Below are 72,089 nucleotides of genomic sequence, written 5' to 3'. Positions count from 1 at the left end.
TACTTCGCACGGCTTGGTTAAATTGTTCGACACACGGACCCGACGGAATTAAGTGGTCGTATGGCAAAGATACGTTAAGGATTGGTTTGCAGGGCGGGAAAACAAAATGTAGAGACCACTTACAGACATCTCGCCGCTAGAGAAACGCCACCGTTTGCGCACTGCCTGTCACGAATGAGACTGCGTTTTCTAAACTGCTGAACATCACTTCGGTTGTGTTTTAACAGGTATTACAAAAAACGAATACAGCAACTGGCTCTTATAATTAACGATTATAAAAGTTCCGTTAGCTTTCCCGCAATCTTCAAACTTACGCAACTATAAATCTGTATAAATGGGAATCACTCAGCTCAAATGCCGGATGGTTTCGGTGTCTGTGCTTGTGTCGCGTGGGGGTGTATCCTCGAGCTAGCACATCAGGATGGCTAGGTTCCGCTGTCTCACCCTTCAAAACACGCTCCTCTCCGTTTTCTGTTTTCCGGTCCAAGGCCGGGTTACAGCGGCGGCGTCCGCCGCTCGAGCCGGGCCATGGCCGACGCTGCTGCGTTCCGGACGGCACACCCGCGAATTCCAGCTAACGGCTGGCAGAATCTCTAATTTCACTCTTTCCAGAGCCACGTGTGTGAATTCAAGTGACGTCGCATGTGGAATTGTTGTGGGGGTCGTTCACAGCTTTGCTTTCCAACCGCCTTCACAGCGTGAATTGGAGCTATTTTTTTTTTCTTGAGGCGCTTGATGGGCCTTCACTTACCATCATCGTCGTTTTGTGAAACCCACTCTGTGAAGTTGGCTTTTCTGCAGTCGTTTTTTTTTCTTTTGAACGCCATCAGTGAGACATAAAAAGCTGATGGCGTCAAAAAGGGAAAAGCTTTATTTTTCAATGATATTTTTTTTATACGCTTAAAATTGTTCTACGCTGTCTATGTCGTTGGAGACGATCGGCTCGATCGTAGCCAAAGCGTTGCTGTACAAACAATTATCAGTGTTTTACACCGATGTTACACGAGCATTTCGAAGGCCTTTGAGTCTAATGTCATATGACTAAAATGACACCTTTGAGCTGCTACACGACGTTTTTTCAAATGCCTTTGGTTGAAATGACATTTGAGTCAAAGGAACACCACCAACGACCTTTGAGGTTCTCAAAAACCTTTGAAACGCGAACTGCCGTACCCTCGGGTTCAGTTTCTGCACGCTGTAATTACAAAAACAGTTGTTTCCGAGTAAAAATTTGTGTTTAAAATGAACAATTTTTAACATTTATCACTTTTTTTTTGTTTTCGATCACTCGCTGTACGATTACAAGGTAACTTGGTACTCTGAACACCGCCAGGGTGAAAAAGAAAGAAAACTGGCTGTAAGGGCATGTTTTGTGCGCGTATGCGGAGTGTTATCAACTTTATCACTAATAATTGTCTTCTTGCCCATTTTAACTCTGAAATTAACATTTTGCCAAGAACAAAACAGGGCGGCAGTGGCGACACCAAAACATGGCGGGCAAACGCGGAAACGTTCAACTGCCTTTGAGAGTTGTCGTGTAGATCGGCGGAACTCCTTCCAGTGCGAATGGCATTTGAAATTTCTAAGACCATTCGACTCGAATTTCCTTTCAAACGCTCGGGTAGAACAGGCATTGCTTTGTTATATATATTTCACGCGGTCCGATCAAATTGAATTACTGGCACAACTAGTTATGTTTTTGTCTGTGACTTTGGTCACCAGCCGCTAATCGCAAAAAAAAAAAAATTCCCCTGCGGCGTTATTAGGACGGGCCGCGAAAGTGGAAGGTGAGCCGCCACTTTTTCATCTGCTTTTCTGAGTATCTGATGTAGTCTTACGCTTTCGTTTTCATTTGCATTGTTGTTTCTGAGACAGAGCAGCCTTTTTATTAATCAGACTTGTATTTTGTTTTAATGATCCATTTAATTACATGGCTGTGATTATTTACAAGAAGTGATGGAATTGGGGACCCCACGACATCAAATGATGTCACTTTCGGAGACGTCATACCCGATAACTCGGTATAGGAACCAGTGAAGGAGAAGCGAGGTTGCAACTAATCAGCCTGCTTTTGAAAAGAGGCTAAAATTACAGCTGCGAATTCTCGCAAACGCCGTGGCCCGGAAGAGGCGACGCAGTGACCGGACATCTGAATGCACAGTGCCAATGATTGCAACCGTGGTTATGTGGCTGAGCGTCTTCACATACAGGTTACAAAAATCATTTCAAATAGTTTGGAACCATGTGAAAGGATCTCCTTTTTTTGTTGTTGTTGTGAAAGGACCTCCTTTTTTTTTTTTGTTCGCGCGCTATCCATTAAAGCTTAAGAGTTCCCCTCGAGAGACGAAATTGCGCAAGCAGGATGAACGACGAAGTAAGCAATTAACTGCTAATTTGTGTCACTTCTAGAACGAGGATTCGAAATATAACAAAAGGTAAGCGAGCACCTGCTGCTGCTGTGTGCGGGAAGGAGACAGACAGACAGACAGACAGACAGACAGACAGACAGACAGACAGACAGACAGACAGACAGACAGACAGACAGACAGACAGACAGACAGACAGACAGACACGAACGGACGGACGGACAGACCGACAGACGGACAGATGGATGGACGGATGGACGGACGGACGGACGGACGGACAGACTGACAGACAGACAGACGGATGGACGGACGGACGGACGGACGGACGGACGGACGGACGGACAGACAGACAGACAGACAGACAGACGGACGGACGGACAGACCAATATACAGACAGACAGACAGACAGACAGACAGACAGACAGATGGTCGGACGGAGCGAGAGATTCATATGTCCAAGCCTGTATCAACCGTATCCATTATGCGATATGAGTGCTATCGCATTTAAAACGGCTTGGCTTTCGAATGAGCGAATGCGCTAAGTTAGTGGCATCAGAACGTGTGTTTAAAAAGAGCTTTAGAAACTACAGACAAAAGCCGCCCTTGAACTTTGAACTTTGGCTTGCTGAAATATGGCTTCAAGCGTGTTGAAATGTAAGAGTTAAACTGAGTTCAGGGCTGTTAGCTCATTCGTGCAAATGACAACAGGTAAACTGATGAGGAGAAAAATCAGTCGTGTAAAGACGCAAAAGCTGTGTGCATGTCTTCCTAACTATATGTCAGCCGCTGTAAACAAAATTATAGACTAAAGATCGTTGGAAAAACGTTAAAAAGGAAATGTTCTCTGCTTCTCATCAAAAAAAGGCAACATGCATGCGCGTCTGCACGCGTTTTTTTTTTTTGTTTTTTTTTTTCCTGAAGTGACTCAACAAAAACAGCCATTGATGTCGTCAGAAAAATTTTATCTGAAATAGTTAAACAAAAATACAGTCACCAGGCTTTATAGGGAAAAGAAGAGGCACCCTTAAAAAGAAACGCACAATCCTAATTCGTGTGCGCACGCGCAAATAGTCCGCGGCAAGTCATCAGCGTCCGGTGGCCGCAGACGTCTCAATCGGACTCCTCGCCCCCGCGCTGTCATTAGGCGCCGGAGTGGGATGCGGGGGACGGGGTGGTCGGACGGAACACCGTAGGCGTTACGCAGCCCCAATGACCACGGGGTCCGCTCTGACCCGCTTATTACCTGATCGCCCCCTTCAACGACGACAATGGCGTACGAGTGTTGAATAGCTGTGCATGCGCGCGCGCGTCCTTTGTGCAAACATCGCCGACCCCCACGACGGGGTGGCCCCCAAGGCGGTGTACTGTCCCCCTTCCTGTTGCGCGGAAGTCGTGTTGCGGCGTGTGCTTTCGGTGCGGTCCCGGACGCTGAGTGTCCCGTGTGGCGGCCACCCAGCGCGGGAAGGATACGTCTTCGTCAGCGCACGTCCACCGCCTCCGTGCGCGCGTGCGTGCGCGGCGCCGCGACGTCGTCGTTGTAATAATACTTATTTACTGTTATTGTCGCCGCGATTACTCGAAATGGTTCTGCGCGTCGTCTCCCGCAGTCAGTATTGCACGTACTTATGTGCCCCTATCTAACGGTTTGCAGGCGCCAAGTTTTCAGGTAAATGTACGTGTTCTGGATCATTTCTAGCGTGCTTCACAGACAGTGCAAGCGGCATCTTGGGGGATTTTGCCTCTCTTCTCTTTCCCGCTCACCTCTCATGCTGTTCCGCTCCCGTCCCGCTTCTCCCAAAAATAAACACGCTAGAGGTTTGCTCAAGTCAATTTAAATTTACCGCGTTCCACTGCTCCAGACCGGGTATCTCGATGCCAAGACCGCCGTACGGTACTACAACATTTATAGAACCACGTTGACCTACTCCACGTGCGTTCCAAGGGGAACATGGAAGCTATCTAGTGGAACCTTTCGTAACAGTTGCCGTTTGATTTCTTAAAATGGCGTCAGGAGCTATAGTGGTGCGGGCGACAGCAGGCGATGAAGGCAATTTTTTTTTTCTGCAGTTGATCATATAGCATTTCATTTGCTGTCGCAAAAATCAAGCCTCCCACTCCAAATATCCCTTATGTATGATTTTCTGCCTGATATTTGCGTAATGTCTTGTTCATGTTCAACAATTTTGACAAGTATGAACATTGCCACCGGACTCAGACGTTTGAAGTTGGCGGTAGGTATATAAGACTATTGCGCAGATTCTGTTTCACTTTGGCCGGGTGGCTGAATCGAGTTACAGACAGACAGACAGACAGACAGACAGACAGACAGACAGACAGACAGACAGACAGACAGACAGACAGACAGACAGACAGACAGACAGACAGACAGACAGACAGACAGACAGACAGACAGACAGACAGACAGACAGACAGACAGACAGACAGACAGACAGACAGACAGACAGACAGACAGACAGACAGACAGACAGACAGACAGACAGACAGACAGACAGACAGACAGACAGACAGACAGACAGACAGACAGACAGACAGACAGACAGACAGACAGACAGACAGACAGACAGACAGACAGACAGACAGACAGACAGACAGACAGACAGACAGACAGACAGACAGACAGACAGACAGACAGACAGACAGACAGACAGACAGACAGACAGACAGACAGACAGACAGACAGACCAAGATTTGTGCGTTAAAGTAGCACAAAAAAGACTATCGCCTTTAATATTTCCAGCGTAATAGACGTTTTGCAAAACACATGTCAGCTTTTCAGCCGGCGAGCAAAATGCTTAAACAATATGTAGCGTCACAGCTTTTGCGTCAGCTTCACCGCAAGGCCTGCGAGCGCTGCCAGGCTGTCACGGGGAGTGATTTTATAGTTCCTTTACACATTCTCGAAACACAAGGTAAAGCTTAGGTGCCCCTGCAGTTCCTTCTTCTTTTCATCTCAATGTTTTAACATTTACCTAAATGTTGCCTTGATCGCTGAAAAAAAAATTTTATGCTGCCATTTACTATTTTCCTGACAAAGGAATGGTGTCAAGTGGTTTCCCTATAGTCCCCAACCTATAGTAACCTTGAACATCAGCTAACACTCGCAGCATGGTTCAGTCTTCGTAAAAATTTTCTAGGCCACGCCAAGGGTTCCCGGGCTGAAGAACTCAAAGCAAAAGCCTTTTACTTGGAACTTCTTGTGGCGTGTGCCCTTACGACATGGCCTAAAAAAGTTTGACGACTGCACATCAACTTACTTTTACAGACATACCACACCATGTTAAGCTTCCGCTCTGGCAAGCCTATTGAGAAGCATATAGTTCAGCAATATAAAAGTCCTCTATAAAAGTTCAATTGATTGTAACTTACATTCTACCTGTATCTTGTAGGCTTTCTGTATAAGTAGCATCGCGGTACTGCAAAATCCGGTACCGCGTTTTGTGTTACGTGCGCGTGAGCGTTGCTTTTGCTTTCGTCGTATAATCCTTCGTCCAACCCGCTCTTTTTTTTTTTTTTTTTGTCCCAGGCCGGCCTTTTCTCCTAATAAAATATATCGCGAAAGCACGGTAACAAAGATAGAGATAGACAGAAGTCCATTTATTGAAAAGCATAGCATTTACAATCACCCACAGATGCTCCTCTGCTGTGTATTGGGATGCAAAGAAAAGGCCCTAGAAGGCGGTGGGCAGAAAAGAGAGAAAAAAAATAACTGTCGCCGCTTGACGCTCGACGACGGTTTATTTTTTAGCTTGCGTCACAGAATTCACGATTTCAAAATGTGACCGATGTCCTGCAAATAGGAAACTTAAGGAGCACGGCGTTGCTTCGAGGGGCAAGTTCACGCTCATAGAATACTCTTTAAAGTAGACATCTGAGTTGGATGACCACTTCTTGTCTTTGTCTTCTTGCCTCTTCTCTCCTTGTGTCTCTGTCTACTAGTATTTCTTTGTCGCCGTGCGTTTCGGCTCTGCTTTACTTCAAGCCACGAGCCAACTCGCCCAGCAGAGCATTCTATTAAGCGACCTCTTCTCCTTTCAATAAACCTTTCTCTCTCCCCCTCTTCCTCCTCCGTGTTCTAGAAGAGGAAGCGTCAGTTTTACGACCGCAGACGAGCCCGCCGGCAAACGGTGACTCGCGCCGCGAAAGCGAGCGAGCGAGCGAGCGAGCTTCGGAAAACGCAAGCGACCAGCTCCTTGCTTTGTAGCTGTGTACACACGCGCAGTGAACGTGCCGCGCTCGGACCACACGGCTCGAAAGAGCGGTGCATTACCGCTCGGCGAACGTAAGCCTGTCCCCCCACCTCCTGCACGCACGGCGGAGTCACCTCCGGGACTTTATGAAACCATAAGTGCTGCTTCCCCGCGGCCGCTTTCGCTTTTTCTGTGGCCGGCTCCTTCTTAAGCGGCTTTTCTCCGGCCTGGCCTGCAGGAGCGACGCCTGCGAGATGCTTCTTTAGGGTCGCAACGGCTGCAGACGAGTTCAGGTGCCCCGGATTACGCCGAGTTTACTGCGATAGCTCAGACGGGGGGTAGTTTTGTTACGACTAGCTAGGTCGTCGGTCAGACTCGCCTCTTTGACCTTTGTACGATGAAGTGGGTGCATGGAATATTTCCTAACTTGTCCTGAAAGGATCACTGGATCCGTCACAAGCTTTGATACAGAAAGCTTTGTTCGCTGGAATTACCTGTACAGCCGCGGCAAATGAAACGCGAACACGAAGATATGAACCAAAACGCACGAATAGCACGATTTCTTCCCCTGAAAGTCAGAATGACGCGTGGCTTAGTCACAAAAACAAAAATGGGAAATGTGGCTTTCCAAATATATCAGCTGTGCGCCATTGTTGGACCTCAAGGAACAGTATTTCTCGATTTGGCGTTTTCTGGTTCATACTTTTCGTGTTCGCATTGCATTTGCGCGTGGCTGTACGTACAAAAGCAAAATCAGAGCTCCTGTTTCATTCATCAGTTGTGTTCCGGCGGTTGCGACGGTAGACGTTGAAGAAGCCAAGACAAAGACAACAAACCAAAAAATGACTAATCAGCTTTGTAAACATCCTAAGGATGTCGTTGGGCACAATTCTACAGCAAGATGTGAGAGGAACACAGTGAGCTAGTACGGCATCACTCTCACCTCATGGGCTCAGTTAATCCGCAGAATGATCAACGTTTGTAACATGCTTCGCTTCCCATTTCTCGCCAACACGCCGAAGCGGTACATTTGTCTACCTACCCGCCGTGGTGACTCATGGGCCAAGGCGTTCTGCTGCTGACGCGGTTTCGATTCCCGGCCACGGCGGCCGCTTTTCAGATGGAGGCGAAAAGCAAGAACGCCTGCGTGTTCGAGATTTCGGGGCACGTTCCCAGGTGGTCAAAATTAACCTGGAGCCCTCCACTACAACGCGCCTCATCCTCTGCGTTGCGTCGGCGCGTTAAGCCCCACCATCAATCAATCAATCAATCAATCAATCAATCAATCAATCAATCAATCAATCAATCAATCAATCAATCAATCAATCAATCAATCAATCAATCAATCAATCAATCAATCAATCAATCAATCAATCAATCAATCAATCAATCAATCAATCAATCAATTAACATTTGTCTACCTATGCCTAAATCTTTTCCGCAAACCACACGTGCCGGCCCGGTGGACAACGATTGCACTGAAAAGTGAAGCCTAAAGCGCTGGACACATGTACGACTGGTACACGCGATTCGCATGCGACTGATCGTTACGATTGATCGTTAGGACCCGTTTTGGCGTCGATCGCTGGTCGGAGGAGGCTCACGACGTGCGTCTGGCAAGCCAGATGCAGTCGTGCCATCGTTGCAATCGTCGTGAGGCCACAGCCAATGAGAGCCCGCTGAGCCCCAACCCCCCGCAACCGGCGTGCGTTGCTCTGGTCGGCTCGGGTGTTGGAAACTCTAGGCTTAGCATCCTGGCGGATATTTGATTGCCGCTATCTGTGTAACTGCGAATGACAATCCGTAACACAACTTTTCACCGCACTATCATCCCTTTTCTCGCATAAGCTACTTCTTTTTAGCGATCAGATTGATTTAGAAGAGCAGCGACAAGCGCGGTTGCTACCGTGATCTGCGCCGGTTCGAGCCGCTGAGTGTGCCAAGCTGGCAGGCGCGACCGGCGTGTGCGCGGACTGTTTCCGAAGGCAGAAAACACTTCGCGATTGCCTGCTTTATCAATTTCTTGCCAACAAACGCGCGGAATCTACAAATTCAGCTCAGCGATCGTCGTAGTTGAACATCTGCGTAGCCTGTTTCGATGCTTCCGCGCAGGTATTGCCATCTCTCGACCGGTCGGCGCACCGTCCGCCGCGCGCCGCGGGGGCAGCGGGGGCCGGTCAGCGTATACGCTTGCATCGCGGCAGATATCTGATCGCCGCTTTTAAAATAAGCCCTGATAACAATCCCAAGCACAATTTTTCACCACACTAACACCTACTTTCTCGCATGTGGAACTTCATTTTAACGATCAGATTGATGCAGAAGAGCAGCGACAAGCGGTTGCTACCGTGGTCGGCGCCGGATCGAGCCGCTGAGTGTCCGAGCTGGCAGGCGCGGCCGGCGTGTGCGCGAACTGTTTCCGAAGGCAGGAAACGCTTCACGATTGCCTGCTTTATCCATTTTTTGCGATTAAACGCGCGGAATCTACAAATTCAGCTCAGCGATAGTCGTAGTTGACCATGGAGCAAAAACGGTGGGCGGAGCGACGCCGACGACGCATCGCATGCACGCATCGGGTCATGTGTCTCAAATTCACGCGTACGACTAGTCGTGGTGACAGTCGTAACGATCAGTCGCATGCGAATCGCGTGTACAAATCGTACATGTGTCCAGCGCTTAATACCTAAAAGGCGTTGGGCTTCACCGCTCGCTCCCTGAGTCCTCTGAAAAAGCCAGCTTCATCGTCGTAACAAGCAAGCCCTCACCAACACCCCCTCGTACCCCATCATCAAAACCACACGACGAGTTGGTAAACGACTTAATTGTAAAGGTGGTGGGCTTCATCGTTAGCTCCCTGAGTCCTCTGGAAAAGCCCGTTTTATTAGTGTAACAGGTAAGCCCTCGCCAATCCAACGACGAGTTAAAAAAATTCACGCATCTCCACGAAGTGAGTCACGACGAGTGGGCGAAGCACTGTGGATCGTACTTACAGTAAATCACCCGTGCCATTGCCCATTCGCGCATGTAAATGAGTGACAATGCGTGTGTACAGTATATACAATTCCAATCTCATCCAATCCGATACAATTCAATGTAATCCAATCCAAACCAATCCATTGCAACCCAATCCAAATCCAATCCAATTTAATCCAATCCAATGCTCCTCGCGCATGCGCAACACTGTGTACACGGACGCCAAACCCCGGAAAAAGCGAGGTCCTAAGGTACTTCGACCCTAATAAGCCCTCGCCAATTCAACGAAGAGTTGGAAAACGCTTACGCCGAAAAGAGGTATTGGGCTTTACCGTTAGCTCCCGGAGTCCTCTCGGAAGGTCAGCTTCATCGGCGTAACAAACGAGCCCTCACCTTTCAAAGAAAATAAGAAAGAAACAATATCCGCTGCGCGGGCGACTCGAGAACTGCCGGCTGTCTGTTGGGAGAAGAAGACAGACCGTTCTGGCGGCCGACGTTACCGGTCCGAGCCGCCGAGAGAGTCGGCATCCGAGACCACCGGAAGTGGTCGCCCGCGCCGGAAACCGCGGCGCGTGACGTTGCCTAATGACGCGTGACCGCCACGCACACGCACAAGAACACGTACACATGCCCGCGTCGGACAAACCTGCCTCCCCCGACTCCTAATAGCGCCCCGATTTTCCCATGGCCCCCATTGTGTTCCGGAACGGTTCCGAGCCCGAGGGGTATATACCGTCAGCCGACGTTGTACGTGCACGCCGAGTGAGATGCTGGGAACGCTAACTAGATCGCCCGGCCGGGGGAAAGGGCGGGCGAAGTACTCCTCCAACGGCTCATTCAGTGGACGTGAATGAACGGCTGTTATTTTATTGTTTGTCCTTCAGCCGCTGTTGCCTGTATAGTTTGACGTACAAGCAAATGTCTTTAACAGATGGTGAGTGGGAGCGTATCAGGGGCGAAGCGTCTTTGCACCTCGCTTTGTCCGTGGCTTGTGCCTTGGCGTCCCTGTACACAGTGTTGTGCATGCGCGAGGAGCATTGCATTGGATTTGGATAGGGTTGGATTAGATTGGATTGGATTGGGTTGGATTAGAATTGTAGATACTGTACACACGCGTTGTCACTCATTTACATGCGCGAGTGGGCAATGCCACGGGTGATTTACGGTAAGAACGATCCCCAGTGCTTCGCCCACTCGTCATGATTCACTTCATGGAGACGCGTGAATTTTTTTTTTTTTTTTTTTGCAGATTGTACGTAGGTCTTGATTCGAGGTTTCCCCACCCATAATTTAAGAACAGACAGCACTAAAATACTCAGCTAATAAATTCGTATCATAACAGTTGATTTGATTGATTGATTGTAGGGTTTAACGCGCCGACGCAGCGCGGGGCGATGAGGCGCGCCGTAGTGTAGGGCTCCGCAATAATGTTGACCACATGGGGATCTTTTAAGTGCGCCGAAATCTCGTACACACGGGCGTTTTTGCTTTTTGCCTCCACCAGAAAAGCGGCCGTCGCGGCAGGGAATCAAACCCGCGTCCTTGTGCTCAGCAGCACGGCACCTCAGCCACTGAGCCACCGTGGCGGGTGGTTCATAATCGTGATTTGGACGCCGCAACGCAACTGAGTACGAACAGACGAACTTCTACGAAGCAGTAGAAAAAAAATGCGTATTTTTAGACGCAGGAGCTACTGCTATTGAGGTGATATGCTACATCACTCGTTTGCGGGTTAGTTTTAGACAATTGCACCTGTGGGCCTCAAGAGTCTGGTAAAAAAAAAACGCCCACGGCCACACATACAAGTTCGTTTAACGGCAAAGCGAGCCCTGCAGAGTGGCCATGTAAGGTAACAGAACTCGCTTGTTAACGTAAAACTTTCTGCATATCATAAAAGCAACCGCCATTGTCATAACTCGTACGCATTTATAATTCACCAGTATGTTTCTGTATACACGGCCCCACCGTGTAATGAGTTGAAGACCTCAAGCAGCTCCGAAACACATTACCTGGGAAGAATTGTTTTTTAAACCGTCGTCAACGCAGGCTAATTGTTTCAGAAGAGTAGACGCACATACCGATTGCTGTGGGAGAACCTGGTGACCAGCGGCCATCTGGACGTACAGCAACTCCTGGCATCCAGAGCGAAGGCTCTCTGCTCGCCTCATGGATTCCCGGACTAGGGAACCACTCACGCTTCAGAAAGCTCAAATAAACGTCTCTCGCTTTCTCTCCCGTCCTCATTTTGTGGAGGGAACGCAAGGACAAAAGGGAAAAAATAAGTCCCGAATTCCCACTATCCCCGTCTTTTCTTTTTCCTTCGGAGAGAAAACATGCGCATTACGTCCCCTCTGTCGAAAAGACAACGATGGGGAACAAGAGGCTTTCTAAAATCAAGTCTAACACCAAGTGAACCGACCCAGGAGCTATTGGTCGAGAATATGACGTGAGACTGCGCTGTTCCAAATAAGAAACACCTGTTTCTTATTTGGATGGAATTTACTGCAATGTGGTTGTGCTTTCTAGTGCTTTTGATACAGGAATTCCGTGGCTTTCCCTAGCGTACAACCATCGTCATCGCTCGACAAAGGGGTGCATTTTATGTCTAATTTTGCACGTCCATGCACCCTTCTCCAAATTCAAACTGCTTCGTCCGTCGCGAAATGGCGCAACTTGATTGACGTCTGCTTCATAACGCGGGGGACCCAGAAACGATTTAATTTTTCTTCACTTTACCCAAGATCGTCATCCCCGGCCTATCTACGCCCGCTGCAGGGCAAAGGCCTCTCCCATTAATCTCCAATTACCCCGGTCCTGTGCTAACTGCGACCAATTTATTCCCGCAAACTTCTTGATCTCATCTGCCAATCTATATAACTTTCTGCCGCCCCCTGCCACGCTTGCCTTCTCTACCCAAGATCATCATCTTCTTTATCGAAGAAAGTTGGCTTTTCTGCAGTGCATTTTTGTTGGACTGCAAACGACATCAGTGGGAGGCTGAAAGCTTCGCTTTAATACTTGCCGAAACGCGGAGCGGTGATCGTCAGGAGACGCGCCCAGCCGTGTCGGCGGACCGTACGACGGACGAGAAAAGGACGCCCGTTCACGGTGGGACCTTGCTGAGGGAAGGATGTCCATTGAACCGTTTGAGAAACGGGAAGCAATTCACGTCCAGGTGGTCCTGGTTATGCGGGAACCACGTAGCTTCGGGACTGAGATCCGTGCAAACAGCTCCAGTTATTTGTGCGATCATGCAAGGCCATTACTGGTTACTATTTTCAAGGAATAGGAAGCCACGATAGTTGCGCTGACTGCGAGCTGTAAAGGTTACTCATTCAGATGTATTCTCTTCCAAAGAGGGTACACCGCCCTGACCGCAAACTGCAGCAGTTAAAATAAGCCGCCAATTTACGCACGTATGCCTGTAGCTTATGCACAGGAGCATAAGTATTGTTGCAGGCCATTTATGCAGCCATTATGCATTCCTATGAAGCACTTAAAATTGTGCGCGTACTAAACCACAGCGAGATGATGACTGAGTGTTGAACAAAAACTGCCGTTTCTGCGAAGCTTTGTAAACCAAATGCATAACATGTAATTGCCTCAACAAGTATGTCGTTATGAAGGTGCTCACAAAAGCACCACGAATTCTTCAGCACTATAGCAGTTATGGCTTCACCCGAATGGCAGACGGGGAAAGGGAAGACGTTTAGTCCTTCTCAAATTCAAGTCACTGGTGATTTTGTACTTCACGCCTGAAATTAGAAAAATACATGTTCACGAAAGCGGTTCGAGTGCCGCATAATACCTGAAAATGGGTTCCTGCAATTTTTTTCCATAAGGTATCCTTCTCTCGATATTTTGAGTGCTTCGTACGGCGTTGGCAAAGTGGCAAAGTGGAATTTCGTTTTCTGTCAAAAGACATCACTAAAACTACACCTTAGCCATATATGATGAAAGTTAACTGCTGCAAGGCAGTTTCCTAGATGTCGGCGAAGTTCATTAAATTTTATATGCGGTTCGCGTGTATATTAAACCCGCAAGTGCATCTCCGGTCAAGAAGCATCAAATGTATATGGGGTTCATTGTTCCAGTTGATGCATGAAAGAGTGCATACTTCACTGCAGTGCACGAGTTATGTGGAACAAGACACGAGCAAAAAATATACAAACGCACTCTCCACAACCGTTTACTGGAACATAAGTGGAACAGTAACCGGAACCGCCGACACCGCATGTCCCCATTTTTTCGGTTCCAGATAAAAACCACGAACATAAAGAAAACAAGTTGACGGTTCCAGATAAGATCCACCTATGTGCCTCGTTGCAGTTATTTTTTCGTTCGTATTCACATAAAATATCTAGGTCACCCTTTTTAACTGGAACTTACATGGAACCTGATTAAGAGTGTAGTGCAGGAAGAAATAATTTACCGTATTTACTCGCGTAATGATCGCACTTTTTTCCACAAAAATATGATGCAAATTTAGGGGTGCGAAACGCGAGGTAAATTTTTCGCGAACAAAGTTTGAGCGCAGAAAACGCAAGTTGCAGGTCAGAATATTTACGGTAAGTCTCATGAACATATCTAATCAACATTACAAATAAAAACAAGACAACTCCACCGACCACCGAATGACCACCGAGTGACGCAAAATGCAGTGTTTTCATTACGCAACGCGCCGGAATTGCGGAACGCACCGGAACGAGTTTGCTGCGAGGTGAGAACAGGTCGACCAATAAGTGGCTATTGCTGTCACAGTGTGGGACATCAAGACACGGCTGCCGACGCAGCAAGCCGAGCGCGTTTTTTTTAATGTCTCGTGAGTACATTATGTGCACTTAGTGAGAGTTTCTTCCGCCCCAATAATGAACTCATGCTTGCCGATATCACTAATATCATCAAGTTCGCGGCAATAACGTAGCCATGCCCGCTTTGAAAGAGGAAGAAACTAAGGTAAGCACGACCATCGTCATCAAACTTGGCACACATACGACATATGGCTGCGGCAAGTTCAGGGTGCGATCATTGCGCGGGAAATAAAAAAATGTTGTATTTTTACGACGAACCTCAAGGGTCCGATCATTACGCGAGTGTGATCATTATGCGAGTAAATACGGTATACATACCCCAGCTTTGTTTTCAGAACATAATCATGCATCTTGCATGCTTAGAACTATGCTTTCCACCAACTGTCGTTAAGCTTTATGATCGACCTTTCATTGTGTAAGTTCTCGTCATTCCCAGGGAGACTGAAAACCAGCTAGGCTCACTTCATACTCTCTAATTATGTATTACATTTACCATATGATGATGATGATTTGTTTTTTGACTGACAAGACATGGGCGCGGCCGAGAACCTACTCCGTTTCATTCATGACTTCCTGACTGGCCGCTTCATTCAAGTCGGTGAGGAAACAATGGAAGCCGGAAGCCTCGTGAGTCATAAGAACTTTTCCTTTTCACTACGTCTTTGTTATATCCAAGAACAATCTTCGTCCCGTGCAATACAGACACAATTAAAGGCTACTAGAGCGGGTTGGACGTTGAAAGCGCGTACGGCTGTCAATGTGCTACTCAGAGGGTCTACAAAAAGTGACGAAGCACATCGAATAACACTGTGCTCGACCCTGATGTCATTCAAACAAACACACTTACCGCACGCTGCACGAAGGCGTAGACTCGAACACCGTGAAACGACGGTCTCCTACGTCAAGACTTGCCACCTGCTTCACGAGGGGAAAACCGAACCGCTGCTTTCCACCGCCAGCGCGTGCGTAAGCCGCAAAAGTGAAGGCAAACTACAAAACAGAAAACAAAAATGTGCACGCCAAAAACGACGCGTTCGCATCCGTTGATTCAGGTCTTCAAGAGAGCCCCGGAGAAGCCGAAATCGAGACGTGGATGACTTACTTACGTAAGAGGCAGGGAGTAAACCGATGAAGCGGTCAAGGAGGAAGGAAGGAAGGAAGGAAGAAAGAGGGGGAGGGGATGATAATATGACCCACGACCTTTTTTTCAAGAAGTGGTCTCTCTTTCCCACCTCACGCCCCCTCATCCAGCAGCCTTCTGTGTGCAGAACACTCAACCCGAAAGCGCTGCCGGTCCGCAAAAGTGTAGGGGTGCGCCCGCGGGCACCCCTCGGAACCGGGACCGCCCTCGACCACGGAAACAAGCTGGGCGGGTGATCTGGCTTCCCGCGCGCACTGCGAACCCGGCAGCGAGCGCTCGGTTTCGTACTGCGTGTATAAGACGTGGAGGGACAGGACACGAGAAGCGGACGCCGAGGAGGGCGAAGACGCCGTGGAGGTAGCGAAGCGGCCACCGCTGATCCGATTGCCGCGTCAAGCTAACGTCCCAATTGTGGAGGTAATCACCGGTTGTCCGCGGTCCGTACGGAGGCCTGCGCGCGATCGCTTGAGAAAGGCCGCTCCGGCGTTCAGACGTCAAGGGTGTATACATACCCACGCGGAGGATTCGTGGAGCTGGCAGTCACTGCTGCGTACGCGCGCAGTAGTAACGGGCCCACGCGGAGCAAGACGGACGTAAAGGAGCTAGACGGCGAAAGGAATACGTCTTGACAGCTGAGGTCTGACGCGCGCCGGTGGGTGTTCGTACGCTGTGATTAATAGCGGGCAGGGGTGTACCGCTTCGCTTGCTCGCTTGCTCGCTCGCTCGCTCCGTTGTTTTGGCATCGCTGCGAAAGGGATGCACCTTTGCTAGACGCGTCTAGAATTTATGTCGTTCTCTCCCTTCTAGACAACTCTCAAACACGCGAAACACACAACGCGGACGTTCTACTACCCCGATACAGCCGCAACGTAAAATTAGCGCAAGTGAGGAATGACCGGAGGGATGATAAGATGAAAACGCGACGCGCGTTACTGACGCTCGAGAGCAGGCTGACAGCGAGAGTGCCAAGCATTTGCAAAGTATGCAGTGTGAGGTGCATGGTCACCTGAAAGCGACTCCCCCGAAAACATGCATCAAAAGAACAGAAATGCTGGTGCTAACAACACGCGACAGGAAACAAAACGTGAGAAGACAGCGCTAAAGACAGGACGTATACAGATGGTGCTCACTGAAAAGTTTGGCTGTCAATTTCTTCGCTTGGCAACACTGGAAACGGCCACGGACAGGGCCGAAGCGCCACGGACACGGCGTGGCTTGTGTCACTGCGCCCACGTGCCAGAGAAAAAGAAACACCGGCGTGCGTTGTCCGCTCCGTTTCAACCCGATTCTCAACGGTGGTGTCAACAGAGATGTTATTAATCGCACTCACATTGGACTCGCGGCATTACTTTGCGTTCGCTGGGGTAGAGTTTGGAACGTCCAACACACATAATGTGCTTAGCACAAACAAGTACCGCCATTCCACGGAGCTCGACGTAACCAGTGACGGTGCTCACACATGGTTGCCTGCATGCCTGCCTCGCCAGTGAATACAACCTATAGGCTCTGATGACACAAACACGGCGCTAGGAAGGTCTTGCTTATGTATACTTGGTGTTCAAGCGTGCACCCTCTTACCTGTTTTTATTATTCTGTGAGCAGTTTGCCATTTTGTGGGAAATCTCTTATCCACGACACCGGATTTTCTACCGATGTCGCCAATGCTTTCGCCCTAAAACTTTTCATATCCCAGTGGCATACAAACATGACATACGTGCAGCAGCGTATATGATTGCTTGCAAACAGTCGTGTAATGTATTTTGACGATTGAAGCGTGTTCATTCTCCCCTTAAAGCGACCAGTTGTCACCAGCGAATTCTTTGTTACCAAGAATATTGCATGAATCCACGCACACCGATAACCACGAACGGCATTAAAATCAGACACCGTTCATGTTCCCTGGGCTTTTAAGTAACGGTGGACACGTACTTATGCAACAACGATGTCTTAGAGACACAAAACATGTACAATCACCGTCTCAGTCGTCGTGTTCTTTTTTACTTGATCCCAGACCTACCTCTCAATCCCAACCCTACCCCTTCACAGTGGGCGGCGGCGCTGACCAGCTCCGACCCCTGCTCCCAGCTTCGGCTGGTGAATAGGGCACGGAAGGCCGGCTACAGCCAGGGAGTCCTGGACTGAGGACACCCCTCACTGGTCCGGAGTGACTGCACTCAGCGGATGGGAAAAATAAAGTTTTTCCTCCTCCTCCTCCTTCCTCATTTACGGTATATGCAAACAGAGCCAGCCTGGGACGGAATTCTTAGTTTTGTCCATTTCACGTCCATTTCAAAAGTGTCCGTTTTGAGCGAGCCCTGATTGGGTGAAAGCAGATGATCAAACGAGACGCATGTACAAGCAAGTGAGGTGTCGGTTTCTGCTCACGTCATTGGTCAATGGCCTCGCAGCTGCATCTACGTCATGACTGAAACGGACGTGAAATGGTCATTTTTGAAACGGACAAACTCGAAGTTCCGCCTCTTCAAAGAACTGCCTGTAAATGCGCAGCACGTCCTGAAAACTGACGATTAGGCCACTCCTGTCTGGTCTGAAAAAGGTCAACACAACAGAAACGAAAGCGGCCGGTGCAGCTCACAGATGGCTGTTTGGCACGAGATCTGATAGAAGGAAGATATAACTGCTTGGACAAATGTGCAACCATGAGTGTTGCTCGAGCGTTGTGCTTTCTGCTGACGTTCTACTATCTGCAGCCATTTCTCACGGTCGCGTCCATTGCCGCGTCCGTACAAGCTGGACAACTTCGTTTCAAACGGTTGTTTGCGGAAGCATCAACTACAACTCACCCTGTCGATTCCGCGATGCGATAGACAAGGATTTGTAGAAGAGCGCTAGATTTTCGGAAAGCTTGTTCTGTAGTGCCCACACAAGGACTTAAGTTTTATTTATTTAGTTCCTTATTTACTTCCGCCCTTTTTATTTTCAAGCGCTGTTACAAAGAGTAGGGAGAAAAAAGAGGGGGCGAACATTCCTTAGAGTGGAAAAAAGAAAAAAAAATATCGTTTGCAGAACGTTTTGCGGTAGCTGAAAAAAAGTGGTTGTAAAATTTATATCTGAAGGAAGGAGACGTCGCAATAGTAAACACGTCTGCTGGCAGATGGTTCGACGCAAAGGACGTTTTGGGTACACACGAATATAAAAACAAGTTAACATTTCGATGTGAAACAAGAACTTTGTTAATATGATGCAAATGCGATGATATAGGCAACTGTTCGAAAAGAAGTTTACCTTCTAGGAGCTTGTGGCAGAAGTCATTTTCGTGCAACGAGGATAAACGGACGAGTTCAAGCGGAAAGTTCTGGAAGGTTTAGTGTGCATGCGTTTCCCGTGCGCGTTCCAGCTTCATTACGTCTTCCTGTTTTTCTGCGTTCGTGTGCGTTTGCATGTAATTGGTTCGCAGAATACGATGCCTACCAGATAAACAAACCTGGGGCGGTATTCCCGTATTTTGTCCGTTTTGCGTCCGTTTTAACAGTGTTCGTTTCGAGCAAGCCCTGACTGTCTAAAAGTGAACACCCGGATGTGACGCCATGCAAGCACGGCGGAGCTACGAGGCGCGGCTTCTTGGAGCAGAGGATTAGGAGCAGATGATTTTTTTTGTCCTCTTGTTTATGGTTCACTAGCGGAACAATACACACATAAAATATAGTTTAAAAAAGGTTTAGTCTTTTAAAATGTGTTTACAAGAACAGTTGCGCAAAAGTCAATCCAAAGTCCACCTACAACTTGAAGTACGTCACAATAAAATTGCCGCAAGACGGACGTTTTCAAAACGGACAAATACAAGAATACCGTCCCTGATGTGATGCAAGCTGCGATAAGCCCGTATGCGTACGCCCTCCCAAATTTCTAATTATATCAGGGGAGCAATGACCGATTGGTATATCAGCGCCCTATGAAGTTTATGGTGTACTAGAAGAAAAAGGTCAGTCGTTCGGGGCTGGGCGGGGGTCCCTTTTGCGATGAAAATTTCTGCTGAGGAGCTCCTTTTGTAAGCAGCCGCGCTGGCGGCCGTTGCTTATCAGATGCCTTCCGAAGTTTTGTTTGTCAAATTCATCCTTACTTACTGATTTATAGTCTTATTTTTTCTATTCTATGGTACAATACTTTATAAAAACGACCTAAATAACTGTTGAGCTTGGTTTAAAAACCTTTAGGTGGCGCTGGTTGCATCAGGCGTTATCTGGGGAACGCCTGCGCTCCATACAATTTTTTCATCGCAAAAGGGACCCGCGTTTTTCACTGCGAATTCACCGTGAATTTCTGCAGTCATCCTCCGCATTGACTCAGTGGCTAAGGCGTTAAGCTGCTGAGCCTGAGGTCGCGGGTTCGATTCCAGGCCGTGACCGCCGCTTTTCTGATGGAGGCGAAAAGCAAAAACGCCCGTGTGCACGAGAGTTCGGCGCACGTTAAAGGTCCCCACGTGGTGAAAATTAATCCGGAGCCCTCCACTACGGCGCGTCTCATCGCCTGCGTTGCGTCGGCGCGTTAAACCCCACAATCAAGCAATTTATGCAGTTGAGAATAGAGCCCATGGTGTCCAGCGGCGAACTGGGCGAGAGTCCGCATATGCGCATAAAGCCCTCTCGTGTGTGTGCATCGTTTGCTGCTGTTTCCTTGAGAGCGATATATCTGCCATGGTTTCTGCATGACTTTGTTTACGGGAAACTGGAGTTATTTGAAGGACCGCTTTTCGCAAAGCTTGCCCGGCCCATGCGTCAGGAATGTTTACGATGCTTAGCTACCTTCGGAAGCTAGCGAAACGGCCTTCGCGAAGAAAAAGAGGGTGTGACACTCATAGAACAGATAGTTCTTTGCGCGTGCGCCCACTCTTGCCGATTTCACCGCTGGGCACCGTTATAAAGCGCTGACATTCCGTCGTTCCGTCACTCCGTCGTTTGTCATTCCAGTGATATTTTTTTAAAAATTAGCTGGCGATTACGATGCTCCCTAATGCGATATTTGGGCGTAGCAGCAGTGCGCTGAGGCAGCACTCACTCGTGGGTTCTCTCGACGGCAGCGATGATGAGCCTCTGCGTCGGCGGCGCGAAGTGCGTCTCAGGGACGGACCGCCAACGCACATCGTAGTCACGCGCACGCCCCCCTCACATTTTCGCCAAGCGACGCGCCTTCAAGCGCCTTGTGCGGGCACTGCATACTGCCCCATCCCCTCCACCACCGCACACTTTCGGAGAGTGCTGGCTCGCGCCGCCACGGCAAACTGCCCTCCTTTCCCAATTTCGCGACACTCTCCTCCTTCGCTTTCTTTCACTCGTTGGTCTTCCTATCGTTCGCTCGGTCACGACGACGGTGACGCGGCTCAGCCCAGAGACGGGCGACAAAGGGCTGCGCCCTAAATTTCGAAGGGTGTGCATCACGATGCATGATCATCGTCATCACCCTTGCTATTTACTCCAACTCGAATAATCGTCCCTCTTCCCCGTCACTGCACTACAGCCATCTTTGAACCTGCATTCACTTGAGTCACGCCGGTTCATATCACGCCTCTGCCTTCTTCATGCTTTTTATTATCACCCGAAATTCAGACGCCCTCTCTTAAAACCGCCACACCGAACATCGTCCAGTATCAGCCACAGCAACGCCATAGCACGACTAACCAGCCGTACTTCATCAATGCTCCACTCATTCTTCCCTCAAGCAATAACCCTCTGGAACCATTTGCCCGATACAATAGCCTCATGCGCAGACCGCAAATTATTCCGCGAAAAATTGCTCAACCATGTTCCATAATACGTGCGTATCAAATGTGCCTCATGTGTTTTCTTTCATTTTACTGCTGAATCTTTTGCACTTTTGAACTGTATTTTTGTACTGTAATTTCGTATTTGCTGCTATTATTGCTGTACCTTTGCAATTCCTTCTTTTTCTTTTTTCTTTGTTGCCTTCTAATTTTTTTTATATGTCATATGCTTCTGCACGACCCCCCCTCATGTAATTCCCTCAGGGCCCTTAAGGCGGAAATAAATGAAATTAAATGAAGAGACCTCTCCGCGTACCCACCCAACAACAAACACCCAAAGTTATTTGACAATAACTCTATGTTGACAGCATCGAAACATTCGAGATTCACAATTTGGGTTCCACCAAAATCCTCGGAATTGAACTGATATGAAATAATTTCCATTTCAAAAGTGGGTACAATGTACAAAAGCGGGTAATAACACAGTGTGAGGTCCCGAGTTTTGCGAGGTCCCGGGAGGCTTAGTGGAAGGGGACGCTGCAGGTGCGGGTCAAGGGCACCAATGCGTGCACATGTGATTTCATCTGGATGCCATTGGGAGATTGCTGTTTCCCGGGCAAGTATGCGGAGGACCCTAGCTGCGTCCGTCCTAGACAGTGGGATGAGCACAGTCGCCGCTGTTTGATGCGCCAGCCGGGCGGCAGCGTCCGCACTGTAGTTGCCGACAATGCCGAAGTGGCTGGGAAGCCACTGCAGGGTGACATCATGACCCGCCTGGGTACGGGAGAACTGCCAATGAGGACCTGCAATGACGTTGGCCACACGAAAGCACTGAGTCACGTGGGAGGATGTCGTGCTCAGTTTCTGGCGATGCTCGGGGGGACCACGAAAGGCATCCAAGGCTGGGATCACGGTTTTGTAAAAAAGCTGATTGGCTCCTGGGTTGTGTATAGCTTACCAACATTTAGAGACACTCGATCTCGGGCCTTTCTTGCTGGACAGCCCTACATACCGTATTTTCGCGCTTATAATCCGCCCCTGCATATAATCCGCACCCCCACTTTCACTCCGCTGGAAAAGGGGGGAAAAAAGCCTTGCGCATTGCTCACACATTTGATAAATGAATGGCTGCACCAAAGCTACTGCTCAAGCAGCACATCACATGCTACGTAGACAGGAAAATCGTATATTTAGAGAGTAGAATACACTGACTGCAAGGGGAAGGTCACAATTCACTAATAAAATTCATTTGCTAGAGTGCGCGCGTCTTTGTTTTTTCCTCCAAGCTTGTCATTGTATGTTTTGCGCAATCGCTGCCATGGAAGGCTTAGTCAGTGTCACTGTGCAGAAGCTTCACGGCAGAACGAGAATTGCCGTGAAGCTGCACTAAAGAAAAAAACCCGCATATTATTCGCACCCCTACTTTGACACTGAAATTTTCGAATTTTTGGTGCGGACTATACTAGCGAAAATACGGTATATATAGTATATGCAATCGCATACTGTATGTTGCTATATCCTAACCTCTCTTTATCATCTTCTTCGTCAAAGCATGTCTGACCAGCAGATTTTAGCGCCCATTAAGCGACTTTTTCACGACTTAACACGGAATACTTGTATGAAAACGAAACGCGATAAAACAACCTAGCAAGGTCGAAAACGCACCGGTGATGCAGTGAACGCTGATGCGAATGGGACGTAAAACTATTCCTCATGGCGGGGCCAGCGGTACCGTGCTTGCACAGCTGAAGTGAAGTCGAATTTCAGGTCCATTTGGCAGTTAAGCTGTAGACACTGAAATGCATAGACTGTCCTCATCGCCATAGATGTAGCATAGTCTATGAAGTTTAGATGACGCGGTGTTGCTAATTCTTGCCATTGCCTGCTCTTAATCCAAATAGCGTAGATAGTTTTTCCTCGATAACAAGTTCTACAATGCGATACCGCGATTCCCAGACGGCCGGAAGTCGAAATTGATTCGGGGCCCTCCCCTACGGCGTGCCCCATAGCTGCGGGTGAAGCTTCGGCCTGAAAAAAAAACCCCACAAAATTTGAAAATTTGAGCTGCTAAATACTGCGACACGGTTCTGGGCATAAAAAATGTCAAATTTAATGCTGCGTCATGCTACGGGGTGCACCAGAGAATTAGAACAATATATCATTCTTCGTCGCCGCACAGACTACCTGCTACAGTCATTAAAGAATGCAGAGCGCCGCATATATTTAACAAAACAGCTTCAGACATGGGGAATTGGGCAACCTCTGCTTCAAAGACAGGTAAGTTGATTACTCGCCGTGGTGGCTCAGTGGCTAAGGCGTTGTGCTGCTGACCACGAGGTCGCGGTGCTTTGTTATTCATCACAGGCTTCTATAGTTTTCTGTTAAATGGTGGCCTGCATTGCAGTGCATTGACACATAGCTGAAATAAAATATTTCTTACAGTCAAAAGTTCTTTTTAATGACAGTGGTTTACAGTCAGAGCCATGAGCAGACAACTCACAAAATTTGCCTTTGTTGTTTTGGAGCGATCCAAAAGAGTCACCGTCGTGTGTTTCTTCCCATGCGCCGGCGGTGCTACTGGTGCTCGAACATTATTTCCGCCGGGCAAAAATCATTGGTGCCGCACTTCCGTCCTAGGGAAGGGGTCCATTTTGACAACACTTATGTGGAACAGTGAGTCGTCGGAGTCATCTTCGGTGCCATCAAGCGCTTTGCTGCTGGAGTACTTTTTTAAATGCTCGTGAAAACGCGTTATAAGGAGGCGACTGCCAAGAGGAGGATGTCCACCTGCCGCATTGGCTCAGTGGCTAAGGCGTTGTGCTGCTGAGTACGAGGATACAAGTTTGATTCTCGGCCGCGTCGATCACATTTCTGGTGCAGGCGAAAAGAAAAAAACGCCCGTGTGTATACGAGATTTCGGCACCCGTTAAAGATCCCCACGGAGTCAAAATTAATCCGGAGCCCTCCACTACGGCGCGCCTCATCGCCTGCGTTCCGTCGGCGCGCTAAACCCTACAGTCAATCAAGGTAAGTTTATTGTTATGTCTGTATTTTTGGTCATGATGATGATGATGATTCCTATTGGTTTCCCCTTTGAAGCGGGGTGATGACATGTCATCTTACCAAAAAGGACTAATATAACCATGTTTTACACTCTTGGTTCAATACTAGCGCTGCTTAGGGCAGGCACTAAAGCTTATTACGCCCGAAATACTTTTTTTCCCCTGTTACAGGTGGTAACTGTCCTAGGCAATATTCCCCTCTCTGCTTTTCGTCCACCAGCATTATAATCTTCTTTTCGTCCCCTCGACAGCCTTGAAGTTAACTTCCTCTCTGATACCCTTAAATCCTAGGGCTTCTGAAAGCCCAATATTCCCTTCATGTAGATTTGGATGGATACCCTCACATTCTAACACTATGTGCCGCATAGTTTCTGTTTCTTTTCCGCAGACCACGCATACCCCATCATTTTGTGAATACTTCCCCACAAAACTCTTAGTTCGCAGGCAACCTGCTCTAGCCTCAAAAAGCAAAGCACTGCCCTGGGAATTATCGTAGAAATTTTCCTTTCTGATGTTCATCTTCTCAGCCCTGTACATCTCTAACGACGTTTTAGCTTCCATTTTTTCCCTCCATTTATTCGTTTCAATCTGCCTTGCCTCTTTTTTGGTTACCTTGGCTGTTTTGGATTCCCCACTGTTCTTTCCGTATTTCATCGTTAGTCTTCTAGTCTTCCTTAACCACTGCGTGTCCACGCTTTTCAAGTATAGGTACCTAAAAACCTTAGCTGCCCACCTTCGTTGATCCATTGCCCTCAACCTCATCTCAAAGCATATTTTACTCTGAGCTTCTCTAACTTCAAACGACGCCGAAGCCCTGAACTGCTTCGTTAGTTGTTTTTCCATGCGCGCCTAAGGCCAAACGTCCTACCGTACCGTTCTCTGGTTTACTTCAAGGCCTGATAGAACGTCTGATTTTAAGCAGAGTACGGCATTCGCAAACGTGAGACCCGGAACCATTACTCCTTTCCACATTCCTCTTACTACTTCATATTTGTTATACCCCCACAGAGCTCTATACTTCATTATAGCTGCGTTTCGCTTTCCCTTAACCTTAAGTTGCTCCTCGTGAGTACTTAGATAGTTATCCCCTTCGTTTATCCACACTCCCAAATATTTATATTCCTTCACTCTAGGTAATTCGCGTTGCTGGATAGGCACTACGTCAGTGGTAGCGTCATTGAAAACCATTATTCCTGATTTTTCTGCACTGAAATTTAACCCGAGGTCGGTGGCTTCCGGGCCGCAAATATTTATTAGCCGCTGCATATCGGTTTGGTTATCAGCTAAAAGAACAATGTCGTCTGCGTATAACATTCCCGGAATATGCTGTTGTACCACTTCGCCTTGCAGCATATGGGTTAGGCTAAACCCTACTTGACTTTCTTCCAGTTTCTTCTCTAACCCTGCCATGTAAAGCATGAACAGTATTGGGCTCAAAGGGCATAATATGACACTCATATGAATGGCTTGCCTCTTATTTTCTTGTTTTAAATTGCCAAGAGTGAGCGTGATATTTATGTTCACATAATTTTATATATTTCTATGTACATATATTTGTCATACTGCATTTCTTCATTTGTATGTAGTATCACGTGCTGTTCTGTGTATGGCAGTTATTTACATGACCTTGGCACCGGAATGCATTTTTTTATCTGTTCTTGCACTGCAAACTTTTACGGCAAGTTCAAACTGCGGCATATAAGCTGTTGTTTTCTCAAGTATCAGGGCAATCTGGCCTCGTCAAGCTGCTGTTACAGCTTTTTGCCAAAGAAGCCAATGTTTATTTCAACATTGTAACCAATATTGAAGTAAAAATTGATTTGATTTCAAATGCACTCGAGGTACGTTGCCATTCTCATGACTGCATGGTGTACACATTAGAACCACACTCCAGAGGTTTCACGTTTGCAAATACGTACGCAAGTACAGTCTTTGTCAAAATTTTCTAGGCGAAGTAAAGAAGGCTCTTTATTGGGAAAGCAGGGAGGTTTGCCGGCCTTTACAGACGTCTACATGCTTCTCTGCTGTGGGTTGGGGATGGGGGAAGAAAAGGCCCAAGGAAGAGATGGGCAGGAAAGAAAAAGAAAAAAAAAACTGTCGTGTACTTGGCGCGGTAGCGGACTTTTGTTCTGAGCTTGGGCCACATAATTTACAATTTTGAAATTAGGCCAATTTCATCCAAATAAGAGAATAAACTCCGTAGAGCTTGGCGCTGCTTTGACGGATGAATCCATGGTCCTAAAATATTTCTGAGAGTAATTGGTCCCTGTTCTAGACGTGCCATGCTTTCAAGGAAGTGGGATCTCGGTTCCATGTAGGCCGCACATTCTAACAAAATGTGTTCAATTGTTTCGACGCAACCACAATTGTCGCAGTGCGGATTTGGCGTCGCTCCAAGGCGAAATAGGTAGCTATTTGTGTAGGCACAGTTCAGGCGTAGACGATGGTACAACGTTTCCAGGTTACGAGGAAGCTGTGTCGGGAGTCTTGACCTAAATTCTGGGTCAATAGTGTGCAAAAAGCATGGAGTATTTTGTAAGTTGCTCCATAGACTGCTTCTTTCAGTCACCGCAAAGGGGTGAGCCATGGCAGAAGCTTCTGTTTTCGTGAAATGCACCTTGCGGTATTTTCGGTAAAGAAGGCCCTTACGCAGGGCCGGATTAAGGTGGGGGCTACGGGGGCTGCAGCCCCGGGCCCCCAGCTGTCAGGGGCCCCGCTATATCATATGAAAAAAAAAAAATATCTTGACTGCCCGCATTGAAAGTTGAAGGTAGGAGCTTCAACCTCCCCTTCACACCAAAGCTCACTAACTCGTGACACGTGGGGAGGAGTGGGGGGCCCCTCACGTTATGGTTGACAACCTTCGAGTCCGTTTAAATTTAATTCAGTTATTCCTGCTCCTCTTTCTTGTTTTCCCGAGGTTTATGAGAAGACGTCTTGGACCAAAAGTCGTGGGTACACAGCTTGACCGGGCCTAAGAAGCCACATAAAAAAGTCCCCGAGCTCGGCTCCAGTCTTTTTCGGCACATGTCATTTCTGTAGTCTTTTTGGTACACGGACATCGAAGTACGCGGACGTTTCGGCGCGCGCACGTTTCCGTATAAGAAAGGGTCAGGCATGCGAATAATGAAATAATGTCTGAAGAACATTGTAAAATGCTTAAGCCTTAGGGACGTTATATGTAATTATTGACAACTTAAGCACTGACCTACGGGCTCATTCACAGTTTCTCCTACAAATTTCAATGTTTCGCGTTTGACAAGGAAGTTCGTTGCGATGACGACCCGTTCAATAAAGCTAGTGGATTAGTTGAATCGCATAAGCGTGATTGATATCGACTAGATATTTCTCGCTGAATGGTCAGCGTACTATGTATGGTTATTTAAATGTTGAAATGTTGTGCGGACCACTCGCGGGGTCGTTCAGCTTCAGCCTGAACCTCTGTGCTGTAGCCTCTGCAGGCTATCTGAGCAACAAGCGTTGCGGAAGCTACATGTCCGCGCGACTCCATTCGTAGCGTAATTCTCTAGGCGCCACTCCGTGTGGACGCAGAGGCCGCCGGGCCAGCCCGACCCTAGCGGCTCCCTTAGAGCTGGGGAATCAGCAGGCCTGGGTGGTGTGAAAAGCTCAGCCGTGGACGCCAAACAAAACAACAACAACGTCTGTTTCCTTTCGGGATGACGAAAGCTGTGTCCACTTAAAAACGCATCCTGCGTGCGGCCCCTTCGATGCCGCCTTGAAAACGGACCTCCACCGCGACTCGGGGACGGTAAGCTGTTTGTCCCCGTGGGCGCTTTTCGCTTTGGGCTGAGCCGGCGGACGGAGCGGACCAAAGGACGGCCCGCAGGTCTGGTCCCGCTTGGGCGCGGCAACACAAGGAGAGGAACCCCGAAGGAGCGCGGGAAAACAGTGGACGCGGCAGACGTGTCGAGGACTCGAAAACGAGAGGTCCACCCATGCTCGCCTCCGTCGTAGATCCCGAATCTATACGAGAAGCTTCAGCGTGTTTCCACTGCCAGTTACGACCGAACAACGAGCCGACCGATCGACAACGAACTACTGACTGCTGGAACTGTTGCGCGGCACCGACGGGAGCAGCAGCGCGGGGGTGAGCAGAGACATTCTATCCCCATTAAACTGTTGCCTGATGCCATCTCTCGTGCTCACCTGTCGTTCTCGAACCCAAAGGGGACCCGTTAATGTGTAATGGCTTGCCGACTAGCAAGACCATCGCAGCTGCGCAACAGGAGTTCACCGCCGCTGAAAGTTCGACGGCCATGCGCAAACCCACGCACGAAGCGGACCGCTCCCCAGCCCAAAAAATGACATTTTTCTGCTTATCGTCTTTGTGCTAATCGTGCTGCGATAGGAAGATTGCGTTGCGCGACATGTCCAAGCCCCGCCCTCCCAACCTCCTTCAAAGGCGGCGCGTGTTCTAACCGCCGCGTGCTTTCTCGTCTGCGCGGGTAACCTACAAGATTTTGGCCCGTAAGCCATGGCGGCGAACTGTTTGGCAGATGTCTGTGAATGACAGCTGCCTGCGCGGACTTTGAGCCCTCCCATATATGCAGGTGGAGAACTTTACAATAAAACTAAAATCTTACAGGCTTAATAAAATATGCTTCTTGTAAGAAAACACTCTTCTGTACCATGTCGTGTGCAGGCCGACACGGCGCTTCGATTAATTGTGAATCTGTGATGGACCGGCCGGACCGGCAATCAAAGCCATATTATTTTTACGCCTGATAAAATTACTTGTATAATACTAGACATCAAGCCAAGAAATTAGTTTCCGGAAAGCGTAAAATTATGTATAATAATATCACTGATCAGAGAGCATAACATGGGCTTCGAAAATTTTCGCATATTAAAGCGGAATCATTATTATCATCATCATAGTCATCATCATCATAAGGGCCCCAAGCACGCAGTAGCCCCGGGCCCCAAAGTTTCCTAATTTGGCACTGCCCTTACGGGCCGCTTCGTCGGCTTTTTGGTTACCTTTGATGCCGCTGTGTCCAGGTATCCACTGCATTTTAAAATGCATAGGCTCCAAAAAATTCAACGTACAAGTTTATCTTTCGAGCGAGGATAAAACGTTTTATGCGCCAGAAGCTGGAGAGGGCACGTTTCTTTCTTACTGTAATGAAATAGTTTCAAATCAAATCAAATGAAGTTTATTATTTCAGCAGACAGTTAAAAGTTGAGCACAATTAAACGTTGGCCATAATTAAACGTTAAATAGACAGACAACCGATTTTTGTGCAGTGCATGTCGTCTAGCTCATATGAAAGCCAGAAATTTATACAGTGCGGTAACCGCAAAGAATTTCTAAACAAACAAACAAATAATTTTAATTTTGCACAAAAATTTCTGAAGTCTGAAAGATGGCGCCATGTGGCGTTTAAAACGTAACACTAAATTGCGTATCCAAACAACTCCGTCGATTTCAACGCGTGATTCAAGAACCGCATGAAGGAATATGAAAAGTTGCTCATTATTGTTGTTTTAGCCGGGGAGAAGTTTTTTTTAATCTCATTTTAAACCCCTATTTTAATCTCACGTCCGGTTAAAAATATGTTGCAGCACGGCTTAATGTCTTAGTTGCCGGCATTCCTGTTTGCGGGCCACGTATGGCTTGTAGATCAAAAATTCCGATTTCAGAAGTTCTAGGGCGCTATCAGCAAAACTGCTTCAGGTCCAAATGTTTTAAGTGATGCCCTTTCATTTGGGATAGAGAAATTAAACTCGACAAAAATTGGTTGTTTGTCCCTTTAAGCTTTTGCTTCGAATTTTTTGTGACCCGATGCGGTTAGCGTGGCCTGGAAAATGTTGACAATGACTGTACACACACGCTCGCGTGTAGGAACACGATGAACCCTTTGCACACGCACGCACACCTTGGTCCTCCTCCGTGTTCCGTCAAGGTGCTCGGAGCGGTGGGCGGAGGAGGCGACCCCCCAGCGAGCCCTCCAGCGACGGCTGCCCGCGGCGGGCGTGACGCCTTAATTGCCGCACTGCCGGGCCGCCCGCAATCGCGTGGGTGCCGCCGCTCACCGGGGGCCTTCGGCACGTGCCCCCTTCCTCCCCCTCCTCCTTCCTCAGCTGCCGCCGTCAAGGGCCTCTCCGAGACGACGGACGAACGCGTGATGCCCTTCACTGAGGGCCACCGAACGACCGCGCGAACACTCCTCTAAACTGCAGTCTCCGCCGGCCGTTTCGAACGCCCTCTGTTGGAGAACGAACTTGTTTACTCCGGTACTCGGGTTTTGAGAGAGTGTACGAAAGGATTGATACATTGATTGAACTTGCTGACGCAGAGAAATGATAAAGTTTATTAGCAGTTTTATGAAGTGTCGCCGTCCATATGCCATTGAAAGCATGGACTGCTACGTATATACACACTCTAAGAAATCGGGGGAGTATTTGAGGAGTCCAACAGTCAGTTTACTCTTGTGAGCGTTGGCGCACTCCCCACGGAAACCACGTGGAGAGAAACTATTAAAGAGGAAAACGCAGAGAGGTTTGCCGACATGAGTTCGCCGACACGCTAATCTGCAGGGAAAGGAGGAGAGGGGCAAAATGCAGTAGGTGTAGTTAAGAAGAGTAGCAGAAGAAGAAAAAATACGCTCCTGCTTCAGGGAATTGAGTAAAAGTTTCTTGAAATCACGGGAAGACAACAACGGCGTAGACCCACCAATGTCCTGGAGAAAGTAATCTTCACACCACAGAAGGGAAAAATGTAAGACTAACTGCGTACTCTTCTCGTGTGGGGAGGAGTCCAGCCCAAGTTCTACTCCTGCACCAGTGAAGAGTAAACCGGCGCACCACCCCCCTTCTTCGAGTTGGAAGAGTAAAATTGCAATTTCGTTCTTGTTCAGTACGGGGGTAAGCATGGAGATGCAGTCTTGCCATGCATGCCAAATTATCAGCGATGCTTTGGCGAGCAATACCGTGCTATAATTCAGAGAACGTGCTCAGGGTCCAGAGTACGCGCTTATGTTTATTTTGGCTGACAAGTGCTTGCGCTCTAATACGAACAGTGCACTGAAAATTGTTGTAGGTGACCGTGAGGTAGTGGACCCAGACCCGCCTGCTGTGGAATCACAGTGGACTGGAATTGCTGAGTGCGCGGAAACAGGGATTTGTACTGGAAGCCACGGACGTATCGAAGGCGATGGCCTTATGAGGCCTCGCCCCTTTCCCCTTACTCCTCCCGTACCTTCATTACCCCGAAATGTCGACACTGATTTTTTTCAGGCGGGGAAGTTTATAGAAAACCTAAGGTTCACTTCCGTTTCTCAATTTCGATTACAGTGGCTGAACGGATGGCAGACGGGAGAGCAGAAGGGGTAGAACACGCGCCGTTGAATACGTACAATAAACTACCGTTGCGATGGACGCTAAGGGACCATGAAATTTTGTTCGTGTTTTCGGAAATTCGTGCTAAGCGTATGATTGTTTTATATCGTTTGTGTCACAAGAGAGAAAAGGCTTTGTTCGTCTTAACCACGACATTTGTCGTAACCGAGTTCGTCTTACCGAGAGTCTGCTGTATATATAAAAAAGGGCAAGCATTTGCATAGATTCCTGGCTACAGCACTGGTGGCAGCAGCTGTTGGGTAGTGACGTGTCTTTCTTTTCATTCCCATTAAGGTCAGCGGGTTGGCTGTCGTTTCACTGGTCGCCATCTCGTCCTTATGACTCGCCAACATTCCCACTGTGCGTTTAAATGATAACTAGTCTTTTCAGAGCCTCTCATCATTGTTTTCCGGGGAATCGCCTTGTCCTCACGATAGCGACGCATGATGGCGCCGATGACGAGAAAATGTTGGAGCACCTCAAGGCTCTGATATTTATAGGTGCGTCCATCCTGCGAGGGCAAAAGGTAAATTCCAGTTCTGGGGTCACGCCGGGAGCCTCATGCTAGTCTGAGAGAAATCGGCCTCAGATAACTTGGTAATGTTTCCGAAATAATTTCCGGAATCTACGATGAATGTGGCCTGCTGGACGGGATTTTGCTCCTCATTTCTACGATAGTGGTAGTACCAGACAAACTCACGAAGATAAATATTTCCGCGCAAGACGATCATGAGGGCGGGGAGGGGGGGGGGGGGGTAACTTCATGTAGGATAAACTCAGAGGAGGCTTTTTTCTATTCTGTGGGAATTTTTTTTTTACTGGATGAAAGTAAACAAAAAGGTGGAAGCCAAAGATAGAGCTGCTTGCGAAACTTCCTTGACGACCACCTAACTAACAACGCCAGAATTTCTTAAAAATATAAGAAGCACTGCTAGCGGCTAGGCGTAAAAGGTACGCGAGCGTTGCGCTTCGAGCAATTCTAGTCTGGGGCACAACAGCACGAAAGGCCGGCCGGATCACAGCGACTTCTCAACTAAACCGCGCGTTTCGCGCGCCTGGGATGCTAATAAGCTTTCACAAGGTCGCAGCCGAAAACAAGAAGCTCCGCTCGCTCTCCCATCGTCGGCGCTTTCTTCTGCAGCCCCATCTTTTCTTTTTAACGGACGCCAAAGACGCATCCGATCAAGCGCGCTCATCGGGAGACGAGAAACGCGCATCGACGGATAGACCAGGGAGCGGCGGCTGTTCGAACGCGGCACTGCTCGGCGCACAGGTAGGATCGGCAGTCGGGGGGAGGGATACCTGCTTCCGGTCGTGTCCCGGCACGTGAGCAAGTAGCGGCGAGCAGTAAGCAAGGTACGGCATCGGCTTGGAGGAAAGAGGGGAGCTGGAAGACGACGTCCCACGCCACGAGCGGGGTCAGAGGTCGAGAGTCGTCGAACCTGCTGCTCGCTGCCCGTCGCCGCAGTTTTCCCCCCCTCTTCATCGCCCCGGCGGCGGCGAGGGGGCTCAATGGAGGCTTGCCGCCACCACGGCCGTCGCATGAATGAAAGATGCCGGCACGCGCGAGCTCGTCTCCTTGCGCATGCCGCCGCCGCTCCTCCTCCTCTTCCGAGTGGAGGGCACGGGTAGACAGAGGTACGTACACACAGGTGCGCATCCGGTGCGTCCACGGAAGGAATAGGAGGGAGTCGCTCTTGAAGCCGCTCTGCCGGCTCGGCTCTTCGGGCCGCGCACTCGCACTTGGTGGTCGACTGGTCATTCGCGGCCGACCGCCGCGGCGCGTGCCCGGGTGAGGGTGGCCGTCACACGCGTTATCGTCTGCGCGCGTCCCCGCTGCCGCCGCGCGATAAGGATCGCCAGTAGTTCGGTGGCTATTTCGACGTCCAAAGGCTGCGCTGGTGGCGATTTCTGTTGGCAGTTGCTGGTCGCACCAAGAAGCATGTCAGCTGTGTGCTAGGTAGTTTTAAATTAAAGCGAAAGCTTTCTTAGTGGGGCCGATGGCGTCCTGTGAAAGAACTAATGCATTTCCCCATAGACGGGTTGGTCGACCGAAAAGCTCTGATAAGATCTTTGGACCCGCGCGCGTGCGTGAAACTGGGCTTATATTGCGTCGAAACGGTTACTGGAAAATCACGAAAAAAAGGAACGGTTCTGGATAACAGTATACACGCATGATTCATAGCATCTCTACCTCCTGAACCACGTATCGGTATACATTTAGATCGCTCGTAGATGCGTTTACTTAGTGCACGATGCATGGTTCCGTCCTTCGTCCGCGATTTGGGTCTTTGAAGGTTTGTGGATCGGTTGGACGCACTTTCAGCGAAATTTGGATGCACCTTTGATGCAGTTTTGGCGTTATAGAGCTTTCGCGTTTCTCTCAACTTTCTTTAGGAAGAGATGGGAAGTTTTTGACCGTTCTCGGGAGCTCTTTGTAATGCGTGAGCACCGCTCACGCGCACGTCAGCTCATTTGGCAACAAATGGGGCGTTCATAGATATGCGTAACCGAACAGCGCGAAGGAAACACGGCGAAAAAACTCTGCCAGGTGGGACATTAAACAAAAAAGTCTTAGGGACTTCTAATTTAAACATGACAGCTCAAATTGCCCGCAAAAAGTTGTCTTCTTTGCAATGCACTTGTGCAAAGTAGTGAAGACGACTTTAAAAAATGCTCGCTGCAAAGCTTGATGTTTGTAAAGCTGGCTTTGCCACAGTAAATATTACAGTGAAGCCTACCGGCACAATCCTGCCTTGCGGGCGATTAAAGAAAAAAGTTCCTGGGCTTTTATATTACGATATAAAACTTAATGTACTGTGTCTAAAAAATGTCTTCCTGGCAATTTATTCACGTAAAATAGGGAAGCAGGAAATACGCAACTTCGGGGGTAAACTGCGACTCGAGTGGCGCAGGATAGGAGCGATTGGAGGTCAATGAGAGAGGACTTCGTCCTGCAGTGAACCTGAGCGTGATGATGATGATAATAAAGAGTAAGAGGAGGAGGAGGATGCAGGCTTTAAAAGGTGTCGGTTTGTTTTCCATTTTCCCAATTTTACAAGTTAAGAGTGTCAATTTCTCCTTCAATCCTAAGAGGTTGAAAGGAGGGGAGAGGTGGTGGTGAAAGCTTGAGGGGGGAGGAGGTGGAGGGAAAAGGAGAAAAGGAAAATGCAGTTTCACCTTCGACTCAAGTAGGGTGGTGGAGGGTACTGAGAGGGAGTGCCGGAAGTAAAGAGGGGGGTGGGCGCAGTTTCTCAACAAAAATGTCAAACAACCTGAAGAATGCTAAAGAATCACATCGCCCGTCATCTGATACGGCCTCTGCCTGAATCTTTTTCAAGACGGAAGCGACAAAGATAACACTGGCCAGCATACAAAATTTCCGCGCTCGTTAAATAAACAAAAGTTGGTCAAAGACTCATACCTAGCTTACGTGTGTAACCCCCTTCCATGCCCCTTTTTTCCGACACCACATTCAGGCGTCAAGGCCGGCAGCAGATGGACAGGGCTTAACGTCACCTCTCGACAGGCCGTATAACTGCGACTCGGCGTGCCAGGCCCGCGGACGAATGCCGAGTTCCACGTTGCGTGTCTCCCCATTGCGATTCAACTCTCTCCTTTTAATCTTTACGGTTGTTGTCCAGCAATTCGTGTGCTGCACTCTACGCCGAAAATAAACGAAAAGGGGGTCGCCCGGCTCGCGTGCCAAGTAGGCGGTTCCCCGCATCTGGACGACCGACAACGAAGCTGTACCAAGGAATAAAGAAAGAATGCAGCGCTGTCCGACGGCGCTACAGCTCAGCGCTTCAGGAGGGGTTTGACAGTCGTCCGACGGCATTCGGATTTTAGGGGCGAAGCTCCTTAGGGGTTCGGGCGGTCGGTGTCTCATGTCGTCGTCGTAGCCGTCGTGTCATGTAGTCACGCTACTAAAACCCCGACCCGCCGCGGTGGCTCAGTGGCTAAGGCGTTGCGCTGCTGAGCACGACGTCGCGGGTTCGATTCCCGGCCGAGGCGGCCGCTTTTCTGATGGAGGCGAAAAGCAAAAACGCCCGTGTGTACGAGATTTCGGCACACTTTAAAGATCCCCAGGTGGTCAAAATTAATCCGGAGCCCTCCACTACGGCGCGCCTCATCGCCTGCGTTGCGTCAGCGCGTTAAAACCCTACAATCAATCAAATCAATACTAAAACCCCGGGACACTTGTTTCTGCCTCGTGCTAGAACGCTTCGTGCTTCAAAGCCACAAGACTTTTACAGCAAAGCTGCATACCTGTACCCCCAATGGTTTCATCTCCGTTGGCAAAAACACCAAGGCGCCAAGAATACACTTATACAGTGCATGATTCGCCCCTCCCCAGGTTTCACGTTAGCGGAGATGGCCCGGAATTTTTTTAAGACTAGGCTGGCCAGTATCAGAACGTTTTTCATAGTTGTGTAGATGTTCATGAGGGCCGTGGCTCAAGTCTTAATTCGACCCAGTTCCTTTTTCAGGCTCAATTACAATTTTAATGGCTTAGGTTAGTTTTCGATGTTTTAAAGGCCTTCTGTACGTTATGTTAGGACTGGTTTCGTTACGTTACATTCGGAAGAGCAAAGCAGTGTAAAACGCGGAGTTCCGCGAGAGCATGCCGGTGTGCGTCACTTTAGTGGAGGGCTTATAGTACCGTCAGAGCACTATAGACATAGCCAAGTAAGAAAGAAAGAAAGAAAAAAAAAGAAACAAGGAAAGAAAGAAAGAGAAAAGAGAAAAAGAAAGAAGGACATAAAGAAGGAAAGAAAAAAAGAAACCAGCAAAGAAAGTTTGATTGATTGATTGATTGATTGATTGATTGATTGATTGATTGATTGATTGATTGATTGATTGATTGATTGATTGATTGATTGATTGTGATGTGGGGTTTAACGCACCGATGTATCACAAGCGATGAGGCGCGCTGTTGCGGAGGGCTCCGGATTAATTTTGACCACCTGGGGATCATTAACGTGCGCCGAAATCTCGAACACACGGGAGTTTTGGCAAAGAAAGAAACAAAGGAAGAAAGGAAGAAACAAAGAAATAGAAGAAGAACGAAAGAAAGAAAAAAAGAAAGAAATGAAACATGCGCTTCACTAAAGAAACAAGAAGCCCATCCAAACCGGTAATGTAGAGCGGTCAATACGAAGCGAAACCGGCGCTCCCTCTTCGGGCCTTTACAGCCAGGTGCGGCTCCTCCGTGGTGGCGCCGTCCGATTGCTGACACCGCGTCAGCGATAATGAAAAGGTTGACCGCGCATCTCGGGCCCGCCATAGGAGGTACTACACAAAAAAGGAATAACGCGGTGCGAAAGGCCAAATGCACGGAATGGATGGGCGCACTTCGCCAAAAGAGAATCAACGCCTGCTTGTTTCCCCTGCGTTCTTTGCTCTTGTGCTTCTCAAAGAAATACAATTGTCTGACCTTCGTTCAAGGCACCTGTTTTTACTCCTGGTTTGGTCGCGAGCAAAATTTGAGGGGTCACGCGTGTGCTTTTTCTTATATTTCTCTTGCTTTCCTGCTTTATTCTCTCTTCCCATATTTACACCTTTATTCGTAGGTCGCATGGCAAAAACATAAGCAAAACAAAGAAAAAGGCGCTGCGGGAAAGTCGTCTTGTCTAAGGTATGTTTCGGAATTGCGTTCTTTACGTAATCGTTTATATCTGTTTCGCTGTTTTTTGTCATGCAAGAAAAGACAGTTAGACTTGTGCGCGGGAGGCTTTGATCAATGCTGGGGGTCACTCTAAAACAGGTTCACGCAGCAGCGCGTCTATCTGAGCTGCGAAATGGCTTAGTTACGCAACATTTAAACAAACGCAAGGTTAATAAGCTTTTCGGAGCAAGAGGCATACGAGCAAAAACTTGTACAGAGCATGTTCTTCCCGCTCTGAGCGCTGCATGTAGTCACCAGACAGGGATGAACAAGCAGACAATATGGGGAGAAGTTTTGCGCGACGAATTACGGTATCTCTCGTCTTTTATATGTATTTCTCTCTTATCCCGCGGCAGACCCGCCAATTTTCCCCTTGGAGTTAGCGCTATGAATGCTTACGCATTTAGAAGTTGACCGTGTGGCATTCGTACGGTTGACGGTATACGGACTATTCGACAAAGAGAAACAAGTTGGTTCAAAGAGCTGTGACAGAGTTAAAGGGCTTTTCTTAATTGAACGACATTACTTCTACAGCGGAAACCGGCGGATGTCCTGGGCAGGTAAGTGACATGGTAATCGCAGCAAGTGTGGAAACTAGCGTACAAATTATGGCATCTCAGAGACTAGCTATGGCTGAAATGTGACGGGCAGGTAGGAGATACGCACAGCCATAACCATTTATAGGAGTACCTTGCCAGCCGCAAAGAAGAACAGGAAAACACTAACAAAGGAACACGAAATGACGTTTCAACGCGCTGTTGCAGAGCGCGTGTTTTTTTTTTTTTTTTTTAATGCGTTGCAAGTTGCACTTGCAGCATTGGGCACACCACGTCGATCCAAACCCGCACCTGATGCCCGTCACCGTCGTTCGGCACGGAGGAAAACAAACAAACAAACAGGCAGAATGGCGACACCCCTCCAGTGACGGCTTGCATGCGGCCAGCCATCCCAGCGTGGCGTCATCCCGTCCGTGACATTTGGCGGAGAGAAGTGCCGCCACGCGAGCGGCGACGGGAGGTCGCGTGCCGAGCGTCCGCCGCGCGCGCGGACGCTGATGCGGCGTGCCGCAAGGCAGTGCGCTCGTGCCGCTGCTGTTGCTTCGGTCTCGTGCATTGGCGGCGGACAACGCGGCGAGCGGCCAGTCTAGAGGAAGTCGAGATAAGAAAGCCTCGCAACAACGTACCCACTGGTCGATCCTGATGGCAGGGTTTCCTTCTTAGACGCCCAAAACGGTAAAAATAACAGCGCTTGACCAGGACAGAGGTTCCCAATCAGAAGAAAAAAAAAACAAAGAAGTAGTGTAAGAACGCAACACAGTCACACACACCCCTTGTACGTTGGGGGTGATCCGGAGGGCGTTAAACGCTCGGCGGGAGTGGCCGGCAGCGCGTGCTTCGGACGCCGGCCGGCCGCTGCCCCACGCGACGCGGCGACTGCTGACTCTGGCCTGTGCACGTGTTTAGGTGCGGCCGCAGGATGACTTGACGCGTACGCTATGGCATTGCGCTTACCCGGCGCCGAATAGCGTCGCGCCTGTTCTCGAGTGTGGGACGTGGATCGAGATATTAATTTGGCCGGAGAGCAATTCGATGCTCGTCACTCAAAGGCAAGCGAAGCGTGTTTGCTGTTACCTGCTCCCACGAAGGAAAGGGGAAGGAGGGAGATGTGATAAGTGGGAGACTCGTTGTGCCCGACCAGCGCGATATAATGAGGCGCACGTGGCCCCGATTGAACAATGGCGTGCGTCGATTTTGTGGTCAATCGTTGCGGAGTATGGTACATGGTGAGGAAGCCGCGGCTGCTTTGGTGCTAAATTATAGCTCTGGCCGTTTATACCCATGAAACGGATCCACACGAACGCCCTGCAACGTTTCCTGCCGCGACAACATAGAGTACGGCGATGTTCAATAGAGCCGCCCGTGAAGCGAGTATTGAATAGCAATTACGTCCAAGATGCATCGCTTGCGTCACTACTTACTGTTGGTTTCCAAGTGAAGTCTTAGCACGTTTCACGAAGTTGGAGGAACACGGGGATGCAAAACACTGTGGTTGATTCCTCTGTCATAGGAATCGGTAAAACACGAAAGTCCAATGTGCAGCAAAATCTGCGACTGAGCATGATTTGCGGGTCGGCGGCTGTCTTGTGGGTGTGCTTGGTGAGCGACGTTTTGCTGGCGGGTCACTTCGGCAAAGGTGTACTGGCGTCATTTCCGTGACGGATATGACGTCATTCGTAACGGATATGACGTCATTCCGTAACAGATATGACGTGAATCCGGGAATAAAACACTTTCATGTTAAGAAATTCGGCACCTTCGCAACTGAGATGCGAAGACTGAGGAAACAGCGGAGCTGGTGGTCTTTACTTGGCTTTCCTTAGGCCTTCTCCTTTCTTAATAGAAATATGGTTAAAAAGCGAGGCTTTCTCCATGCATACCGATTTAAATCCCAGTTTACAATCCTCCCTCCTATAGTCCAAAATCCAAATGCTAAATTCCGAAACCGTTGTTCACTTCCCCTCAGCCAAAGTCCAAAGGGAGGAAAGAATACATAGGAATAGGAGGATAGGGGAGTAAGTTCACATTATAATGTATATAGACAACACGTGAAACTACAGAGGACAATGTTTAACACACATGTAAAAGCTAGACTTACAAATTCACGACCCACTGGCTTAAAAAGCATCGTGTAGCGATACGAAAAGTTTTACAGACACGTGAAAATATTCCTAACGGCCTATTTTGCTTCGTTTAGAAATACATAACTTGGTTACAGAAATAAAAAATAAACAAAAAATGCGTTTTAGTTCTTTCACTTTTCACGAGATGGCACTAGCTGTCAAGCAAGCGAGAGTTTTATTTCTATATTTCAGTACAGAAGTTGCATATTTCCGAAATGAGCGAACTAGGCCGTTTGGATCATCTTCAAGGATAGGCAAAAATTAGCAGTGGCTTAGCTCGGCTATGCCAGGATATACGTAGCGTGAGCTAAGGTTCAGCACCCGTACTCCAATTGGATTGGATTTCAATCCAACACAATCCAATTTAGTCCAATCCAATCCAAATCAAATGCAATCAAAGCCAATCCAATGCTTCTCGCGCTTGCGCAGAACGGCCCTTCACGGCACACGCGAAACCACTCAACCTCGGCCAGTGTAGCTTACGCTACAAAACTTTTCGCATAAGGGCGTGACGGTTTTTAAGCCCGTGGGTCATGACGCAGTAAGTCCTATAGGAATGTTAACAGGTAAGTCCCTCTTAAACATAAAGAACAATATCTCTTCCTCTCTACGATGCGTTCTTGTGATGTTTTTACTGCGGCGGTCCGGAGAGCGGTTTTATTACGTGCTGGTAGAGATCACTGACGTCACGCAAACTCTGAGGCTGGAGTGTGCACCCAGGCTGAAAGCATGGCACAGCGGCATACAGAACCATGCAGGCGAGAACCCTGCGGGCATTAAAAAAAAGAGCATTTTCGTTTTATGTAGAGAAATGAGCGACGGACTGGACGTTTGTTTTAGACGATTGTTTGTTTTAAAAGTGTTTCTCCGGGTGTAAGCACACTCATTTCTGAACAGGCGTGCTACACCAGCCTTTACAAGGTAACGTGTCACTCAGAAGTAGCCGTTAATTTAATGCGCTGTATTTACTCCTACGTGGAAGCATGACTCAGCGATTGTACGGTTGTGAGTAGCGTTTGGCACGACTGGTACTTCTCTAACTAAACCAATGGTTACCGGAAGAAGATAAGGAGAAAATAAATTAGGCGATAAATTTAACTCCGGACACTAATTTTGGAGACCGCTCAAGTCAGAAATTATTACGGCCCCTGCTCGTACGCGCTCATACACACCATTGTGTTCAGGTATCTCCTCCCAGAGGTAACATATTTGGAGAGAGCGTTTGACTTGACTTCGGTGCCTCGTGATTCGGAACGGAGACGCTACCGCCATCTGTCGCGACATGCGGGAAACGGAGGCAGATCGTGGTTCACTCACTGCAACCTCTGGGGGCTTACTTCTTGTTCATCAGGATTTGGTGAGCAATGACATTTTACTCGGCAGTGAACACGAAACGATTAATAGGTTGGAACGCTTTATTTCATTGTACTTCAGTTATTATCACTGTTAGCCCAGTATAGGACCGTTACGGGTTGGGAGGCAGAAATGGAATATTTATAATCATTTCCAGAAAACTTCATTTTTAACTGAAGCGAATATAGTGGCGCCGGCAGTACTGTACTGGGGACTTGACCTTTATTTGTACTTTTCGTGAGCACATAGCGTTATTAGAATATAATCGCATAGACACTACTTTAATGCACCTTTCTAAGCTTAGGAGCTAAGTCAGCCACGTATAGAAGGAAGCATACTCGTCAGTGGCGACTTTGCCGACGTTGTGAAGCAACATCTGAGTCCCATTCTAGGAGTCGCTGCGAATTAGTTGCTACAAGTTGCTACAAGTTATGAGTTGCCACAAGGACACGCTGCAGATTTTAGTTTAAGCTTCATTGATTGCTTGCTTGCTTGCTTGCTTGCTTGCTTGCTTGCTTGCTTGCTTGATTGATTGATTGATTGATTGATTGAAAACTTGCCCTTGGCGCGCAAACCAATTTTTGGTCAACCAACCTATACCTAACTTCTGTCATGACGGTGTGTGTGGGTACCACCTCGGAGGAAATCTAGCTTTTTTGGTGAATAACCTCGGATATGGACCCCGCTGGACAGAGGCAAAGCTATAGTTCCTTCCGCAAGTTACATGCAGCACTGTGGAGGCTACATTGTTGTCAACAGTCCGCCCAATGAGCACGCCTAACTCACCGTGAAGGGGGCCTTGAAAATATATTTCTTTCTCCCGTCTCGACAGGTAGAACCGCAAGGTCCCGGCTCCTTTTGCCGCTTCCTTCACGGTAAGTTAGGCGTCCTCAGTGGGCGGACTGTTGACAGCAACGTAGCCTCCACAATGCTGCACGTAACTTGTGGGATGAACTGTAGTTTTTTGTGAGGTTCCGACGCGACCGGGGGATTTGCGCCGCTTACACACGATGCCGTAATACGTAGCTACTTTAACTTATCCCTTTCTCGTGCAGTTAAGCCTCGGCCAGTGATAGGGCAGCGCTGTTCAGGCTCCGATGTGCTCCTCGATCCAGGGCAAGTAGGGCGCAACCGCAGTGTAGATCCCGGGCTGGCGGGGTTTGGCGCAGCCGACACCTGTCGAGACGATTCCGACCAGCGTCCACTGGGTTCCATTTCTCGTCACCAGGGGCCCTCCGCTGTCACCCTGAAGCAGAACCACAAAGCAATGTCAGTCCTGCTGGGACAGTCCCAGTGCTCCCCACCGTGCGCAGTTTGGCTTACCAGGAATGCGATAACATTATACACACTCTTAATCAAAAAGATCGTAAAAAGGTAGTAACGGCCGTATTTACTAACTCCTTAGGAGCCTTACTACCCCGCGGTTTTGTACGTACGCTCTGTGACTATCAACTGCATGGTTAGTAAATTAACTGAGAGAGATAGAGACAGAGAGAGCAACTTTATTTGCAAATGAACTGAGTGTAGGAAGCCGTATGCACTAGATTAAGGTCGTGCTTATGACTAGGTTATGCATGGCGAGTTAGTAAACACATGTAGCTCAAAAGAGTGCTATCGCTAGGACTTTACTAGTGGAGGTAGGGGTGCTTACTACCTGCTTCAGTTTGTAACCCTGACTAGTGCTAAATTTACTACCTCCAGTTAGTAAGTACCTAGTGTATACTGGGACAAGTAACTTGTTAGTATTCCATTAGCGAATGCCCCAACCCTTTTTTTTTAAGAGTGCACTTTACGAAGCCGCGGCTGTTTCTTGAAGCGCCCTTAACGTACTATTTGCTTACAGGCGTGACCATGGCAAGTTGTTTAGTGCGCGGGAAGGCAAAAAGGAGCGAACGAGAACCAAAACATTGCATCAGCCCTTATCAGCCACCCAGCGCTCATCCCGTATTGCGCAAGTCCGTAACTCAGATCTCGCGCGGGACAGAAACGTTTATTGCGAAAAAGGTGTGTGTAGTGTGAACATTCGTGAACACAAACATTCGGATTTAACAATAAAAACTGCCGAATAATAAAAAAACGAAAAGAATTCCGCTTCAAAGAAATAGAAAAACTAAGAACCATCTAAGTTTCTGGCGGTTCCTTTCAATATCAATGTTTCATACCATAAAAACGGCGCGTAGTTATATAGATGTAGGAGGAAGGGGTAGGAGAAAAGGCCGTGGGCCACCGGCGCCTTTTTTTCGCCTCTATTGTAGGATAACGCTGTAAAAAAACTAGTTTTAATGTTCAAATCAGTGGATGTATTAATTGATTGCTTGCAGTTGTTCACCTGAAATTTTACACTTCCATTTTTGGTTCCTTAAACTTTTGAGGAAGGGCCATGGTTTTCTGCACCGCGCAACCTTAAAGCGAGCTTGCTCCCCTAGGCGATTTTTCTACTTGAACGTATGCATTCCCTAGCCCTGTATTGGCCCCTGAATCTGCCACTGTATAGGTCCTGTATCGGCCGCCGTGTTTCGGCCGTGTATCGGCCGTGTATCGGCCCTGTATCGGCCAATACATACTTTAGCCTGCATCGGCCACTAAGCTATGAACTGTGCGCGTTTATGAAACAAACCCCGACGAAATGGGTACCCCGTAAAGGTGCACAGATGTGATCGGCATTTCTAATGGGAAAACAAAGTATGCTTTAATTGAATCATCAAATGCTGTTGTGGTATACTACGCCTAAAAGCGTTTTAACTGTGCGGTCATGGCTACTCTATATAATGGAACCACACATCCTTTCGGAGTCAACCACGCCGTTTTAATGAATCACGAAACTTCAGCTCGTGAGTGAGCATCCCCCCCCCCCCCCCCCCCCACCCCACCTCACACCTAACTTCTTTCGTTAAACAGTGACCCGGAATTATGATGGCATAATTCCGGGTCACTCTATCAGACATAACCAATGGTGGGCGGTCTATTCTGTTGATGCATCTAACAATAACCACTGTGTTGACGCAAACGACAGTTTGCCGCATTGCAAGTTTACAATCTTGTGGCTTCTTTGCACAGCATCTCCGTTAGCTTACTTTTTGGCAGAACCTGTAGGCAGTGCAAAAAAGCCAACTTTGCGCACAACAACAAAAAAAAAGTGTTTTTTTTTTAAGCGAAAGCTTTCTGGAACCGATGACGTTCTGTCAAAAAGTTAATGCATTTCCGCATAGACCACCTTATCGAATTAACAGCTCTGATAAGATCTCTGGACACACGTTGTGTGCGTGAAAGCGGGATTCCAGTGTATCGAAAAGGTTATTCGAAAATCGCGAGGAGGAACAGTTCTACAGAACGCAATACACGCATCGATCGTGAAGAAAGAGTAAAAAAGAATACCTTTATCTCATAAACTGCGTATCGCTATACATTTAGGTCGTTCGTAGGTGTGTTTTGGAGGTTTGACGATCGATTGGACGCACTCTTAGTTGTTGGACAAAAGATCAGCGAAAGTTGGACGCCTTCGCTTCTCTCAACTTTTTTTTAGAAAAGGGCGGTAAATTATTTCGCTCAACAATTGGCAGTTTCACGGAAAGGCCAACCACGCAAGCTTTGTCGTGGCTGTGCATTTTAGGCGCGTTTCCCGGCAATTTCCGCCGTGGTTAATCCAAACGTTGCAAGAACACACGCTTGTCAGGTGCTCTCTGATAAGGTCTCAAACAATCCTCCACTTCATCCAAACGAAGAGTTAGAGCTTAAAAGTCACACCTTACGGTTCCGCTAATTTTTCAACTCAAAATTGCCAGACAATTCTTTTGTGTGTGTCCAGTAAGGAGACCTGGAACTACGAATCAGGATCGGCTCACCGTGCACGCGTCGCGAGCACCGCGCTCGTAGCCTGCGCACAGTTGGCGCGCTCCGATCTCACGGTCGGTGAACCAGTCTTGGCACTGCTTGCGGTCCACAACGGGTAACGCCACCTCGCGGAGGAAGTGACGGCTCTGGGAAGCTGCGAGAGTAAATAAGACATAGTCTTACTAACGTTTTAAAAAGCTACTGCACTATTTACGTAGGAAGCAAGAAATAAAAAAAACTGGGCAGGTAGAAAGTGCTATAAGCGACTAGCCAATGAACATTTAAACCATTCGAGAAATTTCACAAAAAAATAATAGCCAAAATCTTAAGATAATCCCGGAAGCTTAGATGAAATATGCATAAGTATAAGAGGCCCCCCGCTCCTGCCCCATAAAAATAAACACAAGCGCAGTGAGAACGAGAACATTTCTATCGCACTGCAACGGTAAAACATGTTTTTTAAGTTTATTTTTATTTTATAAGGCCGTACTTGAGGGCACGATTTGTATGTGCTTGGCCAGTCCTCCTTTTCGCCTGTTGTGCGCTTCACCTCAGCAAGGCTATGCTTGTTGTGGAGCACCCTCTACAGGCCGGCCTGGTGTTTTCGGCTCGGTGCAACTTTTTGCTGGGGAAGTGTAATCCAGTACCCTGTTTTAACACGAAAGTGTTTTATGCCCGGGTACACCAAGATCTCACTGACGTCATATCCGTCACGGAAGTGACGTCACCAGAAAAAGTGCCATTGACGTGGCGGCACCCGGATTCGAGCCCACGAACTTTCTGGCCTCTCGCCACAACGGGAGGTACAGTTGGCAAAAGGCTTGTCTATAACGCGCGAGCGGCGTGCTCCGGACTGTGAGGGAGCCGCCTAATGATAACGCCTGGTTTGAGATAAGCAGAATGTGTGCATGCGTAGCCCGTATCAGCGCGATGGCTGTGTCCCTTCTCGCATAGAGTGTCATACTAATATATACTAGAGGGAAATCTGTCGCTGCACTCGCGGGCCGCCGTGGGCGGCGCCATTGCCGCTAGCGAAGTTCCTCGCCTACTTGGCTTGGCTTCTTTTTTGTGTCGAAGCCAAAACCAACAAAAACTGGTAACATTTCTTTTTCTTGTTCATCGTGCATAAAGCTTTTAAATAATCACTGACAAATTAATCCTTTTGGAGGTCGGAGGCCGCCGTCGGAAACAAAGTGGAAAGGGGAACGCTGTTCTAACAACTGTTCCTATTCCCGCCGTGCGTCTTATCGGCTTTCGGACGATACTATATCATCCGTGAAATGACGTAAGCTGCTGCTTTGTAGAAATGCCCGCGTGGTTGGAGAGCCAACAGTTAGTGAAAGAGCGCCCTCCTTTCCCCCTGTTTTTCACAGCGCCATCCACGTATCGCTCCGAGTCTGTTTCGAGGCTGTTTGCCACGCGTTCCTGCGTTCCCTTTCATATTGCGCATAACAGTACATGTGTATGCATGCGAATTCACACAAAAAAAAAATTCAGGGAAACTTGCACTTACGCGCAAGGCTAGAATGGCGAAGCTGTTGTATGTGAGCATTGCCGGACACATCATTAAGTTTCAGTATCATTGTTTATTTGTATAGCTGCGGTGCTAGTAATTGTCGTCATGTGCATCGAAGAGGTCGTTGTCTTTTTCGCGGTGAGTGGTGGATGCAGAGTCATCCTCTGCATTTTGTAGACTTTCACCAGCTCTTCGTTATCGACTCGAGGCAGCGGTGGTGTGGTCTGCAAGTCCTCTCGGGAAGGATTGGCACACTAGTAGCCATGTCTCCAATTATCCATAATGGCTTAGAATGCAGTGGCCGCGATGACCTTTTACAAGCAGGGTGTCTTTTCAACTTTAGCATTAGCGCTGAATTTTTTTTTTACTTTCGCGGTAGGACTTGACAACAGCGCTAAATTTTTTCAATACTTTTTTTTTTTTTGCTAGAGCCCACTGCGCGAGCCGGGGACTCTGCGGTTGCCGCGAAGCCCGCGCTCACGAGCGCTCGCCATTTTCTCGCTCCTCGGGGGGAATTTCTTCATTTTTTTTTCTAATGTCACTGCGCGTGCCGGGGACGCTCGGCGGTCGCCGCGAGGCACACGCCCACGAGTGCTCGGCATTTTGTTGGTATTTTTTCCTGCAATGGCGAACGTATGGCTTGTAAAACTGCTCCGCTGTTAAAATGGACACGATTATTAACATATACACACGGCTTTGTATAAATACATTAAGAGCAGACGCGCACCCATACTTATACATACCGTTATATACACATAGTCTGGAAACAAAAAAAAACTCACAAAGAGCGCGAGAAAATATGGTAAGTAAAGAAAGCGAAGCACGAGAAAAAACTTAAAAAAAATAAAAGTTTACAGACGTTTCAGGAAGAGGACTTCCTTTATTTACCGTTATAAACACATACATATACATACCCCCCAAAACAGAATTGCACATATTTACAGATATCTGAGCACTGTATACATGGCGAACAGGTAGGTACAAATGTACATCCATAAAAAAGAAAAATATTGAGTGAGAAAATGAGCAACTTCTGTATTATAACATAGAGCCAGAGAAATAATAGTCATGTTACAAATAGACGAAAAAGAAACCTTTTTTTTTCTGATCGAAAAAAAAATCAGATTAAGTCCGAAAAATCACAGAGACGACTCGTGTCACGTTCAAAATACTTGCAGTAACGCACACTGCACCGCGCGGAGGAACACTGCGTGAGGCTGCACGTGAAAGGGCTACTGAGGAGAGACGACGGGACCAACGGAAGACCTGACTTTGACGTCACATCCGAAAGTTCGCCGCAGTGGCAACCAGCTGTGGCGACATTCCGCTAGGTGTGGCGTCGGGTGGAGCGGCGTGTTTTCAAACTGTTTTAATAAAAATACTGCTCATGTATAGTGTTTAAATTTAGGTCACAAGAGACTTTAGTGGTGTATACCACATGTCGAAACAGCCAAGCACAGCCACAAAACAACCACCGACCCGCAAAATCATGCTCAGTTGTAGATTTCGCTGCACATTTCACTTTTGTGTTTTACCGATTCTTATGACGGAGGAATCAACCACAATTTTTTGACTAAATTGGGTCACGCCGTGTGAGTTTGACACCGTGCATTGTGTCCCACAAACATCCAGCCTTCTTAGGTATAAGGTCATGGTTAGAGCGAGCGTACTCAGATTGTTTGTGTTTTCATTAAGCGAAGCGTGATATTTCTCCCGTCAAAACAACGTACGAGAGGCAGTTTATTGGATTGTGGGCGACGTCAACACTTCGATCTTTGGACTCACCATCCAAGGTGACTCCCCAACCGGCGACCCGGCACAGCGTTCCCTTTGCCGGCCAGTAGTCGGCGTCCGCGGGCAAGCAGACGGGCTGTACCGATTCAGACACCGGCACGGGCGCGTTCAGTTCTACCAGGGCCAAGTCGTGTTCCTTTCGCCACAACCACGGTGTCGTGTGCTGCGCAAGACAAATGAATGTTGACATCGCATGAAGACCAAAACAGCGCAGCGGAAGAAATCTACTGTCATTACGGGTAATCGGTAAAATTTGTCTTTTCCAATAAAAAAGCACATCCCAATAATAATTAATGATGCTCCTAATAATAAGCTTTGCTGTATTAAAGCTATTGGTTAAGCGTTCTAATTCAGCCCATGAAGCTTGTAAACCGTCTTAAGATAATCCGACACAGAAGTCGAACTGTAAACTGCATAAAAAGTTCACAGAAAATGGCTGGAGGAACCAATTGTTGTGCTCAATATTCTGTGACTTGAAAGCTGGGTGCATTTCTTTTTGTTCCGTTTTCGTCATTAAAATAGCAACTGTACTGGCTTAAAAAAATCCCGGGCCATCTCCACTAACGTGCAACCTGGGGGGGGGGGGGGGGGGGGGAAGCATGCAGTGTATAAGTGTACTCTTGGCGCCTTGGCGTTTTTGCCAATGGAGGTGAAACCATTGGGGGTTGAGGTATACAGCTTTGCTGTAAAAGCCTCGTGTCTTTGAAGCACGAAGCTCTCTAGCGCGAGGCGTAAACGAGTGCCCCGGTGTTTTTTTAGTATGCGTTAAAAAGCGCTTCAGCGCGAGGCGTAAACGAGTGTCCCGGTGTTATTTCTTTTAGTACGCATTACGTTCTAGCGTGAGGTGCAAACGAGTTTCCCGGTGTTTTAGTACCGTGACTACGTGAGACGACGATTACGACGACGACGACAGGAGACGCCAACAGCCCCAGTCCGTAAGGGGCTTCACCCCTAAAAATCTTGCGCTGGACCATGCGCCTCAGGCAAACGGTTGACCATAATAGGGAGGGGGGGATAAAGCAAATTAATTAACTAATAAATGATGAATATACAGCGTGAGCGATGTTTGCGTGGTGCTTACTATACTTGAATGCACGGCAGTTCCAGCGATATTGCGGCACTCCGCCAACGTGCTTACGTTCCAGGGCTTGAATCCATTGTAACCCGGGTTGAGGATGATGCGATGCACGTATCGGACCACTGTATCGTCCTCCTGCACGATGATGCCGTGCCGACGAAGGTTCACGACCCACGAATCTGCCTTAAGCGAGCTGTACCATGCAGGGGGAAAAAAAAACGATACAGAAGGGAGAACGTCAGAAATATGACTGCGTTCGTTGTAGCCATATAGACAGTATTCGTTGAAAAGTTTAGCGGTCAATTTCTTCGCTTGGCAACACTGGAAACGGCCACGGACATGGCCGATGCGCCACGGATACGACGCAGCCTGGGCCACTGCAGCCGCACGCCGAAGAAAAAAAAAGACACTGGCGTGCGTCATCTGCTCCGTTCCAATCCGAGTCTAAACTGTGGCGCCAACATAGATGTTATTAATCGCACTCACAGTGAACTCGACGCAATACTTTGTGTTCGGCGAAGAGTTCGTAACGTGAAACACAGTCATGTGTTTCACAGTCGTGCTTAGCTGGACAAGTGCCGCCATCCCGCGGAGCCCGACGTAACGAGTGACGGCGCACCGTGGCGTCCGCGATTTGCTGCCGGCGACACGCCGGCGCGCCGCCGGCAGAAATCGCGGTGGCCACGGGCGCACTCACACGGTTGCACGGAGGAGAAGAGGGGTGCCTGATCTGCGGGCCGTGCGCACAACGTCGCCTAGCAACAGACGCTTGGTCACAGATGTGGCGGCGCACACTTGGTTGCCTGCATGCATTCCACGCAATTGAATACCGAGGATAGTGCGCAGAGTCAAGTTGGTGGCGCAGCACTAACCATGTGCGGCTTAGCGACTTTATCGCAAGCACTATCTTTCTCGAGCTGTTCATTAATGGTCCTATCAGGAACTAACCAGATGAACTGGGATAGTTAGTTATCAAAATGGAAGCGCCGTACAATTGATAATATATATTTAAAAAAAATATGCACAACAGATGGTTTAGACGCGTACACCTACGAAGTTTATTCGTGTTTGCCAAAGTAGTCGTATGTGTAGCTACAGTTGAAAGTGAAGATGGAGATCACCGAAGTGAAAATCATAACTACAAGCACCGCTACTTTTCGCGCATGGAGTGAGATTTTCTTTTTTTTACCCATCACTTTCTTTGTTTCGTTGCATTGCGTTATTGACGGGGTGCTGAGAACCCTTTCATAAATACCGGTATGCATAACGCAGGCCCCCATAATTTTGCGTCTATCCTTTGCACGTGCCAGCAGTGATGTCAAGCCGAATGTGGCTGTGCGATACGACCAAGACTACAGCTAATAGTCATTACTGTGCTGACTCAACCTATCGCTTCAACAATGATGCTCTTCGGTTAGTTTTTGGTCTGACCGAAGATACCTTGCTATCCACCTCCACCGACAGTGAATGTTTCGGTACTGAGGTGCATAAAGCCACAAGGCAACGGCCAGCACCGGTTAGTTTGCGCTGCTCTTACTCATTTTAAGGATCGCCTGAGCTTACAAAGAGCCAACTCGCAACTCGTACCGATTGTCTGCCCTCTACCATTCGTCTAAGCGACATTGTGAATATACGGAAAAACCACAAGATGTTTGGCGAATGGTTCCGTCAAGGAGGTGATAGGGGCAGAAGCAGAGAGGTGACTAGTTGGCTGACGTTCAGGAACCTTAAAATGGCTCCTTAACGGTAGATGCTTAACGGTTGATTCTTAACGATAGATGCTTAACGGTAGATAGTTCCATTAGATATTTCTCCCTACTGGACTCGGCTTATAGCTTACTCCCGGAAGCAGTGCGCTGCAGTGACGAGCCACCGGGGTGAGACGAGCGTTGCGGTGCAGCGGTAGCCGTTGGGCTCGTCCCTGGGCATGCGCAGTTGGGCGATCCAGGGCCAGCGCTCGAGCGACGCCTCGGTGCCGCCCACGATGCGGTCCGTGTGTGTAGGAGCTCTGCCGCAACTTGCCGAAAGACAGGGGCGGTGCATGGGGGCACTGTTACACACGGGCAACCAGCCGCAGGAAAGCACGTCAAAAGGCATCACGGGGGTGCCGCAAGGTGGCGATCTAGCTGCTTCATTGTTCAAACACATCAAAGTGTGTCGCATGTTTAGCACAACAGCAAAGCTCGTAAAATAACAGCTGATGGATTTCTTTGCGTTCGTTTCTGCTAAGCTAGCGCTGTCCTTCGGTCATGAAGTTAGAATGTACGGATTCGATCGGCGCAGCTTTAGCCCATGCTATTGCAGGAAAGCGTAGTTTTCTATCGGCGACCGGATAAGATGCAGCTGTTGTTACAACCTGATGAGGTCAGGCATGTTGTTAGGACTAACATTTGTGTTCTGTTAGAAGTTTTCCCCATTAATAGCCCGGCAGTATATAGCTGTAAATGTTGCCATAAGCCCTGCTGCTTAGCACTGAATGGTCTGTCCCCAGTTTCTAGAAGCTTTTAAATGTTCTCAGTTCTTGCGGTTGGAGTTTCTTGCATCAATTAAAAGTTGACAGTGGTTGCGTTGGGGGTATCTGCAGCAGGCAGGCGACACACGAGGTCGTTTTGAAGCGATGGCGCTATCGATGCTACTGCTTGAATAAGTGTTGCGGAAACTGGTGTAATGCGATTACTAATGACTCGGAATAAAATCTTTTCTGAACAATGTGCCTATTCACCTTCGCCTAACTGATTTCAGCAGACAGTCCCAATACGGCATCCGGTACACGCTCGGTGCACCCGCGCATGCGCACGACCGGTTTCGTCCTTCTGCTCAAATGAAGACACGTTGACCGGGTACCGGGTACCGTACCGGTATCGGTTCTCCGTTCAGCGATTGGTAGCCCAAAAGACATGAACATAGTGCCATCGCACAGTGGTTCAATGGTTTCTGTGAGAAATAGTTGCTTTATAGGTAGTTTTTTTTTCTGGCGATTTCGAAGAGCCCGAGTTCGCAGCGGTATCTTTTCCTCTTTAACGACACCAGGTGTAGTTCTTGATTCACACCCAAGCGTACGTACACGGCCAGTTGAAGGCGTGTGGCGTTGTTGATCGAAGCGGCGCAGTCTTCCTCGTCGGTTCCGTCGCCGCAGTCGTCGCGGCCGTCGCAGAGCTGGCCGGTAGAGGCGCAGCGGTAGCCGTTGCGACAGCTGAGCAGCTCTTTGTCGCATTCCACTGGAACAACGCGCGAAGACGCGGCTGACAAAACATAGTCCAAGTGAAGAAGTTACGGTGGTAGAGATGTGGCAACGTGTAGTAAGTGAGCAATAAAACCAGACGCTCGAGCGAAACATCAGTCTTGAGAGCCAATGTGGCTGCATAACGGCGCATAATGCCATAGCTCATTCAGATCATGGACCGTCGTCATCAGCTCTGCGCCAAAGCACTCAACCGTCGACGTGCAAGAACAGAAGAAATGTTATGGTAGAGCTTAGAACGGGCCCAAATTCATAGAATGCGAGGCGCAGCCATTGCGGGTCAGCAGAAAGCAGAGAGACACAGTGCTGGCTACAACACCTGTTAGCGCTTTGTCCCTATATGTTCAGCCGTACAGTCGTATAGCTGCATATTATCTTCTCAAGTGATGTACCGACACTTCACGATCATCCTGAGAGATTTGAGCCCACCCGAGGTTCCCATATAGGGCCCGGTGCCTGCCAACGAATACGCCTGGCTCCGTGCATTGAATGGCGCAAGTTCGCTTAAGGCGCGTAGTTATGGATCAATGGAGGAATGGAGGAAACGGAGGAGGAAGAGGAATTAAGAAACAGCGATGGAGAAAACGTCTACATCATCGTCTGTGACTACACCGTCCAGTAGATTGCCAAAAAAACACTGTCTTCGTCCAGGAAAGTGGTGTCAATTGGAAAAGGGGTGTCTTAACAGAGCAAAGCGCTACGAACACTTGCTGCAACCATACTTTAAAGGGACTCCGCAACATAGCCGATAACCGCTTCCACTCTTTACTTCGCGTCTGGAAGCACTGTGAAAGCTTCACTTATCGTCAACCCGGAGCGGCACAGTAGCCGCGTTTACATGAATGCGACAGAATGCGATAGCAGCGCGTCAGATTTCCTAGCGCATCACGAGTAATGTGATGCGCTCGCGTTTACATGTAGCGCATTACCCCTGGTGCGATGGTGGCGCCATACGGTGTTGTACATCGAAGGTAAAGCAGCGTTTCTGGCGCTTCCAAAGCTTCCGGCACGGCTGGTTCTGTTCTTTTTTCATGACTCGCATTTTCTGGCGTCTTACACTCGATTTAGACGTTTTTAAATGCAAAGCTGCGTTTGCAGGGCTTACTTTTCTTGTCGACATAATTTCTAATGCGATGCGCTCGCGTTTACATGCACTTCGAAAGTCGACTTACGCGTCTCAATCCACCCCGGTCTGGCGCATTAATGCGACGCGCTTTCCTAGCGCATTAGCCCCGTTTACATGGATGCGATGCGCTAGAAAATTTATGCGATGCGATGCGCCACTTGTCGCATTCATGTAAACGCGGCTTGTGTGATTTTCTCGTCCAAGCAGATGCGTCTTTCGTTTCTGCTTTGCTTTTGTGGCATTTTTTTTTTTTTTGAAGTGGCCATCGAATGCGCTTATTGCAGCAACTGAAAGAAAGCCTGGCAACAGCCGCTACACCGCTGTAATGACGTACTTTTAGCGCTCGAAGAACGCCAACACCGAGAAAGAGAGTAAAGTCTTTTGAGCAAGTTTCTAAGTTATCTGATGGGCATGGAGTTCTAATTTTTGGCTGAGGTACTTTGCGACATCCTAAACTAAGCCCTGGATGTGTTGGTTGACACGTACCGCACGCGTTTAAGATTTCGAAAAAAAAAGTTGAAAAGAGTGTTTCAGGGTCTCTTTAAGTAGAAATATTGCAAATAAAATTCAGTTAAAAGGATAAAATTTCGCTGGTTGGCCGCCATTCATGTTCGCGATATCATACACTGAACTCAGCAGCACAGAGCTGACAGACACTAATCTCAGAAATGTAACTCGGCGATAAAACTAAGCGAAAATGGACGCCTCCAAATAAACCCATAATACGCGAAGACGTAGCCGCTCCCGTAGTTGTTTCTTTAGCGTACCGGGCCTGTACATGTGCTCGTAGTAAAACATCAAGCCATCCCCAATGCCCAGGGTTCGGAACTCGAGTTCCAGGTACACAGCTCCCGCCGACGTCACCAGCTCGGCCGGAGGGTCGGCGCCGCACAGGGTGGCTAGCAGAGGAGCCTCGGAGGACGCGCCGTCGTGAACCCGCAGTACGCTTTCCTGGCAGTGGTCGTCCAGCGAGAAGTACTGGCTCACCAGGCGCACGACCTGCGAAGAACCAGCGACGATGTCACGAAGAGGAAGGATACAGGACGCAGAGGAAAGGGTAGGTTATTGACACGAAGGCGTTTTATTTCCGGATATATTTGACTGACGTCCTACCCGTCACGGAAATGACGTCAATACGACGAAGCAAGCGGCCTGTAAAGGGTGCACCCCTGCAAACAGGGTCTTCTTGCGGGGAAGCAACCTTTAGTACTAAAGAGTAGGTTATACTTGGGGTTGTTCGTCTTCGCGTTTTATACTATAACACGAAAGTGTTTTATGCCGGGATATACTAAGGCTTCAGCGATGCAGTGATGGCGTAGAGGTAGAACACTCGCCTGGCGTGCAGAAGGACCGTGGTTCGAATCCGGTGCCGGACAATTCCCACCGGATTAAAAAAAAAATCCGCGTATTGATGGAATTGCACAAAGGGGCTTGGGGTGCGGCCTGACCCCGGCGACCATTGCCGGCAATGCACTCCCTCACCAGAGCAGGATTGGCCACCCTGGTGCAGTAACGGCCACAACCTCCCATGAATACGCCAATTAACCCACGGCCCTCAGTCCCCAGCGGCTGCGAAGCAACTGACCACGGCGGCGGTCAGACCTGTGACGCAGCAGAGGGTGCTAAGAATCCCTGGATCCGGACAGGCCGCCAACGGAATCTGAACCTGGCAACGTTTAACGCGCGAACCTTATCTAGCGAAGCAAGTCTCGAGGTGTTGTTCGAGGAATTAGAGGGCATTAAATGGGATGTAATAAGGCTTAGCGAGGCTAGGAGGCCAGGCGAAGCCCCTACGGTGCTGAAAAATGGACACGTCCTATGTTACCGTGGTCTAGAGGACAGAAGAGATCTGGGAGTGGGATTTCTAGTCAATAAAAGCATATCTGGCAACATAGACGAATACTGTAGCATTAACGAAAGGGCAGCAGGTCTTGTAATTAGGCTCAATAAGAAGTACAAGCTCAAGGTGGTGCAGGGCTACGCGCCCACATCCAGCCACGACGACCAAGCAGTGGAACGCCTCTATGAAGATGTGGAATCGGCAATCGCTAAAGTAAAAACACAGTATACCGTAGTTATGGGGGACTTCAATGCTAAAGTAGGCAAGAATCAGGCTGGAGACAAGGCAGTTGGGAACTATGGTCTGGGCGGTAGAAATAGCAGGGGGGACCTACTAGTTGAGTTAGCAGAACGGAATAACCTACGCATAATGAATACCTTCTTCTATAAACGGGAGAGTCGGAAGTGGACCTGGAGGAGCCCGAATGGGGAGCACAAAAATGAAATAGACTTCATATTATGCGATAACCCTGGCGTCGTGCAGGATGTGGAGGTGCTCGGAAGGGTAAGGTGTAGTGACCACCGTATGGTAAGATCTCGAATTAGGCTAGATTTGAGGAGGGACCGCAACAAGCTAGTACGAAAGAAGCCGACAAATGAGCTAACAGTAAGACGTAAAGTAGAAGAATTCAGGATCGCGCTGCAGAACCGATATTCCGCTCTTAACGAGGAAGCCGAGCTTACGACACAGGAAGCCAGCGACAACCTTACACGCATTATCACGGAGTATGCAGTAGAAGCCGGGGGCAATATGGCTAAACAGGATACTGGTAAACCTTCACAGGAGACGAAAGATCTAATCAGGAAACGGCAAACCATGAGAATCTCTACCGCAGCTGACAGAATAGAACTAGCGGAGCTCTCGAAGTTAATCAATAAGCGTAAGACAGCTGACATACGGAAGTATAATATGGAGAGGATAGAATACGCTGTAAAGAACGGGGTAGCCTGAAAGCAGTGAAGAGACGTCTTGGCGTGGGGAAAAATCAGATGTATGCACTTAAGGATAAGCAAGGCAATGTCATCACAAAAAGGGATAAAATAGTCACAGTGGCCGAGGAGCTCTATAGGGATCTGTACAGTAGCAGGGACATACAGGATAATGCCGAACGAGACAGTAGTTCAGAGGAGATAGACATCCCACCAGTAACGACCGAAGAAGTAAGGAACGCTTTGAAAGAAATGAAAGGGGGCAAAGCACCTGGTGAGGATCAGATAACAGCAGACCTCTTGAAGGATGGCGGAGAAATGGTACTTGGAAAACTGGCAAACCTGTATACGCAATGCCTAATGACCTCAATGGTACCGGAATCTTGGAAGAACGCGAACATCATCCTAATCCATAAGAAAGGCGACATGAAGGACTTGAAAAATTACAGGCCGATCAGCTTACTGTCAGTCGTCTACAAGGTATTTACCAAGGTAATCGCTAACCGAATTTCTGCAACCTTAGATTTCAGTCAACCTACAGAACAAGCAGGGTTCCGTAAAGGTTATTCAACAATGGACCATATCCACACGATCAATCAGGTGATAGATAAGTGCGCTGAGTATACTGAACCCCTATATATAGCCCTCATAGATTATGAGAAAGCATTTGATTCGGTCGAAACCTGAGCAGTCATTCAGGCATTACGGAAACAGGGGGTAGATGAGCATTATGTAAGAATACTAGAGGATATCTACAATGGGTCTACAGCTACCATCATCCTCCATAGTGAGAGCAGTAAAATACCTATAAGGAAGGGTGTCAGACAAGGAGACACAATCTCTCCGATGTTATTCACAGCATGTTTACAAGAAGCATTCAGAACGTTGGATTGGGAACAGGTGGGAGTAAGGGTTAATGGAGAATACCTCAGTAACCTAAGATTTGCTGATGACGTTGCCTTGCTAAGTAACTCGGGGGACGAATTGCAAAGCATGCTTTCCGCACTTGACGAACAGAGTAGAACCGTGGGCCTGAAAATCAATATGCAGAAAACTAAAGTAATGATCAATAACCTCGGGACAGCACAGCGGTTTGAGATAGGTGGCGAGGCAGTGGAAGTGGTAAGCGAATATATCTACTTAGGCCAAGTTGTGACCCCAGATCCCAACCATGAGGCAGAGATAATTAGAAGGATCAGAATGGGGTGGGGTGCATATGGCAGACATTCTCAGATAATGAATAGCAGCCTACCATTGTCGCTGAAGAAGAAAGTTTATGACAGCTGCATCTTACCGGTACTCACCTACGGGGCAGAAACTTGGAGGCTCACTAAGAGGGTTCAACTTAAATTGAGAACGGCCCAGCGGGCAATGGAGCGAAAAATGATAGGTGTAACATTAAGGGACAAGAAGAGAGCGGAGTGGGTCAGGGAGCAAACTGGTGTTAAAGACATATTAGTAGAAATTAAGAAGAAGAAATGGACGTGGGCAGGGCATGTAATGCGAAGGCAAGATAACCGCTGGTCATTAAGGGTAACAGAGTGGATCCCTAGAGAAGGCAAGCGTTGCAGGGGGCGGCAGAAAGTTAGATGGGCAGATGAGATCAAGAAGCTTGCGGGGATAAATAGGTCACAGTTGGCACAGGACCGAGGTAATTGGAGAATAATGGGAGAGGCCTTTGCCCTGCAGTGGGCGTAGGTAGGCTGGTGGTGATGGTGGTGATGATGGTGATACTAAGGCTTCACTGACGTCATATGCGTCACGAAAATTACGCCAGCCCACATTTGCCGAAGTGACCCGCCAGCAGAACGTCGCCCGCCAAGAGCACCCACTAGACAGCCGCCGACCCTCAAATCATGCTCAGCTGCAGATTTCGCTGCACATTTCACTTTCGTGTTTTACCGATGCCTATGACAGAGGAATCAACCGCAATTTTTTCACTCAAACCAGGCACCCCGTCGTACCACCTGGCATGAAAGGGCAGCAATCCTAACCCTCACTCCTAACCCTAACTCTACCTACGAGCAGTAGGTGGAGCTGCTGACCAGTTTCCATCTCTCTGACCCGTGAAGACTGGGGAAGAGGGTACTGACAGCCAGTAAGATCCAGGGCATCCGGACTGAGTACGCCTCCAAAAACATGACGGCAGCAGAAGAGGCAGCCACTGCCTTGGCTCCCACTCAACCAGGGGTTCGGAAGGTAGTCAGCGATTCCCAACAAGCCTAGCGAAATTACCAGTCGGGGTGGGTGTCCCCAGAGCTGCACTGCGGTTGTTAAAAAACCTCTCCTTAACAAATTTCATTCAGCTCATCTGGACACCCGCTCACGCTTCCATGGAGAGCAACGAATACGCCCGCCAACAAGCCGCCGCCTTTTACCCCCCAGGCTATGGAGCGGCACGAGGACAGTCACTCGCTCGTCACGTTCATGGAGATAACCCAACATTATCGCCTGCAGAGACAGACCCTACCCCCGCCCCACCCTGACCTTTCCAGAGAACAACAAACTACCCTACGGCTCATGCAATTCGGCTACTTTCCACACCCGACGCGCCTTCACTTAATGCACCCGAATCGCTACGACGCTGAATGTAAATTTTGCTTAGAAGTAGGAACACTCCGTCACCTAATCGGGGTGTGCGACTATAGCCCTGAGCACCCTCCTCTCTTAGTGTCAACTACCCAGCAAGGGCAATGGGAGACGTTGCTGTCCAGCCCCTCTCTGCCTACCCAGCTTCAGCTTGTGGACACAGCACAGGAGGCGCGGACTGCATATGGGCTTCAGCGAAGAAGGAACCACTCCCCTGGGCAGCCCTCTGGACCATTCAGATATCGCAATAAAAGTATTTTCTCCTCCTCCTCTTCCTCCCACCTAACGCGTGCCGTAACATCAGTACTTTGACCCAAGGCAATATAGTTTATTCATAAACATTTTATTTGTTTTAACGCGAAAACTGTACCCATATTACGCCATTCAGGAACTAAGAAAAAATTTGCTCCAGTTCACGCTTTGAAGGTGATTGGAAAGCAAAGCTTTAAACTACACCCACAACAATTGCCCATGCGACGTCACTTGAATTCACACACGTGACTCCACAAAGAGTGAAAGCACAGATTCTGCCAGCCGTTACCTGGAATTCGTGGGGGCGGCGTCGCGAACGCAGCAGCAGCGTCGCCCACGGCCGGGCTAGAGCGGCGGACGACGCCGCTGGAACCCGGCCGTGCGTCGGCAGAACAAAAACACCCCAAACCTCTCCCCCCTTCCCGTAGGGGCGCCACTGTTGCTCACACAATTTTTTTTTCGGAATCACATGTTCACATACAAACCTGAGTCGAAACATGTTCCAGCGAAGTTAGCAGGAATCAAAAATCATCTTGCTGCAGTGCTTACCTCAGCCCCGCAAAAAACTAAATAATTCAAACATTCTTAGTCGTCTTGATATGGGTGATATATTGCGATAATCCGAATTCGATATAAGCGCACGCAACATCGATAGTACCTTGGATGAGCTGTTGGTGTCCAGGGTCCACGAACAGCGGTGGACTCCCGCGCCATCGGTCATAAGCTTGGCCTCGGCGTCGGCGTACGAGGGACCGTGCAGGTAGCCCTGTCTGGTGCCAATGTACACGCCCCCATTGCAAGCCGCGCTGGCGTCGAACGATGGCACTGTATCCAGCCGAGCTGCACGCGGGGGAAAATAAGAATGCATGGTATGCAGTACCATTATCATTCTACACGCATTTTAGTCTTTCAGAGCTGTGCGCGGGAGAAACAAACGTTGCTTGCAGATCTATCACCACTGCACACACACTTTCGTTTTTTAATGCGGTAGCTATACAGGGGATAAAAGCCGCGTTATATGCCTTCTTTTTTTTTAAACAGCAGAGCTCTTTCTTTCTTTATTGATACTGCGATCTTTTACAAGATCTTAGCAGGGTGGGTGCAAAACATGAACATCAGTGTTAAGTGGAAAAGAAACAATGAAAAGCAAATGAATTGCAAACGTATATAACAGTGATAGCTGCAGTGATTCTTCAAAAGCAGAGAATCAACAAAAAACAAAGCACAAACACAGATAACAATCATTACTGCAGTGAATCATTACTGCAGTGAAGCTTGTAGGTCCGCCGTCGAGCGTTACCAGAAAACTCAGCCCAGCCTAGCGCACGTGAGCGTGAGCCTCGTGAGGAGCGCCCGGCGTTGCCCAGGCTTGCGCGTGGGCTTGCGCCCCGTGAGGAGCTCGCAAAAAATACCAAGAAATATACCGAGCGCACGTGAGCGAGCGCCGCGCGAGGAGCGCCCGGCATCGGCCAGCTCGACCTTCGAGAACACTCTGCCCAGCGTTCGTGGCGCTATCTCTCGCGTGCTGTTCTCCTCGCCAGTTCACGTGCGTTCACGCCTGAAGTGGAGAGCACAGGCGGCGAGTTCGCGAAGCCGGTTGCCGCGGATTCTAGCATGTGCTAACGCGGTCCACTTTGGGAGCGATGTGAAATGCTGCGGACAAAAACGATCCGGGCCTGCCAGTCACGGGGAACCTTCAGTGGCCAGTTCGGAAATCCTTGTGAGGTGCAACAGCCGGGTCTCCGACGAAGGGCGAGGGGCCGCCAGCTCTGCTGTTTCTCCAGCCTTGCACCACTAGTGCAAGCTGCGACATTTTTTTTTTGTTCATAACCTAACACTTCCTTCATAGCACCTTCTACATGAGTTATTCACATAACAGCTGCAGCGGATTAGATAACGGTTTTCCCCGAAGTTCTCAATCTAGTAACAGGAGAGCATCACATGGCTTTTCGCGCGAAAAGCCGTGGTCGGGGTCTATAGCAGGATCCTAAATTCCCATTGGCTGCCACCGGTTCCATAGCGCGTGCCTTAGGAAGCGAAACACAAAGAGGAGGAGCGCTCGCGCACGCGCAGAGCGACGGGGGAGGGCGGAGAGTGCCTGTGGGTAAACCGGTTTGATTTCAGCGCACGGCGCGCCGAGCCTCTGCTCTTCTCGCGCAGAGGCGCAGTAGTCGGCAGCTATCAAGGAGCTCTATATGGCGCATGCGCCCTGCAGCGTTCAAACGGGCACTCAGCGGCGTTCAATGGGTCCACAACAGTCGTATCTACAGCTCACATGAGATGCATAGCTTTTTGTAGCTTTTTGTAGCTTTTTGTAGCAGCTTTTTGTAGCGTGAGCTACACTGGTCGAGGTTGAGCAGTTTCGCGTGGCTCCTGGAGAGCCGTGCTGCGCATGCGCGAGGAGCAGTGACGTCTCACGGCGCACAGCTGGCGCGCCGGAGCCGCCACCGCCGCCGCGACTGGACTGTAGTGGATTAGATTGGATTGGATTGGATTGGAAATCGTTTTAGCAGCAGTAAGCATGATAATCAGCTAATCCTAGACAACCAGGAAGCCTAAGAATAACCAGCTGAACCTTATCTCACACTACGTATGTCCTGGCATAGGCGAGTTTTTTTTTTAAGACGATAGTCTTTCGAGAGCTACTTAAACTCGAAAGGGTCTGTCTGTCTGTCCCCAGATTCAGCCTTCCGGCCAAAATTTAAAGGAATACTGGAACGAGAGGTTTATATAGGCAAAACATTTCCAAGTCACTATCTGGAAACATACTTGTCAACATCGTTGAGCAAAAATAAAACACTAGGAATACTTGAGGCAAACATCAATGCCCAATTGGTATTATAAGTGTTATTTTAATAGAAAATAAATGTGTGCTTGATATTTGCGACGGCAAATAAAAATATGCATTGCAAACAATATTTTGACCCAAAACTACAAAAAAGAGCTCGCGCGATCCTGGGCCTCGTGGCAATGTTCCGAGTTCAACAGTGATAAAAGGTTCTTGAAGATGGTGCCAATAGTGGAACGCGGAAAAATTGAAAAGAAAGGGAGAGAGCATGAGAGGTGGGAGGAAACGAGAAGTGGGGCATTTGCGATGCACAGGCGGCAGAAGACTGGACGACATTTGCAGTCAAGCAGGCAACTACGCGGCCAATGTTTTTGTATATACCTTTGTGTGGGTGTATATATATATATATATATCGCAGCCGACACCCCTTCAAGCCCCGAGGCGACCCAGCCTCCGGACCTGCTCTCCCTCGCGGCGATCCAGCCGCAGGGATCCAGCCGCAGCGTCGGGACATCCTTCCTAGCCTGTTTCCGTTGCCCACCGACACGGTCGTCCCGGTTTTCCGAGTTTACCAGGACGATGCTGTGTGCTGGATAAAGCTAATCGATGCCCTTGCTACCCACCACGCCTGGCCTCACCACACCAAGTTGCTATTTGCAAACGAACGCCTGCGCGATGATGCTCGAGCATGGCACCTGTATGAAGGTCACTCCCATGCCTCCTGGGAAAGCTGGAGTCGAGCGTTAATCGCTGAATTCGACATCTGGACTGCCAGCTATGACGCTCGCTTCATGAAAATGCGTGCCCGTCGCCAAGGCCCTGGCGAAAACGTGATGACCTACATCTACGAAAAGCTGCGCCTGCTCGCAGACTGTGACTTCACCTGGGTGTCTCCTTTTGCGAGACAGTATATCATAGCTGGCCTGTCCGACCCCGTTCATGCTGCAGTCCTGACCACGCAGCCGCCGGAAGAGAGCCCTCAAGCGGTCATCCGCCTGGCAGCAGAATTGCAGCAGAGCACCGCCCGGTGGTCACCGCAGCCTTACGTGCAAACGTCGGCGCAGTCCCTGCAATGGTCTGCTAGCTTCGAACCGGAGGCGAGCAATACGTCACAAAAGGCTGAGGACGGGACCACCGCTACGTCTCTTCATCCCAAGTCTCCCTACCAAGCCAGTGACCCGCCGATTGTTTCCTGCGTGCATCAGCAGGCGGGTCTTCTCCGTGGGCCACCTTCGACTTGCGTCGGGTCGGAGAAGTGTGCGATCCCAGAGAGCCAATCACTACCGTCGCTCAACCCCAGCCCATTGCGTCGATACTCACGTCCATCGCCCCGACTCCAGTATGCCAGGGCGGATCCTACCACTTCGCGGGCATCTCGACGCTCCCACTCTCGCACGAGGACAACATGCATACGCCCGGAAGTTCCCTGGAGCACTTCAACACCACCCTGGTGACGGCGGAAGATCACCTTGCATCCACAACGACGTGCTACTCCAACAACCTCACTGAGCGCTTGTTGTCCCCACAAGAACGCGACAAGACGACCGAAATGGCTCAACCCGATGAAGCTGAACAAAAAGACATTCCAGAGAAACCTACGAAGCAGCGATAGATCCAACTGGATGAAGAAAATGAAGCACAGAAGGATGCACCTGTCAAAAACCAGCTCGTTTCAGCGACAGTTGCTGAAACCGACGACGAGGAACTTGCAGGAGGCAAGAACGCTGAAGCAAATGCAGAATCACTCACCAAGGAAAAAACAGAACAAGACAATAGCCGCGGGGCAAGCCCACAGAACATGACAACGGAAAGCATATCCCTGGAGCAAGCTGGAAAGGAAGACACAAAGCGGAACGTGAGACATTTCAACCAAGCCCAAATGTACAACAGTCTCTTCCGCCGTTGCTATGCCGACCTTAATGCCAACCTTAGAGTCAAAGTCAAGGACCCACGCCAAGAGCTCGTTGGTGCTCGCCATCGCAGTGTGGCCGAGTGTAAAGGCACGAAGCTTTGCGAAAGAAAAGCTGCAAGCGCAGTCAGCGGCCAATCCACCATCAGAGCAACGAGGTCGGCGGCCGACTGGAAGCGAAGGAAGAAGCGCGAGGCTCGTTCGGACAGATTAAACATGGCATCTTGAGAATCGGTGGCAAGTTCATTATGATATATGGAAAGCAAAGGGGAGAATGTGGTAGGTTATTGAAACAGATACAAAATTTGGAAAGACAGAAGGAAAGTGGAGACAAAATGCCAGCCGGGTGGGATCCGAGCCCACGACCTCCAGAATACGCATCTGGTGCGATGACCACTACACTACCGGCGGTGGCGCTGGCTACCATACACAAGCGCAGGAAACGAAAATACCTTAACATAAATACCCCAGAAGTGGAGGGGAAAATAACCCCGCCGGTAGCGTAGTGGTCATCGCCCCAGACGCGTATTCTGGAGGTCGTGGGTTCGGATCCCACCCGCCGGGCATTTTTTCTCCACTTTCTTACTGTATTTCCAAATTCTTTATCTGTTTCAATAACGTACCATATTCTCCCCTTAGCTTTCCGAGGTTTTCTTGACTGCCAACCCTTATTTCTGTCTTAATTCAACGAGCCCATCATTTCCTATTCTGATTCGCTATATATATATATATATATATATATATATATATATATATATATATATATATATATATATGTAGACGTGTCATACCTTTGCAATAAAAGGCAGCTTAAATGTGCGTCTCAGTGGGCGCGTGACAAACAATAAAGGTGCAGCTACGTCGACTGACACGACGCTGGGCGACGCGTACAGCTGTCGCTCTCGTAAAATAGCTCGTAAATAAATTCACGACATGTATTTGATTTTTAATAAACCTTATTTTTCTTAGAACATTAAGCCTCTGTATTATAACGATTATTTAATTCATTGTATATCAGCTACCAGCATGCTCACCTAACGGTCCACTAAAGAAATGAATTAATAATCGAAATTGCCTATCGCATACATCGTTAAAATCTTCAGTTGCAATACCGAACCTCGTGATGTAACGCCCACGCACAGCGAGTTTATCAGCGCGCGATATTGCCAGAGACAAGAAGTTCGAATAACCGGCCTATCACTTCCTTTTTGTTCGAAAACAATACTACAATGTTATCAGGCGTTAAAAAAATGGCCGACCATTCTGATAGTGGGATGACCCCTAACATTTATATTTAGGTTCTTGCTGACGATTTCAGGTCAAATGGCAACAGCGTAGATTGCTGAACGCTATTTCATTTCTTAATCGTTCTGATACCAGCATCATGGTCAAGGAATTTGTAATCAAAAGAAGTTAATTAAGCGCCTAGTTTGCATGATGGCAATTCAGCCGATACTGTCAGCAGCACAGCCCCATCTCATCCCATTATTTAGGTATCGAATGTAATCAAACGTACAGATTGACTCAATTGGGGTGGGACTTCAAGAATAAAAACAATTACATGCTGCGAAGTATAAAAGACATTACATCACCTCGCAGCGAGATCCAACAAGACACCGGGAGCCCCGCAATGCTCATAGCGACAGGCCTTTCACTCTTTAAAAAAAGGTTTTGACGTTTGCTATCAGAATACTAACCAGTTACGTTTCACAGTATCCACTAGGTACTTGGTGGTTTTGCTAACTTGCCATGCATAGGAAGGAAGGAAGGAATAGTACAGGAAAGGCAGGGAGGTTAACCAGAATACAGTCCGGTTGGCTACCCTACTCAGGGGGAGGGGATACGGGAAATGAAAGGGAAAGAAAGGACAGCGGTACATATTAAAGGAGAAAATGAGAGAAAGAAAACTAGAAAAAACACAAGGCGTGACCAGGCAACTAGAAAGGCGGTACAAACAACGCACACAACCAGAAAATGCACAAAACTAATACGGTCCACTGATAAAATGGGTGAACTAAGGGCACTGCACTATAGTAATGTCCTTACAATCGTTCAGACAGGCCCGTGTCCTTCAAAAAGAGCAGTAGGGCTTTTATAGCCTTTTCGGCCTGTGACGGACAACCTCTATGGCACAAAATTGTCTGCGCTGTAAAGGGGAGGTCGTCGAGTCGGCGAAGTGTACCTACTAAATAACTACGCGTGACAATGTGGATCAGCTGGGCACGCAGCACGACATAGACACATTCCACAAGCACATATCTCACTTACACAACAAATAAATTGAGCAAGAAATGCACGAGGAGAGCGAGTAGAACTCAGTTACCTTAGAATTACATCTGCTTTTGCTTTTATAGCCAGCAGTGGAAAGTCCTCTGATAGGGTCAGTGGGCTTGTCGCAAAAAACAAGTATTTTAGCGATAATTATAGAATTATGCATTTTAAAGTGAGCGTAAACAAGTCAGTATGTGAATTTGCAAAACCTTTTTAATCGTGATTTAGAGTGGAGAAAGTGCTGTAGTTATTATGTTTAATATTGCATTGAATTTTGCTGCTATCAGTGAATGTTATTATTAAACAAGCAGCAGTTACAAGTGCACGGTCTAGACTAGTAACGATAGCATGTAGGTTCGATACTTAGTGGAAGCACCTACGTACCGTTCTGCGTGGTAGTAAAGTTCGTAAGGAGTTAGCAAATACAGCCTGTTACTATCTTTTTACTGGCATTTTTGTTAAGAGTGTTCGCACGGGGGCATGCAGTTCGGCCCCTTAATGTGCCATGTAGTCGTGCTCTGCAGGACGTTTTGCAGTCCCAAAACAAGTGAGACTCGTCACAAAGGCCGATGGCGACAGCCTGCACGCATTGTGCAGCCTTAGTTGCGGTAAAGTTGGTGGGATTACCCGAGCTTTAGAAATTCGAATGTTCACGTGCTATTTCATTTGCAAAGCATGAAACTTCAAGACTTTCATCCACGCCGCTCGAGGGATGCTCGAAGGAAAATTTTTGGGGCAGTGAAATTTTCGGCATCTTGCCACAGATGTATGCTGAGGAGAGTTTTGTCGCGTGAGCGGGGCTGCATATATATAGTCATCAGTCAAGACCAAAAAACTCTCGAATGATACTACCTTGTCGTGTCTTTATACTAATATGAGGAGTGTTCTACCCAAATGTGATTCGTCTCATGCCCTCATTGATACCATTGAATGTGATCTCGTTGCTCTAACCAAAACGTGGCTTAATACTGCAATAAGCGACTTCGAAATTGAATCTACATTTCCTAACTTTGACATTTTTCGGTGCGATCGATCTGGTAAACGTGGTGACGGCGTACTGATAGCGGCTCACAGCAGCTTACAGTGCTCAGTCATAAACGTCCCTTCCCCTCTTGAACTGATCTTTGTACGCTGCAATTCTTCCTATCCGCCAGTTGTCACAGGCGTTTGTTACCCACCGCCCGACTCTGACCATTCCTTTATCATTCATCTACATGAAGCGCTTCGTTCTTTAATTTCTTCCCGTCGCCAGGCTTCTAATCTTTTGTTCGGGGATTTTAACCTTCCAGCAATCAATTAATCAAATCTTGCAGCGACAACAGGGAGGCACAACACCGAAGCTGACTTTGAAAACACGGGCCTCACTTTTGGCTTAGCACAGCTCGTCACAAATCCGACAAGACAAACGGACCACACTTCAACCATCCTTGACCTGGTGCTTTCATCTAACCCAGATAGCGTTTCATCTATTACATATCACCCAGGACTATCGGACCACTGTATTATCCCCGTTTGAGTTGACGGTAATGAGCCAGTCCAGCCGAATTAAAAAAAAACGATAACCCTATACGACAAAGACGATTACCGTAGTATGAATGGCGACCTTGAAACTTTTAGGGGCGAAGCCCCTTAGGACCTCGCTTTGTCCGTGGCTTGGCCCTTGGCGTCCGTGTACACAGTGTTGCGCATGCGCGCGGAGAATTGGATTGGATTGTATCGGGTTGGATTGGACTAAATTGAAATTGTATCGGATTGGATTGGATTGGAATTGTATAACTGTACACACGCGTTGCCACTCATTTACATGCGCGAGTGGGCAATGCCACGGGTGATTTACGGCAAGAACGATCCCCAGTGCTTCGCCCACTAGTCATGATTCACTTCGTGGAGATGCGTGAATTTTTTATGACGAATTTGTTCCAAACGTTTGTGATCGCACCGTTGAGAGTAACTTGTTATTCTTCAAAAATACAATGGAGACTCTAATAAAAATACACGTCCCCACCATATCTGTAACTGAACGACTAACGTTTCCTTGGTTTAATAACTCACTCAAACCCCTAGAACAAAAAGAAGCGCCAATATAAAGCAGCTAAACTACAAAATAATGCAAGTGCTTGGGATAGGCATCACCAATCTGAGCAACGTTTCCTTTCGCTTTCGGCTAAAGCTAAACGGTCTTTCTTGTCCACGTCCCTACCGAGAATGCTACAGAATAACCCTAAACAATTCTGGAAAGCAATAAACACGAACCATTCAAAACCCATCTGCTTGCGTGACGAACATTATTGCCCCATTCTAGTGTTTGATGTTGCCCGCAAATTAAATTCTACCTTTTGCTCGGCGTTCACGAAGGAGGCCGGTACAGAATTACCTAACTTTCCTTTCTATGATCACCCAGTCATGCCCGGCATTACCTTTGAGGCTAACGGTATCTTGAAACTGATTGAATCGATTGATTAAAAATCCTCAAATTATACTAAGCACATATCCAGTATGATGCTTTCGCTCATTTTCAAGCAGTCGCTATCACGTGGAATGGTGCCGCAGGACTGCAACGTGGGCAAGATCATTCCAGTACCAAAAAAAGGTAATCCATCGTCGCAAAACAGCAACTGTCCTATTTCGCTCACTAGTATGTCATGTAAATTAATGGAACATGTTATTTATTCCAACATCACAAAATTCTTAATGTCCCTTATTTTTTTCCACCCCAATAAACTTGGCTTTCCTAAAGGAATATCATGCGACATCCAGTTAGCTTTATTTATTAGCCACGTAAGCACTAGCCTGAACATGAATGCACCTGTAGACTCTTTATTTTTGGGTTTTGAGAAGCCATTTGATAAAGTCCCAGATAACAGGTTATTTCTAAAGTTACCTCGTCTAAACCTTGATCCCGCTGTATTCGCTTGGTTGCAAAATTTTTTAACGAACCGTAAGCACTTTGTATTCGCCAACTTGCACTCTCCTAGCCTATCTCTCGTTGTCTCAGGAGTGCCTCAAGGAACAGTTTTGGGACCCTTGCTATTCCCAATTTACATCAACGACTTGCCAACTAATATCCAATCTAACATACATTTATTCGCTGATGATTGCGTCCTATATCGTCTCATCCACAATAGCAACGATAATATAATTCTCCAGCGTGACCTTAGCATTATTAAAAATTGGTGTGATACATGGTTAATTTCACTAAATGTCACTGAAACCTCAGTATTGCCATTCCGTCGCAGGCCAGCCTACATTTCGCATCGCTATGTATTTGGTAATTCTAACGTTTCACCTGCAAAAACTTATAAGTATCTAGGTGTAACTTTAACCCAGGTTCTCACTTAAAAAACCCACATTACGAGCGCGACCAATAATACCAATCGCGTTCTTGGGTATTTGCACCAAAATTTACGTTTTTGTTCTGCATCTGTCAAATTGCTAACCTATCAAACACTTGTACGACCGAAGCTGGAATACATATGTGCAACCTGGGATCCTCACCTTTCTAACTTATCTAATACACTTGAATCTGTACAAAACCGCGTGGCAAGGTTTATTTTCTCGGTCTACTACTATCACACCAGCGTCACTAATCTAATAATCTTCCTCCACTCAAAACAAGGCGCAAAGTGAGGCGGCTTTGCTTGTTTTATAAGTTCTATCTCTCTCGAACAGCTTTAAACGTCATTAAAGAAGTACATCGTCACTCTGACCGTGTCAACCAACCATTCGCTGTTTACCCAGAAAAGACGTTCACCTTTGCCCATCAGCATTCTTTTTTAATCAAAACAGTGAAAGACTGGACTGATCTTCCCACCGACGCTGTGGTCCTCTCCAGTCCCATCAGTTTTCACGAAACTATCGAAGAAATTCTGCACTGACTTTCAACCACTGTATTATTAGTGTACGCCCAACCCTCATGTAAAACCCCTGTACAGGGGCCTTTGAGGTATAATTAATTAATAAACAAACAAACGCTGCCTATTACGACCTCAATGAACGCTGTCATCTATGTGGGAATTTTCCATCGGTTCACGTTACTTCTCTCTGAACTAACCCGTTCTGACCCGCCGAGGTAGCTCAGTGGCTGAGGCATTGCGCTGCTGAGCACGAGGACACGGGTTCGATTCCCGGCCGCGGCGGCCGCTTTTCTGATAGTGGCTAAAAGCCAAAACGCCCGTGTGTACGAGATTTCGGCGCAAGTTAAAGATCCCCAGGTGTTCAAAATTTATCCGGAGCCCTCCACTACGGCGCGCCTCATGGCCTGCGTTGCGTCGGCGCGTTGAACCCTACAATCAATCAATGAATCAAACTAACCCGTTCTACATGGGGCGAATTTCGCTTGCGAATTCGCAGATGGCGAGCCGCTCATGCTGCAAAACGATCTATTCCCGTTACTGTGGCAAATTGCCAACTGTTTGGAACACTCGAGCTTCTTCTGTGAACGCCACTTGGCTTATGGAAATTTATCGCAGCAATGAAAATAGGAAAACGGGTCGTTTCCCAACACGAGTGGCGCCGAAGCAGGGAATTCGCAGGCGAAATTCGCACCTGTAGAACGAGCCATTCTAAAAAAGATGCACGACGGTAGGGCGCTTTCGCCCGTTGGTTACCTGAGCCCGGTGTGGTCCACCAGCAAGCTGCGGTCACCACGACGAGTAGGAGGTGACGCGGTGACAGATCGTTCGACGAAGACCGCCGCGTTTCCATGCTGTGTACAACCGTAACGCCTGGCCGGGCTTGAACACCTGTCACTCGGACGACGGCGCGCAGCAGACGACGAGGTATCGCGGCGCTCTTATTATCGTCTGCTGGGCGCCTCAACCTGTGCGGCGGGGCTTCCTTTATCGCCGGGCTCACCCCGGAGAGTGACGTCGCGACAATATCGGCACGACGTCACGCGACACTTTTTTTCTTTTTTCCTCCTCGGTGTGTGCCGTCTGTTCGGCGTATGTGCGGAGATAGAGAAATCGCCAGGGCCGCCGGAGATGTGTTACGTGCGTACGTGTTTACGGAGGAGGCGTGCGTCGTTTTACCAGCGTATTTATCAACCGAGGTGCAACGGCGTGTGATTGACTTGGGTGTTCACTGGAGTTTGTTAAAATTGCCTCAGCCGCTCATTAATGGTGCAGTTAAATTTAACGGCCAGTTCGTGGTAGTGTCAATTATGTCAAGGGCGCGCGTAGTCGACAGTTGCATTGAAGAAAACAAAAAGATTTTTGACCCGTATTTTAGGCTGTCCGCGTCTCATGCCGACGTCGTCTCATGCAGCCGTAGTATCACGTAGTCACGATACTAAAACACCGGGACTCTCGTTTTCCAGCCCCTCGCGCTAGAACGCTTCATGCTTCAAAGACACGAGACTTACAGCAAAGCTGTATACCTCTACCCCGCAACGGTTACATCTCCGGGGGCAAAAACGCCAAGGCGCCAAGAATATACACATACACTGCATGCTTCACCCGTCCTCAGGTTTCACGTTAGTAAAGATGGCCCGGAAGTTCCTTGCTTTGGAACCCAGCTGAAATGCGTTCACAGTGCAGCAAAATTTGCCGGATGACTTCTCGATCCGTGGTTTATCGCCCCAG

The 72,089-nt window shown here is 48.4% G+C and overlaps 1 protein-coding gene across 3 annotated transcripts; it reads right to left on the bottom strand.

The window, feature by feature from the left end:
- Nucleotides 1-41,387: 41,387 nt before the first annotated feature.
- LOC144163130 (serine protease 33-like) lies at nt 41,388-71,364 on the bottom strand. Of its 3 annotated transcripts, none has more exons than XM_077693944.1 (9): nt 71,115-71,364; nt 60,198-60,379; nt 54,697-54,928; nt 52,627-52,780; nt 51,403-51,612; nt 49,623-49,755; nt 48,476-48,647; nt 45,186-45,328; nt 41,388-42,589 (listed from the first exon to the last, which is right to left on the bottom strand). In XM_077693944.1, the coding sequence occupies exons 1-9, from the start codon at nt 71,209-71,211 to the stop codon at nt 42,431-42,433; spliced, it is 1,482 nt and encodes a 493-aa protein (XP_077550070.1). In that variant the 5' UTR covers nt 71,212-71,364; the 3' UTR covers nt 41,388-42,430. The 3 variants fall into 3 exon arrangements, with proteins under 3 accessions (XP_077550070.1, XP_077550071.1, XP_077550072.1); XM_077693945.1 differs by having other exon boundaries at nt 51,403-51,579; XM_077693946.1 differs by having other exon boundaries at nt 51,403-51,570.
- Nucleotides 71,365-72,089: the final 725 nt, after the last annotated feature.

The sequence above is a fragment of the Haemaphysalis longicornis genome, unplaced genomic scaffold (genome assembly GCF_048455015.1).
Source record: "Haemaphysalis longicornis isolate Haplotype H1 unplaced genomic scaffold, Haemaphysalis longicornis Haplotype H1 scaffold_12, whole genome shotgun sequence".
NCBI classification, from domain to species: Eukaryota; Metazoa; Arthropoda; class Arachnida; order Ixodida; family Ixodidae; genus Haemaphysalis; species Haemaphysalis longicornis.
Note: the sequence above shows the minus strand (reverse complement) of the source record. Positions and strands in the feature narration are given on the sequence as shown.

Excerpts from the sequence above, each read along its gene's own strand:
- LOC144163130 (XM_077693944.1), bottom strand. The coding sequence starts at position 71,211 with ATGGAAACGCGGCGGTCTTCGTCGAACGATCTGTCACCGCGTCACCTC. Across the intron at positions 51,613-52,626 it reads ACACGCCTTCAACTGGCCGT|TGCCCCCATGCACCGCCCCT; the intron begins GTACGTACGCTT and ends CGTGTGTAACAG. Across the intron at positions 45,329-48,475 it reads TTGGGGAGTCACCTTGGATG|CTTCCCAGAGCCGTCACTTC; the intron begins GTGAGTCCAAAG and ends TTACTCTCGCAG.